This window comes from Callorhinchus milii, unplaced genomic scaffold (genome assembly GCF_018977255.1).
Source record: "Callorhinchus milii isolate IMCB2004 unplaced genomic scaffold, IMCB_Cmil_1.0 Scaffold3, whole genome shotgun sequence".
In the NCBI taxonomy this organism is placed as follows: Eukaryota; Metazoa; Chordata; class Chondrichthyes; order Chimaeriformes; family Callorhinchidae; genus Callorhinchus; species Callorhinchus milii.
The window spans coordinates 14,276,940-14,349,028 of NW_024704744.1; the positions used below are offsets into that span (position 1 = coordinate 14,276,940).

Here is a 72,089-nt window from a genome sequence, read left to right on the forward strand (position 1 = left end):
TGTCTGTGAAAAGAGCTATCCATTTCAGGTAATGCATTCCAGATCCGAACAACTCACTGTGTAAAACAAATTCTCCTCACCTCCCCTTTGTTTCTTTTAACAACTATTTTAAATCGGTGTCCTCGGGTTACCGACCCACCCGCCCGTGAATTGGTAACCCGAGGACACCGATTTAAAATAATTGTTAAAAGAAACAAGAGGGGAGGTGAGGAGAATTCTTTCTCCCCCCCAACCCGCTGTTCCACCATCGGTAGCCGTTCTTTCAGCCAGCATGCTCCAACCCTCTGGAACGTTCTGCCTCAAACCCTCTGCCTTGCCCGTCTTCAAAGCATATCTGACGACTGCAGAGTCACCTCACCCTTCTCCCTGGCTCTTCATCAAAATGCACCATTATTAAGCTCCCCAAGATTACCCTCATGAAGGGCGCTAAATAAATGCAAGTTGTTGTTCTATCCTTTTTAAGCATTCCAAATATTTGATCAAAATCTGGCTGTTGTTGACACTACTTGCTTTGCAATCATACAAGAACTTGAGGCAACACAAACTTCCATCTATATAGTATCTTTCACATAGGATAACATCTTGAAGTGTATTGTGGAGAAAATATAAATTACTGAGCGAGTGAGAAGAGTGGGTTCATGATGACCAAAACCACAGTCAAAATATGTTTTCCTTAGAGTGCAGGGAAAGATGTTCAAGGTTAAGGGGTTTTTGGAGTGTTGAGTATACACAGGTTCAGAGCTCAACTAGTTCAGTGCAGGAACAAATCTTTAACAATGATCTCCTCTTGTTAGTAAATCTGTGGAAATAAACTTTACAATTTCAATTAATGAGTGTAAAATAATTTTTTTTAGCCTACCCCATAATTTTTTAACCTACCCCATAAAGTTATTCTTCAAACGTTTCTTACTCGAGGTATAAATTGGGTGGACATCAGAATTTATCCTATGTGAAAGTGCACTCTACATGCTGTGGCCAACAAAGAAATATAACTGAACAAGGCATAATTGATGAACTTCATTCAGTGAGTTTTAAAAATGTGAACAATTTCCAATTTTTAATTTCCCTTCTTACTGTGTTTCAGATGCGTTTCCTGGACTGCACCAAAGGCAGAAAAGATCCATCTAAATCCATCCTGGACGTCGGTGTTGAAAATGCTATTACATTCAGTGGATTTGATGAAAAAATGTTCTTTAAACGAGGGGGAAAATACTTGTGGAGCAAAGCTGATATGCGCTTGGAATGGTGATCAGTTGTTGCATATAGAACTTGTATATTGGCCAATAGTATTCATCCTTTCTGTAAGTGCTGTACGACTGATTAAGATTAGTGCCTCTTAGTTTTGTACAAAGCAAATTAGTCCATACGTTTAATATTTTAAGCATTCGTTTTTTAAAATTTTCTAAGGCAATGCATTTACCTTTTCTAGTACATTAAAATTATAAGCTAATTACTGACCAGATTGAAATTGTATTTCTTCTCCTAACACAAAATTGCAATGAAATTTAGACCTTATATTATAGCACCAAAGCAAGTATAAGTTTTTTGTTTTGAACCGTCTTCTAATTGTTTCAGAATACCGTTGAATTTAAAGAAGGAATTGAATATCTAGACTCAATACCTGGGCTATATTTCTTTCACTCCAGCTAAGAAATGGACTTCAGGGTTAAATTTTTGTAATGTGATGTATTTTCTAGTGCACATTATATGGTGTGGAAACACCACTAAATTAGCCACAGGATTTTTCATAACATTTCTGGGGTCACGCTGCCCTTTATTACTGTGTGTTAAGAGAAATTGATTTATTTGTTATTCCCACTTCCTGATTTGAATGGTCACTTCTGTATATCAACCAAGTCCAGCTATATTATTTCAGACATTCTTTGGCTGTAAAATCAGTTTAAAAACTGTGCTTCCTTTCACTTCCAAAAAACGATGGTTCAGAGAGACAGAAAATATATTTTGTACTTAGAAGTTAGAAATGAAAAAAGTGAAAGGTGGTAGCAAAATAAGTAAAAAGAAGAGTAAGTTTAAATAGAAAGATAACAGTGACATAACAAGCATAGAGTTTTTATTAAATGCATATTTTAATATATTTTTTATATGTTTTATGTATTTTAGTCATTTTTAAAAGTCACACGATCAAATTGATTTGTATTTCAAACTTTAATATGAATTTAAACATTTTTTAAACCATAAATGAATAGTTCTGTGAATATTTTATATTTGTTTATTTAAATGCTATGGGCCTATTTACCAAAGTTAAGACTCATACAGTATAAAACAAACTATGATATAAAATCCGATCAAATACAAAAACTGCAACTAAATGAGATGAATGTTACTAGATTTGTCCTTTTCTTCCCCGGTTTACTTCGTGAATTTTTCAAATATGCAATTAATTGGTGTGTCATTGTTACAACTTTTTAAAAATCTGTCAGACATTAATTTGTTTGGGTCTTCTCAGCATTATGTGAAACATTTATGCATTTACATGTTGGTAAATAAAATTTGGTTTTAACAGGTGAAAATACCTTTTCTTCCCCTATTCGTGTTTCCCATTTCTTTTCTTAACAATTGTATACAATATAAATAATCTTTCCATTTGATAGAGTACCTTTCATATCAGGAGGATGTCTCAAACCACTTCACAGGATTTACTCTAAAATACAGAGTCTGTATATTTTGTAGGTGTATACAGCAGCCAATTTGCACATAGTAAAGACTCACAAACAGCCATAAAGTGAATGTTTCAAGTTTATCTGGGGAATCGTTGACCAGGAATCCAAGAGAAACTCCCTTCTCTTTGTGAATAGTGCTCTGGGATCTTTAAATATCCACCAGCAGCCAGGACCTTGGTTTTATGTTCTCATCCATATCTGTACCCTTAATGTCACTCTGACAATGCAATACACCCCAGCACTACATTGGAGTGTCAGCCTGAGTTTAAAATCCTGATGAGGAACTTGAGCCCACAATCTTCTGACCTAGAGACGAGAGTCCTGCTAACTATCTTACTAACTGTCCTTTCTCCCCCACATCCGCACTATGTCTACCACCACCTCCGCAACATTGCCAGATTCCGCCACTGCCTCACCCCTCAGGCTGCCGAAACCCTCACCCATGCATTCTTCACCTCAAGGCTTGATTATGGGAACTCCCTCCTCATCAGCCTTCACAACTCTTCCCTTCACAAGCTGCAGATCATCCAAAACTCTGCAGCTTTGTGTACTCTCACTCACCAGGCTCCGTGACTCCATCACTCCCACCCTCGCCCGACTCAACTGGCTCCCCATCTCCCAGAGGATCGAGTTCAAGATCCTCGTCCTCACCTTTAAGGCCAGCCTACCTCCTAACTCTCTGACCTGCTGACTCCCTACCAACCTGCCCGCTTCCTCCATTCATCAGGCTCCGGTCTGTTCCATGTCTCCCGCCCGACCCACCCTACCATCGGTGGCCAGGCTTTCAGCCTCTCTGCCCCCACACTCTGGAACTCCATCCCACGTTCCCTTCGCCTCGCTTCCTCCCTCGCCTCCTTCAAGGCTGATCTCAAGACCCTTCTCTTTGACCGTGTCTTTGGTCTCCCTACCACCTCTCTGCCTTCCCTCCCCTCTACAACACCCCTCCCCCATGCTCGGGCCCCAACACCTGACTGTTCAGCGCTTTGAGACGTCCTCCCGACATGAAAGGCGCTCTATAAATGTAATTTTGTTGTTGCTGTTGTTATTGTTGGTGTTGTAACTATCCCAAGCTGACACCTGAAGAAACATAGGGATAACATTTTTTTTTATATCAGACCCAGTGTTAATTAACTCAGTATTAATTATTGCTGCAATTACTAATGTTTTGTGTGAACTAACATTCCAAGCTTCATATTAAACCTGCTGTAATAATGAATACCCACATGGTGGCAGTATCTTACCACTTGCCCCCTCATGGGCCCCAATACCTATTGTTAAATAACATTTTAAGGACCAGGAAGAACACTAATTTAACTACTCATAAATATGTAGACCAGAAGGACTTATATACAACAACAACGACAACAACAAGATTCCATTTATTGAGCGCCTTTCACGTCTGGAGGACGTCCCAAGGCACTGGACAGTTGGGACAGAACCCGAGCAGGGGGGAAATGGTCAGCGTGAGGGGAGGGAAGGGAGGGAGCGAGGAGGGGGTAGAGAGTCAAGAGGGGAGCTGAAGGCACGGTCAAAGAGAATATAAAGAACTTACCTCATTCTTTAAGGGCAAAAAAGGTCTAACACGGCAGATCAGTTTCAAAATCGTAGTTGGCATTCAGTGATTTACAGTAGGTGTTGTGAATTATAATAATAATCCTTACATTTGATACAGCTCCTTTCACATAACAACAACAACAAGATTCCATTTATAGAGCGCCTTTCACGTCGGGAGGACGTCCCAAGGCGCTGTACAGTTGGGTCAGGACCCGAGCAGGGGGAAATGGTCAGGGTGAGGGGAGGGAAGGGAGGGAGCGAGGAGGGGGTAGAGAGCCGATAAAGAGAATATCTTCGTGGGGCTTTACTATAAAAAGCAGTGACAGTGTATTTTGTAGGTGCCTTGGAACCAATGGTGGAGGGGCTCTGGGACCATTGGCAGAGGGTCTCTGGAACCATGGGCAAGGGGTGCTCAGAACCATTGGCAGAGGGGGCTCTGGAACTATTGGCAGAGGGGCTCTGGAACCACTGGCCGGGAGGGCTCTGGAACCATTGACAGAGGGGGCTCTGGAACTATTGGCAGTGGGAACTCTGGAAGCATTGAAGGGAATGCTTGGGAGCCATCCGATTGGAGGCACTTGGGAACCATCCCACAGGGGGGTGGGAGGCACTGGTCCCATCCACGCAACAGTCAGTCTCCCTCGATCTGCCGCTGTCTAGTGACTCTCAGGACACGCATGAGAGTCGGGGCATCACATGACCAGCTAACGGCTTTACCCCCACGAGCTCCAACACAGACTCCCTCACCCCCCAACAACCCCCACTCTCGCCCATCCACCCTCCCAACTAGCCCTCTCTACCTCACTCCCCCCACAACCACCCCCTCTCTCACCCCCAACCATCTCCTCTCTCCTCAGGAGCCCCGACATTGACAATCCCTCTAACCCACGTCCCCTAATCTGTGCTCTACCCTCATATTTATAACCCACTGTCTCCCTCCTCCTAAACTACACCCCTCCCACCCCATTCCCTCCGAGACCTACCGCTGCTATTGTTTCCTCTTCCAATGGCTTCTTAATGTCCTCCCCCACTCCCGCTCTACCGCGGGAATGCCGGTCCTGAGCTGGGCTCCCTGCACATCCCTTTACCCAGGTTATTGATTACTATAAATCCATAGCCCAAGGTCAAACTAATCACTAGCCCAAATGTAGCCCAATATTATGCGTTGTTTCCCAGGGTCGGAGAGTGGATGATTTAGGTTTGTTCAAAGGAGAAACAAAACAAGAGCTCATTGTTTGGGTTATACACCCCATAAAGCTCAGAGTATTTGTTGCGCACTACCACAACAACAACTTGCATTTATATTGTGACCTTCGATCAGGGCAGGGTCTCAGAGCTCTTAACAGTGGGGGAAAGGAGGATGTGACCGTAAGCACAGTCGAAGAAGAAGGACTTCAGTCGTGATCTAAAAGATCTAAAAGGAGGGGCAAGGCAGTCGGTTTGAGGGAGAGAGTTCCAAAGCTTCGGGTCGTAGTGGCTGAAAGTGCGGCAACCGATGGTGGAGTGGAGGGGATGGGGGACAAGCAGGAGGCCAAATCCAACAAGGTGAAGGCAGTGTGTAGTGGAGTAATAAAAAAAAACTGATCCTTGCATTTGATATAGCACTTTTCACATCTTCGAGACGTCTCAAATCACTTCACAGAATATACTCTAGTGAATTGATCATATATTTGTGAGCGAAACACGGCAGACAATTGCGCACAGCAGTATGCCACAAACAGTCATGGATTGAAGTGATCAATTTATTATTGTTTTTTTTCTTGAGGGATTATTATCAGGCGTGTGGAATAAGAAAACTTGCCCAAGGTTTTGCTCTGCTAGGAATTGAACCCAGGTCTCTCACTTGTGAGGCGAGTGCTCTACAACAACAACATCAAAATTCCATTTATAGAGTGCCTTTCACGTCAGGAGGACGTCCCAAGGCGCTGTACAGTTGGGTCAGGACCCGAGCAGGGGGAAATGGCCAGGGTGAGGGGAGGGAAGGGATGGAGCGAGGAGGGGGTAGAGAGTCGAGAGGGGAGCTGAAGGCACGGTCAAAGAGAAAGGTCTTGAGACCGGCCTTGAAGGAGGAAAGGGAGGAGGCGGCGAAGGCACTGGGGGATAGAGTTCCAAAGCCTAGGGGCTGAGAGGCTGAAGGCCTGGCCACCGATGGTAGGGCGGTTGGGGCACACTGAGCTACAGGGCTCGCTGTACAGGACTACAGGAATGGGGAGAAAGCAGGTCAGAGAGGTAGGGAGGTGCCAGGGTGTGAAGGGATTCATAGAAGAGTGTGAGGATCTTGAAGTCGATCCGTTCTGCGATGGGGGCCAGTGGAGCCTGGCAAGGACTGGTGTGATGGGGTACGAAGTTTAGTGTGGGTGAGAATACAGGCATTGGAGTTCTGAATCAGTTGTAGTTTGTGGATAGTGGAGCTGAGAGACAGGTAAGGAGGGCATTAGAATAGTCGAGGAAGGAGGTGAAGAAGGCATGGACAAGGGTTTTGGCTGTGTTTGGTGTGAGGTATGGTCAGAGGCGGGCAATGAGAGGGAGGTGGAGGAAAGAAGTGGAGGAAACAACAGAGAGCTCAGTGTGTGTGTTACACACTATAATAACATAACAATCCTTGTATTTGACATAGCGCCTTACTACGTCATTATCTTAAAGTGCTTCACAGAATACACTGTGAAGTGTAGTGACTGTGTATTTTGTTTGGCGAAACACAAATAAACAGCAAAATTTTACTTGTCACCATCAGAGCATAATACGGAAATGGACCCATCTCTCTGTGATGGCATCTAGAGTGGGTATTACAGAGACCATGGAGATCTTAGTGTTTGTGTGTGTTACGCACTAGCGACCTCAGTCTGGGAGTTATAAAGATTATAATCCTTGCATTTGATATAACGCCTTATCATGTCTTCCAGACGCCTCAAGGTGCTTCACAGAATATACTGTAAAGTGAATTCACTGTATATTTTGTGGGCGAAAGGAAGCAGCCAATTGGGCACAGCAGTGTCCCACAAACAGTTGTGGATTGAGTGACCAAAAATTTAACTAATTTGAGTTAAATTTGACCCCAAAATTGACCTTCAAAATCTTTTTGAAGGTTGTTGCAGACTAGAGAGAGAGCTCAATGTGGGTGTTACAGACCATTAGGAACCAAGAAAAAAATTAGGATCTCGCTGTGTGTCTTGCAAGGCATTGGGAGCTCTCTGTGTGTGTTGCAAGGCATTGAGAGCTCCGTGTGTGTGCGTTTGTGTGTTACAAGGCATTGGGAGTCCTGTGTGTGTGTCGCAAGGCATTGGGAGCTCTGTGTGTGTGTGTGTTGCGAGGCATTGGGAATCCTATGTGTGTGTGTGTGTGCGTGTTGCGAGGCATTGGGAGCCCTGCATGTGTTGCAAGGCATTGGGAGTCCTGTGTGTGTGTTGCAAGGCATTAGGAGTCCCGTGTGTGTGTGTTGCAAGGCATTGGGAGCCCTGTGTGTGTGTATGTGTTACAAGGCATTGGGAGTCCTGTGTGTGTGTTGCAAGGCATTGGGAGCCCTGTGTGTGTGTGTGTTGCAAGGCATTGGGAGTCGTATGTTGTTAGGCATTGGGAGCTGTGTGTGTGTGTTGCAAGGCATTGGGAGCTCTGTGTGTGTGTGTGTTGCAAGGCATTGGGAGCTCTTGACCTCTTCTCTTCTCAAACCAGTACTATTTGCCTTCGTTCCTCCTGGACTGGCCTCCTCCTCATTCCCCGAGTCCTCCGCTCCACCCTCGGCGGCCGTGCCTTCAGCCACTATGCCCCGAGGCTCTGGAATTCCCTTCCTCACTCCCTTCGTCTCGCTCTCTCCCTTCCCATTTTCAGGTCTCTGCTGAAGACCTTTCTTTTCCACCGCGCCTTTGGTCACCTTCCCCCCCTCCGCCTGGCTTGGTCCTGGGATCCGTTACTGTAAAGTGCTCTGAGACACCGTCTGGCGTGGAGGGCGCTATATAAATCCAAGTTGTTGTTGTTGTTTGTTGCAAGGCATTAGGAGCCCCGTGTGTGTTGCGAGGCATTGGGATCTGTGTGTGTGTGTTGCGAGGCATTGGGAGCCCTGTGTGTGTGTTGCAAGGCATTGGGAGCTCTGTGTGTGTGTGCGTTGCAAGGCATTGGGAGTCCTGTGTGTGTGTGTGTGTTGAGAGGCATTGGGAGCTCTGTGTGTGGGGGTGTGAGGGAGAGGGGGTGTTGCAAGGCATTGGGAGCCCTGTGTGTAGAGGGGCATTGGGAGCTGTGTGTGTGTGTTACACGGCATTGGGAGCTCTGTGTGTGTGTGTGTGTGTGTTACACGGCATTGGGAGCTCTGTGTGTGTGTGTGTGTGTGTTACACGGCATTGGGAGCTGTGTGTGTGTGTGTGTGTGTTACACGGCATTGGGAGCTGTGTGTGTGTGTGTGTGTGTGTGTTACACGGCATTGGGAGCTCTGTGTGTGTGTGTGTGTGTGTTACACGGCGTTGGGAGCTCTGTGTGTGTGTGTGTGTGTGTTACACGGCATTGGGAGCTCTGTGTGTGTGTGTGTGTTACACGGCGTTGGGAGCTCTGTGTGTGTGTGTGTGTGTTACACGGCGTTGGGAGCTCTGTGTGTGTGTGTGTGTGTGTTACACGGCGTTGGGAGCTCTGTGTGTGTGTGTGTGTTACACGGCATTGGGAGCTCTGTGTGTGTGTGTCTGTGTGTGTGTTACACGGCATTGGGAGCTCTGTGTGTGTGTGTGTGTGTGTGTGTGTTACACGGCATTGGGAGCTCTGTGTGTGTGTGTGTGTGTTACACGGCGTTGGGAGCTCCTGTGCTGCGAGTCCTGGGGAGAGGAGAGGAGAGGAGACGGCGGCAGCAGAGAGGGAGCGCGGAGGCCGAGGTGAGTGTAAAGATGGAGCTCTGCTTCTCCCTCCGTCCCTCTGTGTGTGTGTGTGTGTGTGTGTGTGTGTCGGTCTCTCCCCGTTCTCTCAGCCCAGTCCCGGGTCCCGGTTCCCCGCTCCCGACTGACCCAATGCCCTCACCGCGCCACACACTGCTGTGCTGTGCTGCTGTGCTGTGCTGCTGCTGTGCTGTGTGTAACTGGTACCATCAGACGACGGTGTAGCTGTGTCTGGATCGCAGGGGCTGCAAAGGAGATGGAGGAGACTCAATGTTAGTGCCAGTGAGTGAGCTGTGAGCTGTCTCCAGCACTCACGGGGGACACAGGAATTCATTTGTTCGAGATAAGAAAAAAAAACAAAGCAAATTTTGGTCCACATTTTGCCTGATGACACCCCCCCCCCATCCCCCAGCAGCACAATTCAGTGTTGCAATGTCCCTGCAACCAGACACTTAGCACATCCACTACATGCAAAGGCGACTTCTAAACCCTGGGACAAGACTGAGGGATAATCTGATGCTCTGTGCCTCACATATTTACCACATCACTACATTTCTCTTTACGCAGGACAAGGTATGTGCCTTGGACAGAGGTCACATTTAGTTGTGCCTTATGAGCAATTAGTATTTATGATTGATTTTAACATGCACTGTCGTTTTTTTTTCTTGGGACAACAGCTATTTTCAAAGGTACGGCGACAAGCCGTATGTTGTGCGTTGGGGTTGTCTCTGCCACCCTATTGTAAGTCAGTGTTGAACAAGATGATTTTATGTCAGCTCTGGTTTTGGTTTCAGTAATGCATATTTGTTTTTTTCGTTTTTACAGTTAATTTAATGTCTCGTGAGTACAGGTACATGATACCGGCAAACGACAGTGAAGCTTTTTACACAATACAGGCTTACAATACAGTACCAAATTATATATATATATATATATATAGCGCCTTTCGCGTCAGGAAGATGTCCCAAGGCACTTAACAATAATGGTGTTAATGGCGGCAATAATGGGGGAGGGGAACGATGATCACAAGCGCGGTCAAAAAGGTAGGTATCGAGACAGACATTGAAGTGTGTTTGCATTTAAAAATACTGTACCGTTACAATAATGTCAATTATATACAGGCGAGGATAACATTAGTTAAATGGAAATGCTAGAATTGTGAAACCTGTTTTCCATGGAAGATTAATCTAAAGTGTAAGGAAACTGTTAGCTAATCACAGACGTAATGAGTGCTATTCATACCCACAAAAGTATTTAACGGGGGGTTAGAGTGCACTGATTGCATAATACAGATATTTCAGAAAGGTATACAAGTTAAATCTCAGGTTGAATCATAGTATCAGTATTTATAATAATAACCTTTACATGTTATACTAGCTGTACCCGTTGCAGCTATGCTTGCAACCAGTTTCGTCTGGCATTTTAATTTGTCCTTGAAAGGCTTGATCTTTGCTTCTTAGGTATCTTTATCCCTTAAGATTTAAGAAAATGTGCTATTGAACTCATTAGCATCCATGTTCGCATATCTGCACACATATCCTTTTGGGTGGACTCCTGTGGGAGGATTCCTGTTGGGAGCATTCCTTGTTGGAGTCCATCCATGTGTGATAGCATGTTTAGGTCACTATAGGAGATCCCCGAAAAAAAAAATATGCCTATGACACAAGACCTTTCCAATGAGGTTTAAATCATATCTCTACGTCAATCGGTTAGACAGACACACAGACAGACATTTTGTTTTTATTATTATAGATGTATCTCTCTAGAAGGGTGTCTGTTGTTACTTTGTTGCAGAATACCATGCATACCTTTTTTGCCTCTTAATTAAATCATTTTTTAATATATTTTTTAATATAGATCATCTACCCAGGTCTCTCGTGTCACAAGCAAGAGACCTGGGTTCAGTACCCGGCAGGGTGAAATATTGGGCCAGTTCCCCACATGCCTCTGTTTACCTAGCAATAAGTAAGAACACGGTTGTTAGTCAATTGGCGGATCGCTTTTCCGGGGGTAATAATTCCCTCCAAAAAAAAACTGGTCATTTCAGTCCACGAGTGTTTGTGGGACACCGCTGTTTCCAATTGGCTGCCGTGTTTCGCCCACAAAATATATATATATATTCACTTTATAGTATTCTCTGTGAAGGCTTTGAGACGTCTCATCGATGTGATCAAGGGCTATATCAAATGCAAGGACTATTATTATGATTAATTCACGTAGATTTTTCTATGTAATAAGAGTAGTTGGCCTTTTTTTTCAAATTCCTACTTGAAATACCTCGTAACAATAATACTTGTATTTGGTATAGCGCCTCAACACAGTGTACTGTTGCAATGAGATGGATGAGCAATTTTGAGGTGAATTTGGAGGAGGGAGGAATTTGGCTGAGAGAGGCTGGACTCCTGCAGACGGGACTTGAAGGATGAGGTGGAGGGATTGCAGGATAGAGTTCCAGTGTGTGGGGGCAGAGATGCTGAATGCCCAACCACCAATGGTGGGGCGGGAAGTGCGGGGGACCTGAAGCAGGCCGGTGTCTGCTGAGAGGAGGGTGCGGACAGGTTGATATGGGGTTATGAGGTCGGAAAGATAGGGCGAAGCAAGACCGTGGAGGGCCTTGAAGGTAAGAACAAGGGTTTTGTACTCAATTCTGTGATGAATGAGGAGCTAGTGAAGCCAGGCAAGAACGGGGCTGATAGGTTCCCGGAGCCTGGTGCAGGAGAGGACACGAGCTGCAGAGCTCTGAATAATCTGCATCTTGAGGGAAGCGTTGGGAAGTCCAGTGAGCAGGCAGTTGCCGTAGTCAGACTGGGATATAATGAAAGTGTGGATCTGGGTCTCGGGGGCCAGTGGTGACAGTCAGTGGCAGAGTCAGGCAATGTTGCGGTGGTGTGGAAAGGCGGAATGGATCACGGCACGAATGTGGGGTTTGAAGAATAGCTGAGGGTCGAAAAGGACACTGAGGTTTCGGATTGGCTCAGTGAGGTGAAGAGTGCAGCCGTGAGTGGTGATAATGTCAGCGGCTGAGGTGAGGAGGCGCTGCCGGGGCCTCTGTCTTGCCAACATTGAGCTGGAGGAAGTTGGCTCTCGTCCAGGACTTGATGTCAGATAGACAATTAGGCAGGACATAAATGGTCCTGGAGTCTAGAGTGGAGGCGGAGAGATAGAGTTGAGTGTAATCCGTATAACATGTAGTAATTGACCCATGCCTGTGGATGATATCGCTGAGCTGGAGCATGTATAGATAGAGGAGGGGACCGAAGACAGAGCCCTGAGGGACAACATATGTGCGGGGGCTAGAGGAGAAGCCATTAGTGGCCACAACGTGCAGACAGTGGGAAAGGTAGGATTGGGACCAGGCAAGAACAGAACTAGAGTGTCGATGTAGAATGTCTGTGGTTCTACAATAATATGGATATTTATCTGTAATGTTTATGTATCTCCGAGTAATAGTTTGGAACAACTTTGCTGAATTGCTTGTCCAATTGACAAAACAGTTGAAAAAGTCGCGACAATAGATTGTTTCAAAGACCGATATGTTACCACCTGAAATTCTGATATTCTTAATTGTTACTGTGAAGTCTTAAGAGTGAAATTAAAAGTCACACTTTGCAGGCTTTTATAAATTTTTGTCTGTTCTGAGGGAATTTTTGTTGTTTCATAAATGGTATGAATAGAACGTAGGCAGCATTTTGCTTCCTGTGAATTACGTTTGGGACCAATCTTTGTATTATCTTTTAACATATTTCTGTTTCTCTTCAGTGTAATATGTTTTGCAAAACTATCACTCGTATCTGGACCTATTCGAAAAAATGAATTGCTTTGCAATAACAATAAAGTGCAATGTTAAGGAAAATGGTATTCATAATATGTGGCATTAAGATGTTAATAGATTTGTTCAATGTTGGACTCCATGGTTACTGAGCTCCTGGAATTGTGGAATGTGACCAATCAACAATGAATAATGTAGGTTTAAATATTTGAGAGAAAAAGCAGTTTTCCTGATTAGCTTTGGGAGGTGGTGAGAAAGATTGCACAATGTTCCCTCAAGATATTTCAAAATTGAGCTATATGACAAATTATTTGAAATCTATGATAGTGAACATGGACTATGATAATGGAAATTGAATGTGATCTTGGAAGGAATGGGTTTTGTGAGAAAAGTAACTTTTTCATCCAGGTTTTTTGATGTTATTGATTTTATGGAAGCTGACAACATCAATATTTCTTTAAACAAAATCCAAAAGTTGTTTTTTTCGCTGTGCCAACGCTTGTTCCATTGTATCATAGCTGTTTGTGGGACAATGCTGTGTGCAATTGGAGTGCTGGCTTCACCCACAATTATACAGTCACTCTACTTCACAGTAAATCCTGGTTTGGGATTTCCTCCTGACGTGAAAGACACTATGCCAAAATGCAAGTACATTATTATATTATTATATTATTAACATTTTGACAATTTTGATTGGCCTATTGTTGCACTGCACTCATGATTAGCACTATCCCGCAGCTTCTTGTCTAATTCAGGACACTTTTGGGATGACACTGAGCTTTATCTGCGAAAGATACCTGTGAAATGAATGGCATTGCTGATTTGAAAATTGGCTTCCTTTGGTGATTATTAGCAGCACTCTTATGAGGGTAGAATTCAAAATTCCTTTTGCTTTCGTGCCAAAATGCTTGCAAATAATTTGTAAAATGCATAACAATATCTGCCCTAGTATGTATTAGGAAAGTAGAAGAGAAAAAACAATATTTTGATCAAGGCTGTGGGATAAATTGTTTTCTAACACTGAACTGGTACCTGCTATCCACCTAGTGAGGGCTCAAACCTGCTCTTGTAAGATGTTAAATAACAAACCAGTGATTATCCTTCTTGAGTGACAGGTAAACAGGGCCTCATTGGAGCTGAACTGCTCCAAAGTGAACCATTGCAACAGAAATTCAGAATCAAATTAACCCTCTGTTGATGTGGGTGATAAACTAGCCAGCCTGGCTAGGTCTTGGGGGGTAAACTGCTCACTGGAGGCAGGGATTCTTCCCACTTCTGTCAATCTTGCGAGACAAAGGCTTAACAGCTAGGGTGGTCAAGCAATGGAAAATTTGTAGACAGTGCTTCCAATGGCGAGCTATGTGTTTTTTATTGGTTAACCTCTAGCTGCAGCCCATCGCACAACTTGGGGTCACCAAGCTTCGGCTCTTGCCTGAACTCTCCTTACCCAGAATTGGGTAAGGAGGATGCATCCCTCTGGGGAGAGAGTGTGCATTCCATTCCAAATATGGGAATTTCCACAAGTAGATGACATGCATTGGAACTCTGGTTTGGGTACTTAGTTTGGCACGGTGATGGGTTTCTGCATGTGTCAGACACCCGACTGACAAGAAAACTCAGTAAAGAATAATCTGAAAAATAATCTCTTTTTTTTAAAACTGGTGGCTGTAGTGTGTGGGTTTTCATAAAAATACTGTAGCTCTTACAATACTGGAAATGTAAGTTGATTGCAAACCCCTTTTCAAAAAACACTGAAGCATTGGATGAGCTCTGAACTCCTTCAGCTAAACATGAACAGCATGAACAAAACTGATGACATCTTCTTTGGTTCTTATAAACTCCTCTTGCTCTGACTCCATCAATTCTTGTCTATTTTGATAGCAATCTAAAGCAGTCCATGTTCCTAATTATTGTTACATGATCAAAGCTTCTGTTCACATTTAAGTGTGAAGTGTAAAAAAATTAGTATTAAGAGCAAGAAAGATCCAATACTGTATCACCGAGTTAACCATTTGGTGGCATTTTTCTCTTGTGAATGAGGCACAAATTTCACCTATATACCTAAAATATGCTACTTGTTTTTTGAACGATACCTAACTAGGAATCACAGATTTGATGGCAAGGGTATAGAGGGTGGGGAGTGACTGGGTCAGTGATTATTTCGAGTGAAGTTCACAGTTGAGTACTAAAATTTATACTTATATTACCACAATATAAATGCGTCTTTCTTTTAATTATTGTCATTAGGTACACGGTTTGAAACTTTTACTTTGTCATCAATGTCATCATGGTTTGAAACTTATACTTTGCCATCAATGTTAAATGATACAGAATACCACCTCCACATGAGAGCAACTCAGCTGAGCTTTAAAATAGAAACCATAGGAATTAAGAGCAGTATAAAATTACAACACAAAGGACTTTGAAGGAGAGGAGTGATTCTATTTGTATTCTGCTTTCAGCATTCTGCTGTTTTGTTTAGCCTCCTCGGATGAATCGTTTGATCTTGTTTCTCCAGTTTTTCATACTTGCTGTGTTTCTGTCCCACAGCCTCTCCCTATATTTCTACAAAATATCCTCCTCTCCAAAAAAGAAAACAATGGTGAGTGGGACATCAGAGTTTCAAACTCTTATGTAATTGGATAATGCAGTAATGTCCAATGCTTTCCCTCAGATGCTGCAATCATTCATTTTTGGTAGAACATATTCATGCATACCACCTGTAGTAAAACTACTAGTTACAATAAAGTGAGCATTATGTGTTCAGGAATGCTCCGCATCAATAGTAGATCAATTCATACAGTGAGTTTTTACAATTCATATAATTTGTAATGAAGCAACTCGGCATAACAACTTAACAAGGGATTTTCATGTCTTGAATATTTTGATAGTTTTTGAGCATTAATTACAAGATTCTTGTTTCAAATAATTCTGAATTATATCACGAGTATGTTTAAGCCACAAGGTTTCTTGGACAATGCTAAGACTTTAAACCTGTTGAAGTAGCTTTTGGTGACTCAAACCAGCTTCTTACAAATCTTTATCCCTACTTGGTGGTGCCTTTTACACAGCTACTCAATAGTACTGTTTAAACCTAGATCACCACAGAGTTTAAACTAATAGCATTCTCTTAAGTATGGTCCTGTGGCAAAATTCACAAGTTGTCATTCCCTTGAACAATGGAGTTTCCTTTAGCTTTGCAAATATCACTGGAAATCAACTTACAAGAAAGAGACAGAGACAGAAACATCCGTAAGGAGCATTGGGAAAGTGAATTTGTTTTTAGTTATGACAGCTTAATTTTTTTAAGTTTTAATAATCCTTACATTTGATATAGCATCTATAGTATCAAAATACCTAGAGTTGTAAAGAGTAGTGACTGTACTTATAAGAAACATAGTAGCCAATATGCACACAACCATGTTCTACAAATATCCATAAGATGAATAACTAATTTAGCTACAGGGCTGTTGGATTGGGCACTGGGAGAAACATCCTTCTTTCTTCAAATAACACCATGAAACTCTTGATGTCTATCTCAAGAGACAAACTGAAATTAAGTTTGTCTCATCCGGAAGATATGACCTCTGATAAATGTAGCCCTCTCCCCACCACCTCCCGCCCCAGGCTTATCGAGTTTTGATATGAGACGAGTGTTTACTCTTTTGAAAAATACATGATTTTTATAACGTAGCTGAACAAATTGGCTGCATGCTTAATACATATTTAAATACTGCAATATATTATAGTCAACACACTGAACTTGGTCCAACCTTCTTATTTAATATATATTTACCAAAGATGTAGTATTTACAGAACATTTACAGATTTGCAAAAGTTAAATTTGCATTGTCTCTTGGGCTTACTCCCATATACTGTGAGTGTACATGAAGGGTTGTTCGCACCATCAATTATGTGCATAAATTCTTGATCTATGCTCATCTATCCAGGGAGGTATCCAAATCGCTAGAACCTTATCACAGTAACATTTGGGAAATTATTCACTACAGGTAAATATATTGTTTGTATTACAAAACCAATTCAATAAGAAGTTATTTTGAAATATTTGTGGGTGAAATGCAGCAGCGAATTGCACACAGCAGTGTCCCACAAACAGTCGTGGATTGAAGTGACCAATTTATTATTGGGTTTTTTTTCTTGAGGGATTATTATCAGGCATGTGGAGTAAGGAAACTTGCCCAAGGTTTCGCCCTGCCGGGAATCAAACCCAGGTCACTCGCTTGCGAGGTAAGTGCTCCAACCGTTGAGCTACAGGACTCCACAATTAAAGAAATAAGGTTGAGCAAAGTTTGTACAGACAATCAACAATAAAACTTGGCAAGGAGGAAGAAGCTGAAGCTAAAATCTATTGCTGGAATTCTTGGAAATCTATAAATCTGAGTCTTAGGCATAAAATGAGCCATAGTTAGAGCATTCATTAAATAAGTTGAAGAATGTTAACTACCAGAAGGTAGTGCCCCACATCCCAGGTAAATGGACTGTTCCTCTCCAGGTCCTAGTATCATAGAAATGTACAATACAGAAGTAAGCCATTCAGCCCATTGAGTCTGCACTGGCTAAGAGCAAGTTGTTCATTCAGTTCCACTCATCCCTGCATATCATTCTTGTAAAGATAATCTTAACATCTTTCCTGAAATGAGGTGCTCAAAACTGAATGCAGTATATCCCAGTTACAGCTTAACCAACAACTTGTAAAAATGTAGCATTATTACTTTGCTTTTGTGCTCTATGACCTGTGTAAAACTAGCTTTTTTCACAGACTTTTCCACGTGTGCTGCTCTTTCAGGGACTTATGTAAGTGCGCTCCCATGACTTTGCTCTCTGCTCTTTGTGGGATATTACTTGTGAGAAGTCTTGAAGATGTGAAAGGGCGCTGTATCAAATGCAAGGATTATTTTTATTCAATATGTACTCTTCCTCATTTTTCCTACCTAAATGAATCGCCTCACATTTTATTTTATTAAATTTAATGGACCAACTGATCTGCCCATTGTGCTGATCTATTTAAGACCTCCTGCTATCAGGATTCACTATACCTTCCATCTTGATATTATCCACAAATTTTGATACTGCATCCCCTTTAATAATAGTAATCCTCCCATTTGATAGGGTTTGATTATTGTGTCATTGAGACACCTCAATGTGCTTCACAGGATATACTGTAAACTGGTGTGAATGTATGTATTTTCGGGGCGAATGGGCAGCCAATTTGAGCACAGTAATGTCCCACCAAAAAATATGAAGTGAATTAACAATTTTAGTTGGGTTTTTTTCCCGGGGACACCGGGAGAAAATCGCTTCTCATTTTGAGGTACTATAGGATCTTTAACGGCTTACCTGTCCATCTGGACAGGCAGACGGGACCTCGGATTAACATGACCTCTGAAGAACAACGTCTCCGACAATGCAGCGCATCCCCAGAACTGCATAGGAGTATCAGCATAGACTACATGTGTTCCAAGCCTTGACATAGAGATTGAAACCACAACCTTCAGACTCAGAAGCAAGAGTGCAACCAACTGAGCCAAGCTGACATTATGTCATTATCTAAGTCAAAGTCCTTAATATATATGGAAAAACATACTGCTCCTTAATTTGAGACAAGGGCCTTTAATTTGTAAAAATTTAGCCATGCAAGTCTAAATAATATACAGTTACATTCGCAATCTCCTGGGCCGCTCCAAAGAACTGTGAATGCACATAGATTATTGTTGTATCATTAATTCTTCACGCATGTTTGTGAGCTCAGTTAATCTGGAAGGGAAGATCTATAGAAGCCAAAGACTATTTTTAAAACTTTTCATTACAAAACTATAAGTTGATTAAAATCACCAATTGTCAAACAGTAAATTTTAGACCCTACAGGTCTGAAATTTATTTGGTTGGTGGTTTCCCCACTTTATTTGCCAAGATGGACAGAAATAAATTGTGGATGCCTTGGCCAAAAAAAAAATTTTTTAGCAATTGGTATGGAGTATGGTATAGATCTAAATTGCAAGAAAAAAAAGAATGCAAGGGTTTTGTTGCCGTGTTCAAAGTTGATGATTTTAAACAACTTGCAGGTTTGTAAACCAAGATTCCAAAAATAGTTTCTGACCAGGAAGATGAAATGTCTTTATTTGCATTTGTATCTATAGTTCATGGGAGTTTTGCACTTAAGTAATCCTACAACTTGATCAAGATTTTTATTTCTTCACTTAGAAAAAAAGAGACAACCTAAAAATGAGATAACAACTGTTGTAAATCAGCAAATCTTTAAATATTTTATAGGAAATTCACCAGTTCAATCTGTTAAACAGGCACTTTAGAGCTGTCAGATAGAAGCAAAATGATCTGACTTCATAATTGATTGACTTCAAAACTTGTCATTTGTAGCATTTCTCTTTGAGTGATTGATGGTTACTCCTTCTCCCTGTACATCTCAACTTCAGTTAAGATTACAATAGAAAATCTAGTCCTTTGGGGGAGTAATTCAAGAAATAATACTTATGAAGTACTGCTGACAGAGTTTGCAAAAACTGTTTGTGAAACCGGAAAATAAAATCCAACATTTAAATAGAATCCATTTGTCTACCTGCGCCTCTGCCTGTGCCTCTACCAACTTCTTTGTCAGCACATATTGGATGGATGAATTTCAAGTGTCGCTGGACCTTGGATGGTCATATGGTTGATCTCAGTGAGACATTAAATGCATTTTGGGTTCCAGAACTAATTAAATAATATTTCAGATAATCGTCAGAATACTACAACTGTTAGCGTTTGAGTGAATTGACAGTTTCTTCCTAAGAAGCTGTACAATCTTACCGGTGTATTCTGCTGAGATTGGTTATGCATTGCCAATTCATTTTCAAACTATATATTCCAACAATCGTCTTGCTGCTGTACTCTAAAATGATGCATAATAATGTGCCAGTACTTAGCGCTACTTCCGGTACTCTAAAGCTTGGGCAATAAGCCAAGCTTTGACTGGAAATTGAATGCCTTTATTTGTCATGATTTAGCTGTCTAAGTACTTGCCAATGGGAGGGCAGTTGCTTTAACTTTATTTTATTACAAATCAATGTTGACTGCCAAGTTCAGTAATTCTTGTGCCATCATTAACAGAGCTTTGGTAATGAGTGGGTGGATAGCTAAAGCCTTCCTTTGCATGAGATGTCATTACAAACTTTAATAAACTTTTTTTCATTTTAGACTCCAATCTGTTCAATATCACAAATATACATTTTGTAATTACAAAATGTAATTACATTTTGATTTCAAGATCCTCATCCTCACCTACAAGGCCATTCACGGCCTTGCTCCCTCCTACCTCTCCAACCTACTATCCCCCTACCTACCTGCCCGTACTTTCCGTTGCTCTGGCTCAGGTCTGCTCCACGTCCCCCGCCCCAACCGCCCTACCATCGGTGGTCGGGCCTTCAGCCTCTCAGCCCCCAGGCTCTGGAACTCTATCCCCCAGTGCCTTCGCCTTGCTTCCTCCCTCTCCTCCTTCAAGGCCGGTCTCAAAACCTTTCTCTTTGACCGAGCCTTCAGCTCCCCTCTCGACTCTCTTCCCCCTCCTCGCTCCCTCCCTTCCCTCCCCTCACCCTGACCATTTCCCCCCTCCTCGCTCCCTCCCTTCCCTCCCCTCACCCTGACCATTCCCCCCTGCTCGGGTCATGACCCAACTGTGCAGCGCCTTGGGACGTCCTCCTGACGTGAAAGGCGCTTTATAAATGGAATCTTGTTGTTGTTGAATCTTGTTGTTGTAATTGTCCTTGGAGTATTTTTATATTGGAAAACATGCAGCTGATAAAATCCACGAAAAACTTATGGTCTGTAAACTGTCCTTTATTAATGTGTCTGTTATTTATTTTAAATCTTTCCACATATTCAGGTTTCTGAAATATTTTGATTATATTTGTTTTATCATTGTCTTTGGTTTTAAGATGCACTTACAAAACACTATGTGAATGCAGATTGTGATTTTGAACACAATCTGAATTGAGAAACCCATTTTTGAAAGGTGAAATATCTTCTGTTAGTTTCTGGAAAGTAGCAACGCAGAAGTCATGAGACTACTGATTACACAGCAGCCTTTGTGTAAAGTTATATCTTGGAGCACTTCACAGGGATGAGTTGGACGCTGAGCAAGGGGGAGGTTGATGGTGGTGGCCATAGGTGTGATCAAAGAGGTAGGATTTGAGGTCGGTCTTAAAAACAGAAAGGGGAGGGGGCAAGATTGTGTGGCAGACGGAAGGAATTCCACAGGTTAATGACGTAGGAACAAAAAGTGGCAGAAGGAATTTAATAATAATGATAATCCTTGCATTTAACACAACGCCTTATCGCATCTTCGGGATATCTCAAAGCGCTTCACAGAATATACTGTAAAGTGAATTGACTGTGTATTTTGTGGGTGAAACGCGGCAGCCAATTGCACACAGCAGTGTCCCACAAACAGTCTTGGATTGAGTAACTTTTTTTTGAAGGAATTATTACCCTGGGAAGAGCAATCCGCCAATCGACTGACAGCTGGTTTCCTACTTACAGCTCGGTAAACAGAAAGGACACTTGTAAAGAAGGAAACTTGCCCAATGTTTCGCCCTGCCGGGAATCAAATCCAGGTCTCTCGCTTGCGAGGCATGCACTCCAACCGCTGAGCTACATGACTCCATGTTGCATGCACGAGCTTTCTTAATGATCCATGAAAAGCAGACGCAGTAATAATATAAATAATAATAATCCTTACGTTTGGTATAGCACCTTTCACATCAGGAGGACAACCCAAAGCGATTCACAGGTTACATTGTAAGCGGAGTGACTGTTTTGTAGGCAAACATAGCTGACCACTTGCGTGCCACAGTGTCCCACAAACAACGTGAAGTGAATGACCAATTTTATTTGGGGGATTGTTAGCCAGGATACCGGGAAAAACTGCCTTTTCGAATAGTGCCATTGGATCTTTAACGACCACCTGTAAAGTCAGATTAGACCTTAGTTTAATGTTTCATCCAAAGGATGGCACCTTCAGCAATGCAGCACAACCCAAGCACTGCACTGGAATGCCAGCATTGGACTATTTGAGTTCCCAGCCTTGGCGTGGGGGTTGAACCCACAATCTCAGGGCAAGAGTGCTACCAACTGAGCCAGCCCGACACCAAAAATAATGGTGGTGATTACACTTGCACTATCCTTGTCTACAAATATAACGATTACAAATTACAACTTTGTGCTGCCACATTTCAAGCCACACTGCTCCAAGTGCTCGCTGCTATATTATTTTTAACCCCCGCTCCCAAATTAAAACTAAATAGAAGAATTTACTAAAATTATGCCTGATCTTATATTTTAAGACACAATGGTCTTACAGTCTAAGACTAGATTTTGGTGTCCCTGATGGTGGGCTGGGGGTGGGAATGGAGAACTGGATACATATATGTGTGATAGTTGGACTATATCTGATTTACTCACATTTGTACAGTGTAACAAAGAAAATGAAATGTAAACAGTTTATTTAGCCAGTTATTTCTAATCAGAACCCAGCAGAACTATCTCAAATCTAATTTTTGAAATACATTTTTTGGAAGTTGATTTTCATAATGTTTTATTATGAATTGTCAAATTGTATGGTACAATAAATTTTTGTTTTAACCATTCGGGGCATCATTCCCTTTCGTGTTTTAAAACTAGTTATGATACACTCTACATTAAGTTCATCTATAAATACAGATACTTCACAGTGAAATCTCTAAGATGTTATGACAGTATGACATGGCTCTCTTTCAAATGAAGTATTGTTATTATAAGTTACGAACTGGCTGTAAATTAAGTAACTGCCATATTGATTTTAACCGGTAACGTAGGCGGATTATTTGAAGAAGCAGTAAGCAAGTAATTTAGCAACAGCTGATTTTTCTTTCAGCGGCATGTAAAGCAATAAAGCATTTGTCACAAAAATTAGAACATTACTGTTGGAAATGGTATCACACTATAAGCTTTGCCAAGATTAAATCAGAATAATTCGCCCTGGAACAGAAAATGTGAAATATTGTGATGGTAGATGGTTGTCTATGGGCAAAGGAGGAAACAAAATTGTTTGAATTTGATAAAATTGAATCAATCACAGAAATAATAGTAATGGCCCTTATTGTCCTCACACATACATGGTAGTGCCTCATGCACGGTTATAGTTACACAAACACCTTTGGCTGTTGTCCTTCCAAGTAAATATTCAGGTGTGACCTTGCATAATACCACTGTTGGGTTATTCTACCAAGGGAGGCAATTACGTATAGGGATCTCACCCTAGTCTGATCTTTAAAAATGTAGATCTTTATAGCTAAATCTTTATAATGCAAAATCATATTATAAAAAATCCAAAATGGATCAGAAGGATTGAACCTCCATTAGATATCAGCTGAATGAAACCATAGACAAAGCAGTACAACCTTGAAATTTGATATTGGTCCTTTTTACAATCGTATGCTTGTCAATTTCAGGTCAGTTTCATGATCCCTTCAAACACAGCCATCAATGACCTCTTTGTTCTCAGACTTGTTTGGAACCCAGCCCATCAGTAAGTAGATTAATACAGTTATATATTTAAAGTACTGGTAAAGCTATTCATTTAAATCAAATAATTACATTTTGTTTATTTCAGAAAGGCTCAGGAAAGGAATCATGTAACTTTTGAGAAAACAAATTCAGAGAATTGCAGAAAATTCACCTTTAAAAGTATTTGTAGAATTTCATAGTAATGCAACAACAGCAATTTTATATCTATATAGCACCTTTCATGTCAGGGGGGCTTCTTAAAGTGTTTCACAGAATTGGATGGATTTGGCAATGCAAAATCGGCCCATTTGATATCATCTTATGTGGAATCCTGTAGTGTATTAGTTAGATCACTCGCCTCACAAACGAGAAGACCTGAGTCCAAAACCCGAGCAGGGCGAAGAGTAGGCAAGCTTCCTCACTCCACACACCACTGTTTACCTAGCAATAAGTAAGAACCCAGTTGTTAGCCGATTGTGGGCATAATAATCCCTTCAAAAATAAATAAAAAATGATAAATAATAATTTAGTCACTCAATGCAGATTGTTTGTGGGACACTGCTGTGCACAATTGACTGTGTGATTCTCCTCCCCCCCCACCACAAACTATATAGTTAATTCACTTTACAGTGTATTCTGTGAAGCACTTTATTATCTTCCCACAATACCCACCCTATCGTCCTCACATCATGGCATCGAGCTTTCTTAAAAGTGAGTCTTGTGTCGTGGCTTGAACCACTCGTCCTTGTAGCTAGGCTCTGCAAGCCTATCACCCTATCCTCGCTTGGCTCCATTGGCTCCCTATCCCCAGCAAGCAAGTTCAAGATCCTCATTCTCATCTTTAAAGCCCTCCATGGCTCGCCTCAACCTACTTTTCTGACCTCCTTCAACCCAGTTGCTCCCATCGCTAAGTGAGTACTGACCTGCGCCATTTGCCCCCACCGTCGGGCAAACCTTCAGCCATTCTGCCTCCGCTCTCTGGAATTCTATTCTGGAGTCCTTCTGACTCGCTCATTCCCTCCTCTTCTTCAAGACTCATTTGAAGGCACAATATGCATTACAATTCCATTTGTATAGCAACTTTCACATTGGGAGGATGTCTTAAAGTACTTGACAGAGCATATATGTTGATACGGTCAGCAAATAAGTTAACTAACCTTGGCAAATTGTATCTGTATAATTCTTATCTTTCTAGATTCAACCTACAATGACAATGGCAACGTATAGGCCTACTTGGGACCTAGCACTCGATCCCCTAATATCTTGTAAACTATGTCTTGGGGAATATCCTTTAGAGCAAATGACAACACTATCGCAATGCCAATGCATATTCTGTACACTGGTTAGTATGATTTTTTTTTACGTGTAACTCATTTTGTACAATCTGCATTTCTTGCTGTCTGTTTTAAACATGAAAATGTAAAAAAAACATATTTGTTCCAGCTATTATTTTCTATTCTTGCAACCAACCATAGTAGTTTTACTTTTTGCAGTTTAAAATAAGTTGAATTGCTGTCGTTAAATGTAAATACAATTGCTTCCTATCTCCGTCTATCTTGTGATTGTAGGGAATTGGTTTTCATGTAATTTGAGAATAACACTGTCCCTTTCAAACCAAGCAAATTTGAGCGAACAGGTGACGTGCAAGGCTATCTACTTTATTTTCGGTGGTTAGAATAATTTTCTGCACATTAATTTTCTGCACGTCTCTCTTGGATGCATCATACTGTCTGCCCTCCAGTACTTCATCCACGCAACGTCCCGGACAATGAGTGTCACAAGTTATTCAACATTGAGAAGAATATTCCAATGTAATCTCTCCATCCACACATATGCGCTTTAAACTGGGCAGTGATCAGGACTAAGTGAAAAGCTAGCTCAGAACAAAACTGGAATCAACCAGAGATAATAATCCTTGCATTTGATATAGTGCCTTATCACATTGTTGAGGCATCTCAAAGCGCTTCACAGCATATACTGTAAGGTGAATTGACTGTATTTTGTATGAGAAACGCCCAGTTATATCATACCCTTCACCTGGGGTACAGTCTCGGAGTGCTCTACTGATCAGGCTGTTCAACCGTTCCAGGCAGCTCCATCAATGCCTTCTGCATTGAACACAATGCCTCTTTATAGACATTGCAACAATCCCCTAAGGGCCTGTGACCCAGAGCTGCCACACTGAACTATTCCAGTGGAGCTGCTTTACTGGACAGATGCCCAATCTATTCTTTACAGTGGTTGTTTTTTTCATTGGGCTACTCAACTCCAGCCCAATCATGATGTGGAGGCTTGGAACAGTCTGTCATACAATCTGATATATTTTTAAAAAATACCTGAATGGTCTTTAATGTTAACTACTGCAATGCAGGCACTCAGTGCATTTACCCACTAAACAATCTAGGGGAGTGGGTTAATTTACATTCAGTATTTTTCAAATATCTTAATTTTGCATGGTGAGCCTCCACCTGGAGTTGGCATATGGAAAAATCAATCTCCCTTTTGTTTGAATCCTATTGATGGTCACTTCATTGGCTGGTCTAGCCTCTTATTGGGGTAAGGTTCCACTTACGGTGGTTTCCCTCTGTCCTCATGGACATTGTTGATGTGTGAGTGTTAGCAGCCCACTTGACTAGAGGGTATCACAGCTGCACCATCCTCATTCCACATGGCTACCTTGTGTGCACACAACCAATAGAGATGGCTCAAGAGAGATCAAGAGCCAGAATCATGTGATTTGCACCACCCTAACCCTGGGAAGTCTCCCCTGCATTTAGCCTCCCCCTGCAAGTCTATATTGCTACATAATATTGTGGCCAGTGAAATTAGCCAGACAACTAGGTTGTCTGTTGTTTAAAAGCATTCATAATTCACAGGCTAGAATTTCTTAATGTTTTGTCTGGTTTGCTAACAGTGTCTGAAGCAATATGTGGAACTGTTAATTAAAGAGGGCCTGGAAACTGCGGTAAGCTGCCCTGATGCTGCTTGTCCAAAGCTAGGACATCTGCAAGAAAATGAGGTATGGGCGATATGGTACACAGTATGTTATCTGCACTAATTTGGGACTGAGCCCATTGTGGTTATGAATAATTGATTTTGCAAAATACAAATTGTCTACAGTATTGACTAAAATCTTCTATCAGCAGTTATACTGTCAGTATGGTACCACACTCTTTCACTCAATACACCTTTACTCTCGAGTCTTTTTGAGAATATCAAAGTGACTAATATGTCGCTAGCTGTCCTGAAAAGGTCCTCCCAGGACACTGAAGGCAGATGTCTGCCAGATAGCTGATGAGGAAACTCTGAGGTTTGGGGCGACAGCTGCTGGAAGGCATTACCTAGACTCTGAGTTTGTGAATGTATTTATACATCCAGCACCTGGAATCCACCTTGATTGGCTTGCAGAGAGGTAAGCAGCCGCTGCTTAAGCTCTGCATCTCCAACCGGTAGAACCATCGCTCAATGGGAAGGGCCATGCGTTTGAGCTGTGGGCAGGAAGATGAGGCAAGACTCGCATGCATTTCAGCCTGAGTTTCATTGCCCAGTATGAGGCTCACCGGGAGTTCCTGGTCCTGCCATCCACCTAGTGAGGGCTCAAACCCGTGCTTGGCGGATGTCAAATGACCAACTAGTGACTATCCCCTGGGTGAGGGGGGAGATAAGCCAGGTCTCCTTGGAGCTGCACTGGCTTCAGGGTGACATATTTGGCAACAGAATGTCATAATCAAGACAGTCCTCTGTGGCAGTCTTGGTTGTCCAGTTCCTGAGCCAGGCGGGTCCGCAGAACTCCACGGCACTGCTGATGACAGCACATTGGCAGGACTTGGAAGGGCAGACCAATTACTGGGGCAGGGATGCTTCCATTAACCCTGCAAGCCAAAGACCTAATAAGGTGGTCCTAGCTGGACAAGTAGCAGGAAAGTTTGTCAGACAGCAATGTCAATGGCAATCTATGCAGTTTTAGCTGGTTGGGCTCCAAGCCTTAGCTCTTGCCAACCTTTCTGGATCATTATTGTTCGTGAAGTTTATGATTATAATCCCTTTAGTTTCTAGATGTAAGTTATATTGACCTATGTAAATATTTTTAATGACATGAGTTACTTCGAATGATGAATATTATATTCAATGATAACATAGGGCAAGTCATCAGTTTAATATTTGCTTTGCTTAATGCCATTTTACTGCTTGTCTTCCAATAGATTGAATGTGTAGTTGCAGTGGAACTTATGCAGAAATATAAAAGATTGCAATTTGAAAGAGGCAAGTAACTGCTGATATGAATAATTATTTAAACTTTTGAAAAATATATTGTGCAATGTGCTTTTAATTGTATTTTGTAATTCCTTGGTTAAACAAACAAAGTGTTTCATTTAAAATTAAGCTTGATTCATTTAAAATATAGTTTGATGCTATGATGGGAAGATAATTTGAAGGATAAGATCAAATGTGCCAAAGTGCCTACTTCATCCGAACCAATCTTGTGATTGTTCCCTTTTCATGCAAAATCCTATACGGTGTTGTACTTGTAATTAATCCAATTCTTGGTTCTGCACTTCTCATTTCATGTTGCATGTTCTTAATAGATGCCACCAATAACACTGCATTATTTCACTATGAGGAAAATAACTTTTCTTACAGATGTTCTGACTATATGGTTTCTTGCTTCCAGGCTATTTGGTTCTGCTCTACTTTCTTGACCAGTTTTTGCATTTGCTCTCTCTCACTATATATATACACACATATTTATAATAGGTGGATGGATGGATGGATGGATCATCAACAACAACAAGATTTCATTTATAGAGCGCCTTTCACGTCGGGAGGACGTCCCAAGGCGCTGGACAGTTGGGTCAGAACCCGAGCAGGAGGGAAATGGTCAGGGTGAGGGAAGGGAAGGAGCGAGGAGGGGGCAGAGAGTCGAGAGGGGAGCTGAAAAGGCACGGTCAAAGAGAAAGGTCTTGAGACCGGCCTTGAAGGAGGAAAGGGAGGAAGCAAGGCGAAGGCACTGGGGGATCGATGATAAAAATTGGTTATTGCATAAGGGAATCCTTTTCATTGGTTCTTAATGGCATAATTCTTTCTGTGGACGTGCATTTATACCTGATGGATAATAAACTCCAATGAATTATCTTGGATTTTGTTTTAACTGGAACTTTAACTGGGAACTTAGAAATGTATTGAATTTTTCAAAGAAGAAGTGGGCAAATCTTTGATTCAACAAAAAGTGAGAGCCTGCATAGCCTTTAAGTTTAAATCTAAACAATGAGTTTGTTGAACAACCTTTTCTCTTTGATTCTGATCTAATGTACTGATCCAATTGAAATGCAAGTAATAGAGGAAGAAGAAGTGCCATCTTCCTTATGAACATGATCAGCATTTGAAACTGATGTTCTTCAGCATTGCAGAATTTGCCAATGAGAGCCAGACCAGCTGATTTTGATGGTGTCTGACCTATTTAAGATTACGTTTCTGTACATCAGCAGCTTTACCTTTAAATGTTGCAGTGAAAGTAGAGGGTTGTCAATGTTGAATAAATGTCTGGCAGAATTTAAATTATTATAGGTGATGGAATTTTTAAAAATTCACATACCTGTAGAGACCCCTCATTCTTTATAATAATAATAATAATCCTTGCATTTGGTATATCGCTTTTCACGTCGGGAGGACGTCCCAAAGTGCTTCACAGAACACACTGTAAAGTGAATTGACTGTATATTTGTGGGCGAACGCGGCAGCCAATTGCGCACAGCAATGTCCCACAAACAGTCGTAGATTGAAAATGACCAATTTATTATTGTTTGTGGTTTGTAGGGATTATTATTAGGCGTGTGGAGTAAGGAAACTTGCCCAAGGTTTTGCCCTGCCTGGAATTGAACTCAGGTCTCTCGCTTGCAAAGCGAGTGCTCTAACCACTGAGCTACAGGACTCCACAATTATCAATAAGTGATGAGTTGTTGTGCAGAGAATGATTCATCAATTAACTTAACTTGTGTTACATGCATAGTAGATCTGGAACTCCATCCCACAGTCCCTTTGCCTCGCTTCCTCCCTTGCCTCCTTCAAGGCCGGTCTCAAGACCCTCCTCTTCGATCGTGCCTTTGGTTGCCTTCCCACCTCTCTGCCTTCCCTCACCCCTACCCCCATGCTCGGGACCTGACCCCTGACTGTCCAGCGCCTTGGGACGTCCGCCCGACGTGAAGGATGCTCTATAAATGTAGTTTTGCTGTTGTTGTAGATAGGTGAATTGTACCCAGTTACAATGTAAAATAGTTTGCTTAAAGTAATAATCTCCATGATCGTGACTTGTAAGAATATGACTTTTTTTAAAATTACTTGTGTGGTTAGATGAGATGTTTGTATTAATGTTGAATGCATTAAGTGGTGGAGGACCCATTTCTATTCACTGAGGGAACATAGCTGTAAATTGTTTCAGAACTGTCAATGGATGAGAAATGTAATCATTTTATTTTGGAAATATTCCAGAAATGTCTACAAATATTCACTTAATGACAATTACCTGTGAAACTCATTTAGATTTTTTTCAACATTGATATGTTCTGGATCAATAGCAAGGATTATTTAGGATTATTAATGAGTGAATAGTTTGGCGAGGATCACTCGGAAATGTCAATTGGATGTGGCAGCGAAATTCTTTCCAGTTATTCTTCTCACAATAGGATTAGGGGTACAAATAATTTATGTTGGAGATACTCCTTTAGTCCCCCATATTATTATTGACATTTTAAGAAGATCAAGTATTCTTTTTCGCTCCATCATCTTCTTGCCTTTGCCATTCTTAGTTATTCAAGATCTCTGCCAATTCTACTATTGAACAGGTCACTAGTCAAAAAAATGTTCAAGAATGGCATAGGTTGACCCACCTTCCATTTTTGCTTTGTTTTTCACAGGAGGGAGATGAAAGTGGTCTGAATGAGTCTTCCTCGTGAACCCATACAACAGGGCAAGGTAGAGGGACTAAATGACCTTTTCCCATTCCGATTTTTATGTTGTAATGTATTCAACCCTTCAGCAAAAGTATCTTAATCTCCAATTGACAGTCCCCTAGTTATCCTGACTCTGATCGTGAATTTATCGCGAGGACCAGTGTCCTACCACTATGTTTGGGCATGTTCTTGCACCATCTAATAGTCTAGATCTGAAATTCGGTGAAATGGCCCCTGAAGTTTGTTACCAATATTATCGGAGGAAGGGTTGAATTGTCAGTTGGGGGAGGTGTGGCATTGTCAGAAGTTTGGATGAGATGTTAAACTGAGATCCTGTCTCCTTGTCCAGATGCACGTTAAAGCCTTGAAAAGAGAAGGGAGGTTTCTCCCAGTATTTTGGCCAACAATTCCCCAGATAAAATGGGTCATTCACTATATGGCTGTTTGTGGGACAATGCCATGCGCAAATTGGCTGATGTATTCAGCTACAAAATACATAGTTACTACACTTTACATAAATCCCATCTAGTGCTTTGAGACATTCTTCTGAGGTAAAAATTGCTTTACCAAATGCAACAATTATTTATTTATAAAATTTATTATAGTTTGCTTTGAAATAAAACAGCAGTAGTTGACTTTTCAGTTAACCATTCACGTGCTTTTATATAGCAGTACATTATATTGAAACAGTCAGGTCCAATTATACAGTCACCATTCTAGCAAACAATTGGGAGGAATAATTCCAGCTGAAGCTCCTGCTAGCCGGGGAAGCCACTCAGCTAGCTTGAGTTCACAGTGGATCCTCCTGAAATATACTTTTGGTCAACTGTGTCTGACCTGTAGACCCACCTGACACAGGAACTGGATTACAAGAATGCCACAGAGATTGACTTGATTCTAACATTCTGTTATCCAATACACCAGTGGTAGTTGAATCAGATAGTATAGATGCATTCAAGAGGAATGACCTTCACACGAGAGAGAGGGGAGTAGAAAGTATGGTAGGGAGTAAGGAATGGGTGAAGACTTGTGTAGAGTATGAATACTGACACATTTGGGCCGAGTTGCCTGTTTCCGTGCTGTACATTCTTTATAAGATCAACTGTAAGGAGGCTGGCTTACCTCCTTCCCAAGGAGGACTTTGTGTTTTCTGAAAGACATAAAAAGGTTTATGCTGAGTCTAAGGAGGGATGACTGGTTAACTTCAATAAATGATTATTGGTAAAACACCCTGATTATCGTTGCATTTGAACGTTGACAAACAGTAAGATATGCAATTGTCCTGCCTTAGCTATTCAGAAAGTGGTAGGTTTGTCACATGATCGAAGTAGCTACTGATCTAAATTGTTGGCTGGAGTTCAAGTTGACGTGGTCCATTTTACACGTCAAATCTATTTTTATGGTAGTTCAAAGGGTGAATCGTTGTGCATTGAATCATACTAACCATGTGAGCAAGGACAATGGCATTAATGTTTGGGAAAAATCTGAAATAATTACAAAACAACTTTTAAATGAATATAATTCAGCTCAATTTACACCTGTCAGGTTTTGTTCTTCAATATTAGGTTATCTTAACCTAAATTCTGCTCTTACCATCCTCACATTGATTGGTTTATGATGTCTATTAAATATTTATCTCCCAGCAATTGGAAAAAACACAAGGTTAAACTTTAATCACTAAAACTCATTGCATCTTTGCATGTGAATTGGAACATTTTAAAGTTTGACTTTTTCTGGTTCTCTCATTACTGTTCTTTGATCTGACGTTTAATATACTTATAGGCTTTGACATACCACTCAATTTCCACTGAAAATAGTTGAAAGTTTAGAAAAAAAAGAGGAAATGTTAAATGAGGAGTTCACAACAGAGTATTTTTGATAGCTAGAGTTTACCATTATTTTAGTGATGCAGGTTCACTGCAATTCCTGAGACCCTCACAAAGGTCCTCAGATCCTCCAATATCCTATCCCTCTGGCCTCCAACCCACAGAGATCCTGAAGCAGCCGTCCATGATCGCCTCTCCTCCATCTTCAACTCTCTCGTCCCCCTGAAATCCAGGACCATCTCCAAACCCATCCGATCCCCCTGGTATAACAATCACCTCCGCTCCCTAAAATCCCAAACCTGGCTGCTCGAGTGCTGATGGCAGAAAACTGGCCTGACAATTCACCACCAACTGTGGCTCGAGCATCTCTACAGCTACAGCCATTCTTTGACACGTGCAAAAACGGCCTTCAACTCCATCTTGGAGGCAAAAAGCAATCCCAGAGTCCTTTTTTCCACCACCCACTACCTCCTCCGTGCCCCGCCTCAGGCCTCCTCAATCTTCACATCTAATGCCAAGTGCGAGGAGGTCATGGACTTCTTTTCAACCAAAATATATCATATCCGCCAGGCAGCCTCATCCTTTTGCCTCTTGTCACCCACCACCACCCCCTCTCCGTCCCACTCACATTCCCCATCATCAGCTCGTACCCGACCCCACTAAAACTCTCCGAACCCGTACACAACCTAGGCGTCAGGTTCAACCCCCAGTTATCCTTCCTCCCCCACATCCGGTCCCTCACCAGCACCGCTTTCTGCCACCTCCGACACATCGCCCGTCTCCGCCAATATCTCGCACCAAAAGGCGCCGAAACCTGGTCCGTACCTTTGTCACCTCTCGGCTGGACTATTCAAATGCCCTCCTCGCTGGTCTCCCCTCCACTACCATTCATACAATCCAGGTCATCCAGAAGTCAGCCACCCGCATTCTTACCCGCACCACACTCCGCTCCCCGATTACCCCAGTCCTTGCACTGGCTCTGCCTGTCCCAGAGAGGATCGACTTCAAGATCCTCACTCTTGTCTTCAAATCCCTCCACTCCTCTGCACCCTCCTACCTCTCTGACCTCTCTCCTTACAACAGTGCCCGTTGCCTTCGCTCCACCGGGTCTGGCCTCCTCCTTGTCCCCCGAATCCTCCACTCCACCATCGGCGGCTGTGCCTTCAGCCACCAAGCCCCGAGGCTCTGGAACTCCCTTCCTCACTCCCTTCACCTCACCCCCTCTCTTCCTATTTTCAGGTCTCGGTTGAAGACCATTCTTTTCGACCGCGCCTTTCGTCACCTTCTTTCCCCTCCTCCTGGATCCGTTACTGTGAAGCGCTCTGAGACGCCATGTGGCGTTGTTGTTGTTGCATGTTTCTTCATGGAAAGAACTGAGTCTAGCATGAAGAATGATTCTCTATCAAGCAATAATTCACTTAAACCCAAGTGAAATCAATCTTGAAAATAATCACTTAATTTATCTCATCAGAATTGGTACTATTGCCCTTGCAATGAGAGTAAATACAGTGGGATACTGGTTAACCACATGCTAGCCTTTCCATAATAAAAAAAACAGAAGTCGCTGGGAACACTGAGCAGGTGAGGCACCATGTATGGCGAGAGGGAAGTGAGTTAACCTAAAACGATAACTCGCTTTCCTCTCTCCATAAATGCTACCTGACCTGCTGAGTGTTTCCAGCGACTTCCATTTTTATTTCAGATTTCCAGCATCTGCAGTATTTTGCCTTTTGCGAACCTTTCCATGTCTGCTTATCTACATTGAGCTCCAATGTGAAAATGCAACTGAGAAAATGGTCAAAATATACAGTTATGCATGTATGTAAAATGTAGATAACATTGCTAAGGACATTATTTAGTTTCTCAATGACAGTAAATTGCAGATTAATAATCTCACTTGTACACACAGTTGGATTTTTTTCACCAGTCACACAGTTATGTTTTTATACTTGCTTTTCTACACAGAAAGAGAAAGAGATTGAAAGTGAGAACATAAGAACCTAAGAGTTAGGAGTAGGAGTAGACCATTCAGCCCCTCTAGCCTGCCCCGCCATTCAATAATAATAATAATCCTTGCATTTGATATAGCGCTTTTCACTTTCGGAGGACGTCCCAAAGCGCTTCACAGAACACACTGTAAAGTGAATTGACTGTATATTTGTGGGCGAACACGGCAGCCAATTGTGCACAGCAATGTCCCACAAATAGTCGTAGATTGAAAAAGACCAATTTATTATTGTTTGTGGTTTGGAGGGATTATTATTAGATGTGTGGAGTAAGGAAACTTGCCCAAGGTTTCGCCCTGTCTGGAATTGAACTCAGGTCACTCGCTTGCAAGGCGAGTGCTCTAACCACTGAGCTACAGGACTCCACAGAGTAAGATCATGGCTGATCTATTCTAACTCCACCTACCCGCCTTATCCCCATATCCTTTAATCCCTTTACCCACAAGAAATCTATCAATCTCAGTCTTGAATATGTTCAAGGACTGAGCATCTACAGCCCTTTGGGTATAGAATTCCATAAGTTCACTACCCTCTGAGTGAAGAAGTTTTTCCTCAACTCAGTGCGAAAGGACTTACCCCTAATTTTAAGACTGTGACCCCTGGTTATAGTTTTTCCAACCAGGGGAAAAAGTCTCCCATTATCTATTCTGTTGTGCCCATTAATAATCTTATAGGTTTCTATAAGATCACCTCTCATTCTTCTATATTCTAGCGAACATAGGCATAAATTGCTCAATCTATCCTCATAACTCATTCCTCTCCATCCATGGTACCAACCCCGTGAATTTACGTTGTACCCCCTCCAAGGCGAGTACATCCTTTCTTAAATAAGGAGACCAAAACTGCACACGATACTCTAGGTGCAGTCTCACCAGGGCCCTATACAGATGCAGCAAGACTTCCCTACTCTTATATTCTAACCCTTTTGTAACAAATGCCAACATACCGTTAGCCTTCCTAATTGCTTGCTATATCTGCAAACTTTTTGTGACTGGTGTACAAGGACATCCAAGTCCCTCTAAACGCTAACACTATCTAGTCTCTCCCCCTTCTAAAAAATAATCTGCTCTACTGTTTTTGCCACCTAGGTGGATGACTTCACACTTCCCTACATTATACTTCATTTGCCACCTATTTGCCCACTCACCTTGTCTATCTATATCTCGTTGCATTTTTTTAATGTCATCCTCAGTGTTTATTCTCCCTCCTAGTTTAGTGTCATCTGCGAATTTGTATATATTAAGTCTGATGTCCTCATCTAGATCATTGATGTAGATTGTAAATAGTTGAGGCCTAAGCACTGATCCTTGTGGCACTTCACTAGTCACATCCCGCCAATCTGAGAAGGACCCGTTTATCCCTACTCTTTGTTTTCTTCCCGTTAGCCATTCTTCAATCCATGCTAATATATTCCCCTTAATTCCATGGGCCCTAATCTTGTGGATCAACCTTTTATGCGGCACCTTATTGAATGCCTTTTGGAAATCTAAATACACTACATCCACTGATTCCCCCCTATCTAATCTACTTGATATGTCCTCAAAAAAATCGAAAAGATTTGTTAAGCATGACTTCCCTTTTGTAAAGCCATGTTGACTCTGTCTTAATTAAGGATTGTAGAATTTTCCCTACCACAGATGTCAGAATAACTGGTCTATAGTTCCCCATCTTTTCTCTCCCTCCCTTCTTAAATAGTGGTGTGACGTTTGCGATCTTCCAATCAAGGAAGGAAACAAAGAGAATGAAATTTGTAGGGAGAGGGAGAAGGGCTGGCACATTATGGTGCTATAGTGACAGTATAACTCCTGATGGAACAGGTTTCTTAACATTACAGCCAATACACTAAAACCACAGCTAGCTGGAGTAATGGGGGCAGGGGAAAGAGAGATCTAGACCTGCTAGCCGGAAATTCTGGCTAAGTGTATTTACAATGTTGCAACCAGCATTTGCAGGCTTTTTTCAGTGCCCAAAAATGCGGATAAATGCTAATATTGTAATTTTTTGAATCCCATGAACAGAAAATAGTGAATAAGCTATCTTCTAATCACAGGATTGAAACTGAATCAATATTGATATCCTTGGACCACTGAGGACAGTGAGGAGGGGGTATGCGCTAGGGAAGGTGGGCTGACGGGAGTCTGCACACAGTCTGTGGACATTTTTAAAAAAAAATCTGTTTTGGGCCTGTTCCATCTATGATTCAAATTCCGGAACCTGGAGTCTGTCCAGAATTAGGCCAGTCTCAATTAGTGCAGATGATCTGCTCTCTACTATACACGTCTGGGCAAGGATTTAAATTGATTTGAATGCACAAAGCAATAGAAATAAAATAGGGGAACTAGAAACACTACAGTATATAGAAAATTGCTGGATAATGAAACATGACTGGGAACTAAATATTCCTAGGTTTAAGCTTTTGGAAGGATTGCATTTCCCCCTTCCTGGCCTGGGTGTCCTGCCAGCTGTATGAAGCGTTTTAAAATGTCCTCTCAAATTGAAAGGCACTATATCAATGTAAATTGGATTGGATTCTATATTGCAACTTGCTTCACAGAATGATTTTCAGTGATGCTTCATTGCTTCCTTGCAACTTTTTTTTCCTTTGAAATTGTATTTGCTTCTTATATTGGCTGTTATATATTACTAAAGGTTTATGAAACATTCTTTTTTATTCAGCCTCCATGATGCTCTAATTTAGCTACTGGAGAGTGAGATCACCAAGGACTGTCCAAGAGCTTTGTGTTGTGTTGTGCTCGTACATTTAATTAGGTGACCCTTTCATGATCTGCAATGTATTAAGCCTTATTTTGGGTCGTACTCTGTTCTATTCTTTAGTTATTAGCACCAGTTTTCTCACAAATCTTAAAATTATTTTTTCAAAGTTATTTATTTGTTTTGGTTCATTCAGTCCAGAATATGAAGCATGAAACAGAAAAGGTCATTTGGCCCATTAAGCCAGGGCATTCCTATTCCATAAATCTCATGCATTTTCTACTCTTTCTCCCCCTCGTTGTCAGTATTTTCACTGTGAAGGTTTATATAAGGAGAGTACAATTGCCCCGCAATAAACTCCACCAACCTATTTAAGCTGCTGAAGGAAAGTAGTGCATCATTTATCTCCAATTAAACAAAACTTATTCATTCATCCTCCTAATTCCACCCTGCATCCTTCCATGGACAATTGTTCCCTGCCTCTCTTCCATTCCAAACCCCCATACAATACAAAATTACACTTGTATAGGGCTTTTCACATCAGGAGGACATCTCAAGACGCTGAACAGTCAGAGATTTAAACCTGAGCTGGGAGTCAGGATCGGGTAGGAGGGAGGGCAGGGATGGTAGGGGTAGGAGGATGACCGATGGCACAGTTGAAGAGGAGGGTCTTGAAGGAGGCAAGGGAGGGGACGAGGTGGAGGGACTGTAGGATGGAGTGGGTGCAGAGGGGTGGGCATGGTGGGGGACGTGAAGCAGGCCGGAGCCCGCTCAGCGGAGAAAGCGGACAGGTTGGTAGGGGGTTAGGAGGTCACAAAGGTAGAGAGGAGTGAGGCCGTGGAGGGCTTTTAAGGTGAGCACCAGGATCTTGAATGGTATCCTCTGAGTGATGGGAAACCAGTGGAGTCGGGCGAGGATGGGGGTGATAGCAACAATCATGCTTCTTAAGAGTATAAATATTGCTTCTTTTCATGAGAGTTGGATAGTCCGAGACTTAGAATAACAACAACTTGCATTTATATAAATAGGTCTAAATAGTTCTATATAAATCACTCCATTTTGGTGACTGCTAGTGTACCTCTGCAAGATGAAGGGGTTGACCTATGAGGATAGGTTGACTAAACTAGGCCTATATTCTCCAGAATATAGAAGAATTAGAGCTGATCTTATAGAAACCTATAAGATTCTTAAAGGTCTCGACAGGATAGATATTGTGAGACTGTTTCCCCTGGTTGGAGAATCTAAAACTAGGGGTCATAGTCTCAGGATTAAAGGTCAGCCTTTTAGAACTGAGTTGAGAAAACATTTCTTCACTCAGAGGGTAGTGAGTTTGTGGAATTCTCTACCCCAGAAGGCTGTGGATGCTCAGTCTTTGAACATATTCAAGACTGAGGTTGATAGATTTCTAAAGGATAGAGTGATTAAGGGATATGGGGATAGGGCGGGTAAATGGAATTAGGTTAGAAGATCAGCTTTTAAATTATGTAGCAAGATGCAATAAATAGAAGTTTAATGCTCGACTGGGTTTCCTTTTTAGTAATTGGCTTACATCTTCACAATAATGATGTCTTAATGGTGCTATACCTGCATTGTTTTCAGTAAAACATTGTCATTTGATCAATGCAAAACCTATTCAAAGCTACAAATGTGTAATACTCAATTGCAAGGCACTGTTTACGGGCAATAACAAATAAATATTGCTGTACAAAGCTCATTTGTTTGGAAAATATTTTTTAAACAAGGTTGCACAATTCATAATTGTACCATTTTTGTGCGCTCAGTGTATGACATTTTTTTGGATTAGAAGATTATATGTTGTCAATCATAAGAATTTATGTCCTACTTTGAAGAGTTGAGTTCTCAGTAATATAATTTGTTTTTCAGAAGTGCTTTTGGATCCATGCCGAACTTGGTGCCCATCCTCAGCTTGCCAAGCAGTCTGCCAAGTGGAGGAGGTGGACTTGCAGCAACCCCAACTTGTACAGTGTGCTGTTTGTAACTTGGAGTTTTGCTCTTTCTGCAAAGATGTTTGGCACCCAGGCCAGGCTTGCCAAGAAAACCTGCCAATTACCTCGGTACTTCCTGGAGAAACAAGGTACTCTTTTGCTTAATACCTTTGAGGGTAGTGTTGTGAAAGGCAAATTCAGGACAAATACAAGGAAATATTTCTTTACATGTAGAATAATTAACGACTGGACTGAGTTATCACCATGGACTATTGTGGTCAGATGTTGGACTTATTTAAGAAATGGTTGTTATTTTGTAATGGGATGCTGGTATTCTGGAAGGATGGCCCAAAGGCCTTCTTTATTTATTTGAACCTCTAACCATCTTGTGAACCTGGGGTTTAGAATCATGATTATAAGACAATTCAGCCTTCTTAACTAATGTTTTGTTGAATATTTTCTGCTTGTAGTTCATTTTTTGAAAATGATGACGATGATGATGTACCAATCAAACGCTGTCCAAAGTGTAAAGTCTATATTGAAAGAGATGAAGGATGTGCACAAATGATGTGTAAAAACTGCAAACATGCTTTCTGCTGGTACTGCCTGGAGTCTCTTGATGTAAGTAAATCACTATTACATAAGGATAAGAGTGCTTATGAAATGACTAATACAGACTATGTTCTGTAAGACTTTTGATTGGAAAAAGATTTATTGTACATCTTGAGGATTGCACTACAACAAATTCATAATGCAATAATAAAGGGTTAAAATCATTCCGGTTAATTAAATATTGAACCTAAGGATTATGTTGCATAATTTTCATCATCTTGATAAATCCGCCCTGCTTACACTATTTCACTGACCAGGGGGGTTAGCTTCCAGCACCTCACTTGCTTGTTACCCTCTGGCTTCTAACCATCAATAGTGTTTTCATGGGACATGTCTGGCAAGTCTAGGAAGTAGCTTTGAAAAAAAATACATGCCCAGGGGTTTATTTTGATTGCTGTTGTAGTTATATTGTTGTGACACCTGCTTGACATCAGATGGCAAAGGTTGAGGAGAACAGGGTGGTAAGGAGAGCCCTGGTCAAAGATATTGTCATTGGTGAATTTAACCAATGCAGTTTTGGTTTGTGGAGGGCAGAAACTGGATTGAAGGGATTAAAATAGACTAATGAAGAGCTCAGGCTCTTCAGTCTTGAGAAAAGACGACTCAAAGGAGACCTCATAGAGGTGTATAACATTTTAAATGGGATTGAAAAAGTAAACACAAGAAGACATAGGTTTAGAGTTGTAAAGGGCAGTTTCAGGCAGATGCCAGCAAGATTTTCTTTACCCAGAGAGTAATTAACATCTGGAACAGGTTGCCAGTGAAGGTGGTGGAGGTCAGGAACCAAGGCTTGTTTAAGAAGCAGCTTAATGCTGTAATAGGGGGATGGTTGGGTGGATATTCTGGAGGGATGAGATGTGAAGGGCCGAAGAACCTTTTTCTTTCAGACCGATCTTGTGAATTACTGTAATGTACTTTGAGATTATTTAGCATTCTATATAAAATGCAAGAGTTATAATTTTAATATCCTAATTATAATGCGACAAAAGGGTGCCGTTTGTCGCAGTAAACTGAATTAGCAGTTTACATCTATATCATCCTGAACCAGACACTGTCACTCAACAGTAGTGCACATTCACAATAAAGTAGACTTAAGCCAACGTAAATAAGCAAAAAGGTCTTGATTCACAGACAGAAAAGTTGTGACTTAAATCCTGCCATGCCACAAAGCAATAATAATAATATTAATCTTTGCATTTGATATAGCACCTTGTGACGTCTTCGAGATGTCTCAAAGCGCTTCACAGAATATCCTGTAAGGTGAATTGACTATGTATTTTGTGGGCGAAACGCGGGAGCCAATTGCGCACAGCACATAAAAATACTGTACTCGTTACTTGTTACTTTTTCTCAAATAATTAGTTACTAAAAGGTTTGCATTGAGGACTTGGTCTACCAAAGGAGAATCATTTTAGCTAGTGACAATAATTTAAAAGAACTCTGTCTGTATCTAATGAATGGTAGACGTGGGGAATGGTGGGGAGGGTCAGGATGCCGTGCATTATATTAGCTTAGTTTTTGTTTTCGTGAGAAGAATTATATAGCTTTAGCCCAGAAGGGAAACGTTTATGTTACCATTTAAAATTCTAAATTTGTTTCAGTTGCATAGAGTTATCCACCAAAGAACAATCACTCATTTGTATCCGGTGTACAGTTATCTTAATGATTGTACAATATTAGGCCACTGATTTATTCCAGAAGCCACTTTCCTTGTCATCTGTAAAGTGTATTTTATAACATTAGTAATCTTAGATCAAAATCTCTTATTTAATTGTTACTATACTGACGTGTTTAGGTTTGTAGGTTAAGTAAATCTTGATACTGACTACCTGAAATCCTTCAAGTGCTACTTGACCTGCATTGTTCAATAATTTAGGACCTCAAGGATGTAGATTCTGATTATAAGCCTTCAAATAATATTGGAACGTTTGGTGAATTCTTTCTCCATGTGTTCTCCATATAAATTGCACTAGAAAACCAACCAGGATATGAGATCACTGGATCTGTTCTTTGAAAGGTTGAAAGGCCAAATTGATGATTATCAGTATTCTTTCAAACACTGGAAAATGATTCAATATAAGACCTTCATGAGACTGTATAGTACTTTTATTGCATTTCAGAGGATCAAGTCCTGGCAGTGACTGATGCCCAGCTTTGTTTATTCTAAGATCTGTCACGTGTTAAGGCAGACGACGAAGGAGCTTCTTTTAGACCGTACTATTTAATTTCTGTGGGACTTCTCTCCCTCCTCCTCCTCTTCCTCCTCTCCTCCAGACAGTTAAGAGATTGCAGTATTTTCCAAACTACAAGTACAGTTAACATGAATGTGTTCCACAGTCCGATTATCGGTTTAACATTTATTCTAGTGAGATTATATGCAGAACATTTTAGAAAATGCTCTTCCTTCCACAAAATACTCTTCTATAAAGGGCAAATGAAACAGTTGCTGCAAAGACTAATCCTGTGAGGAACTAAAAATAACAAACACGGTTGAAATGAGCAAATCACTAAACTGCCCCTCGCACAATACCACAGTTATACACAGTGTTTCCATTGTGCAGATTTAGACATTCATTCCAATTGCATTAGAAATAGATCCTATATAACTCAGGGCAGTTGTAACGCAAAAATGCATTGTGGTGTTAGGTGATATGTGTAACATTGCGGACCTTAGGGAATCTACCTCGTGTTGGTTTTAATGTTTTGCTGATGCACAATATTGGATTCCATTGAGAAGCTGGTTGTGTGCTCAGTGTCCTGGTCTCAATGACCCTGCCTGGTAACCAGGCCCTCTACTCTCACAAGTCCTATGCAATCTACCCTCCTAAATCCTCCCCGATCACCAAAGGTTATCATGCAAAACTCCAGTTTTTTTTTTTTGGTCAGCCAGATATGTGAAAGATCAGCAACCCATCACTAGGTTTAAGAGTATCCCAACCAGCCTAAGAGTTTGTGCAATTGCCCTATATCTGGAGAGGAATGCACACTCTCTCTCCCTGACAGGATGTACCCTGCTTACCTAATTCCAACTCCATTGGTTGCACGGTAGCAAGGCTTGGGGACTCTAGAATGTGCATCGGGGGTCCTGCTGGAGTTCACATAATAATAATAATAATAATAATCCTTGCATTTGATATAGCGCTTTTCACGTCGGGAGGACAGAACATACTGTAAAGTGAATTGACTGTATATTTGTGGGCAAACGCGGCAGCCAATTGCACACAGCAATGTCCCACAAACAGTCGTAGATTGAAAATGACCAATTTATTATTGTTTTTGGTTTTGGAGGGATTATTATTAGGCGTGTAGAGTAAGGAAACTTGCCCAAGGTTTCGCCCTTCCTGGAATTGAACTCAGGTCTCTCACTTGCAAAGCGAGTGCTCTAACCACTGAGTTACAGGACTCCACATAGCTTACCATTGAGAGCATGGTCTGGCAAACTTCCCCTGAGTTATAAGTTTGCACATGAAGAAAGAACATCTGAATGAGGTACCTGAGGGCAGCTGGTACCTCTGAGAGTGCACTCCATCAGGAGAACATACTTTCAGGAGAGGCTGGGGAAAAAAAACTACAAAACCACTAGTGTGTGGGCAAGCAAATGCTATTTATTATATTTACCTAGAATGAGTAATGTTTTTCTGTTCATTTTTACAAGGGTTAACAGTGATGAGAGACCATGATAAGCAAGTGCTTTTTCACGTTCCAAGTTTGGAATAAAACATTTTAAAGGATAGGTAAACAGTGCGCGTTAAACTCACCTACTTAGTGACCATTCTTCTAAAGTTTCTTCTAGAAACATTTAGGAGAATGTTAAATGGAGGTCACTGGTGTATTTGGTTTGGACAAAGGTAATTTTTTATTTTAATAATTCTTTTCTAAACAGGATGACTTTCTTTTAATACACTACGATAAAGGACCATGCAGAAACAAGCTGGGCCATACTCGTGCATCTGTTATCTGGCACAGAACACAAGTAAGTGAAAAGATCCTGTTTCCAGCATTGATACTTGCAAGCTGCTGGTGGAAAGTCTTATATTCTAATTTAATGTTATGAATGAGTGTCACTCCCAACTGAATTGGGAACCGCTCTAAACTATACGAAATAAATTCCAGTAACTGACCCTTTCATTACTCCTTGTGCTGGGCATTTTTCAACAAACGATGGTGTTGTTTAGCTTAGAACACAACAACAACTTGCACTCATATAGCGACCACCATGCAGGGTAGCGTCTCACTGCTTAACAGTGGCTGAGCCTGACTCCGAGCCGGGATTGGATTAGGGAGTGAGGAGTTTGGAGAGGTAGGGAAGTGCCAGGGATTGAAGGGATTTGAACACGAGTTCAAATCCCTTAAGTGTGGAGCCAGTGGAGCCTGACCAGAACTGGTGAGATGGGGTTACAGAGTTTGGTCCGAGTCAGTATGCAGCAGAGTTCTGGATTTTTGTGATTTTGATTTTAATGGAGCTGGGGAGACCGGGGAGGAATGTGTTTGAGCAATCCAGGCGGGAAGTGACCAACGCATGCACGAGGATTTGGCCGCATTTGGGAAAGGTACGAACAGAGGCGGGCAATGTGACGGAGGTGGAGGAAGCCGGTCCTGGTCAGGGACTGGATGTGGGGGAGAAAGGACAGCTGGGGGTTGAACCGGATGCCAAAATTGCCCACTGGTTTGGTAAGTCTAATGGAGAGCCCAGGGAGGTTGAGGAATTAAGATGCACAGGAGTGGAGACGTTGATGGGAGCCAAAGAGTATGGCTTACGTTTTGTCCATATTCAGCTGCAAAAAGTCATCGGACCTGGAGTTGGCACTGGAGGAAACAAAGTAGACTTGTGTGTCATCCGCATACATGTGAAAGTTTACCCCATGTCTGCGGATGATATTGCCCAGAGGGAGCATATAGATAAGGAAAAGAAGAGGGCCAAGGAAGGTGACTGGGTGGGGGCAGGAGGAGAAACAATTTGCTGAGATGAAGTGCAGGCGGTTGGTTACGTAGGACTCGAACCATGCGAGTGCTGTCCCACTAAGGTCGATGAGGGAGAGGCGGTGGGGGAGGATGGCATGGTCGACAGTGTTGAATGCGTCAGAGAGATTTCGGAGGATGAGGAGGCAGAGGAAGCCCTGGTCATAGATAGAGAAGATGTCGTTTGTGACTTTGAAAAGCACTGTCTTTGTGCTGCGAGCAAAACCCAGACTGCAGGGGCTCAACAATCACAAATATGTCCAAAGTGGAAGCCAATGCTGAGCCAGGAATTAATTGGGGAAACTTTATCATCGCTGCTTGCTTGTTCAGTCCATTCATCGAATCTGCTTCAGGCTTTTGCTTTTCACTGGTTGTATCTAATTTGTCTAATTGTAAAATAGGCACATGTTCTAAAATTGCTTATGAGTAGCTAGATTTCCATAAATATTTTTGAATAGGATTGATTACTTGACAAGAACTGTTTACCAAATGCACATGCAGTTTATTATGCCACTACATTAGCTGGTCAGCAATGCCTCTGTAATAGTTCATTTTGTAAATGTACAGGTTGCTATGTTATGAAGGATACATGTTGGGAAGGGCTTAAATTCAGTCACTGTTCTTTGAAGAGTTAGTTAATTTCAAATGGGTGGTGATTACAAACTCTTATGATTCATCTCGCTCTCCCAAGATGAGAAGAAGATTATTGTTGAACTGGCAGCCAATGCTCTGTCTAGACGAAGGATTGTTGGTGAACTTTGGTGAATTACTGTAAGAGCTCTGGTGCTTATGGTACTTCTGTGACCCATATCATCCTGTCCACTCCCTCAGCTCAGCAGGCTCCGGCATGCCACCATCATCGGTCGATCCTTCAGCCTCTCTGCCCCAACCTTTGGAACTCCAACCCACAGTCCTTTCGCCTTGCGTCTCAAGACCCTCTTCTTCAACTGAGCCTTCGGCCACCCTCCTATCCTCCCTGCCCTGTACCCTCCCTGCTCCCAACCTCCCTGCTCGGTTCAAAATTCCTGACTGTCCAACACCTTGGGATGTCCCCCCGACGTGAAAGGCACTATACAAAAGTAATTTGGTATTGTAATTTGGTAATTGATCCATAGAAAAAAATATATAAATATCAATGTTGTATTCTATTTAATGGCATCTATTATTTACTTAATAGTATTATTTACTTATTAAAATTAATATTAGTGCAAAACCTCACCAAAATATTGTAATATGTATTGCTGATTCTTCAGTTCCTTCTTGGAAAACAGATTTTAAAGATAATAATGGACAAATTGAAAGTGATGTAGTTAATTGTAATGTGATTAAAAACTTTTATTCTTTGTTCTTTCCCCTTTAGGTAGTTGGAATATTTGCCGGCTTTGGCCTGCTGCTGTTGGTAGCTTCACCATTTCTGTTGCTTGCCACACCATTTGTTCTCTGCTGTAAGTGCAAATGTAACAAGGGAGATGATGATCCTTTACCTACATAAGTCTAATGCCCAGAGACAAAAAAAACAAGACGTCTACATTGTATGAACATTCTTTCCTATCTCCAATCATCTTAACTGCCTTATTTGACTATCATGCTTTACAGTGCCAAAATGTACTGCTTCGAATTACTCAACTGTTGCACACTCCAGAGTCTCTAAAGAATACAGTCAATAAAAAAGCTGAGAGGCAGAAATGGATGCCCAGCACACAGCTATTCATGTAATTGTCTCACTGGTCAGAAGCTCTGGATTTCATGTAGTAAGCTCGAAAATAATGTGCTTCAAAGACTCCAAAAGAGGCAATAGTTTTGACAGTGTGTGGGGCAGATGAGTTGCAGCTATACATTTAAATGCATAATAGGCACATTGAAACAGTTATGTAAATATGAATGTTGTATTATATGTTATACAATCTATTATTTATGTTTGAAAGTATGATTATTGTTTCAATGCAAAAACAAACTATCTCCAGAGGGTCCCAATGCATAAATATTTAATCCAAAAAGCTTTTGACGGGTTCTTTTAGTTGATTTGAATTTGACATTTAATGGTTTCATAATTACCAGAAGGTGTCGCCTTCGATCTGTGAGTATTCATACCAGTCCACAGTAATAATAACTTCTCTTTACATTTTATGTGCTGCTTGTAAAATTTGAATATACAGCCACCTCGTCCTTTTAATAACCTATTGTACTGCTGTTATCATTTTAACTGCAGAAGCCAAGGATAGTTGCTGCCTATGACAGGTTGTATGCTGTAGCAGTCCTTCATTACATGCCAGTAACAATCATTGTACGTATTGACAATTGGGTTCCAGTGGCCTTTTCTTCCAAGTTGTTATAGCTTTGGTTTTCATTGGAGTTTCATATGTAAATGTAGTCATGTCTAATTGAATTCCTTAAAAAAACACTGAATTGCAAAATGGGATTCTTTCTAGTAAATCGAAATACGTCATGTTGGCCTGCTGATCTGCAGAGTGTCTGTACTGTCTCGTGGCAAACTTATGGTTATCAGTCTCTATTTACGGCTTAGTTGTTGTTAAGGAATTGCATACAAATCACTGTCTTTTAGATCTAATCAGCAGAAGAGAAACAAATCAGTCAAGGCAGATCAAAAGAAATAGTTCAAATTGACCCCTGAAGTGAAAGGCACTATATCAAATGTCAATTATAATAATGCTATTGTTATAATTTTTCACACTTGGTTTGCACAATAACTGACGAGCAACACCTTATGACTATTCTTAAAACCTGAAAATAGATATTGCCCCACTGCTGTTGCCTGCTAAAAGCAATGTAAATTCTGATCTGCTCTTCATTGTTAGAGAAAATTGAGTTCCTTTAAAATCCTCTGCCATAGAGGATTGACTGATCTATAATAACAGAATAACAAAAGGCCTGTTTTTCAAAGGCGGGCTTGTCAGATTGAATTTAATTTGTTTGCAAACATCCTTTTCTATGGCTTCAGTTGCTTCTGCTGTTCATTTTCCCTAACTGTTTCATTTCCTAAATATCTATAGTTTCCTTCAACAAACTTGAACCTTCTGTGACCTTGCAGATTAGCAGATAATAGTAATAATAAAAAATAATAATTCTTGCATTTGATATAGCTCTTTTCACATATTTTAGACATCTGAAAGCGCTTCACAGAATATACTGTAAAGTGAATTGACTTTATATTTGTGGGCGAAATGAGGCAGACAATTGCGCACAGCAGTGTCCCACAAACAGTCGTGAATTGAGTGACCAAATTTTTAATTTTGTTTTCTTGATGATTATTATCAGGCGTGTGGAGTAAGGAAACTTGCCCAAGGTTTCACCCTGCCGGAAATTGAACTCAGGTCTCTCGCTTGGGAGGCGAGTGCTCTAACCACTGAGCTACAGGACACTACTGGTAATGGAGTTGAGACAAGAGACAGGACTTTTAACAATGAGCAGTGAATGTTATGTTGCAATAGTCATCTTATTTATCAAAATGAAAGAAAACACTTCTGACTTTCTGGAAGGCGTTTACCTTTTTTGACCCTTTGTGGTGAAGGGAAAAGGGTCAGAATATATGGATGTTATTAGAGGGAAAGGAATTTTAAGAAATATTAATTAAAATTTAAGCATTAAGGAGGGAAAGTAGGGCACGACTCCATGTTACTGCCATTTTGGATGTCTATATTGTTCTATCATGATTTTGTGCATGGTTGTTTGTGTGTTGCAGCAAATTAATATGGCTTTTATACTGTGCTTCCTACAGTATGGCCTTCTGTGCCAGAGTGAAAGAACTGACAGTCCAGCACCTTTTTTTTTCTTGTGCTTGGCCCTTTTTTTTATATTTGCTGACTTTGCCTCTAAATTGCCACATAGCCCAATGCTGTTCTGAACATTCCCAGAAGAGAATATGGTGTCAATATATAAATAGGGGCAACTTGCTGATCTGTTTTCAAAATGGTCTGAAATGATGTTGGTGCTACTATACATTATGGATTGCCTCCACATGCCTACCTGTCCCATTAAACCATTGTTAGAGGCTTGCTGGCATCTAGGTATATACCATCTAAGACACTGCTGTGCGCAATTGGCTGTTGCGTTTTGCCCACAAAATACAGTTAATCCACTTTACAATACATTCTGTAAAGCGCTTTGAGACATCTCAACGATGTGATAAGGCGTTACATCAAATGCAAGGAATATTATTATGATACTGTATTCATTAGATCTGCTACTGGGAAATGGTCACATCTGTTCTGTTTTATCCCCCTACAAGTGATTCCTCTTCTGGAGGTGTTTGACTCTTTCTTCCACATAGTTTGGATCCCATGGGTCATGGGTGCCTTCTGGTGGCATTATTTTCCTATGAGCCTTGATAATTAGTTGTAGTGAGCATTGGGCACTGGTAGTGATTACGAGCAAGCAAGAAGCTGAGTTGATTCCCCCCTCGCCCACACACACCTTACTGTCTCATGGGTGCTTTCACATGTTAAATGACTCTGTGCTGCCTGGCTGAAAATCAGTCCACTCAGCCACGAATTCAAATCTGCTACCTTCCCTGTCTGTCGTTACTGGCTAAACACACTGAGTCCATGGGAAGTGTCTGCAGAAAATGTTTATCACATAGTGCACCTTTTTTTAAATCCTTGTTCTGCCTAGATATTCTGTTTCCAGAATTGCCTTCTGTAAGAATTGTCAGAGTTAAGTGTTTTGAATGCATATAAGTGTGTAATTTCACACTTGCCCAGAATTCAATCATTTTTCAGTATTCCTTTGTGGGTTTGCACCACAGCATTGTGGAGGTCACTTCCTGCCACCAGCTGAACTGCGGATAGGTTATTGGTCCCCAAGAACACTGATCAGATCTTTACTCCTCTCTCTAGTTCTGGGTTCCTTTCAGTTAGTTCCTTTACTTAACTAAAATTGGCATTTTGTTCATTATACATTAATGCATCATTAATGTATTATTTATTAACTAATTGAGGTAAATGACACTTGTTACTGTGTCCATACTTTGAATTGATTGCCAAGCATTGTTATTTGGTATTTAAGATTATAATCCAATGTGACAGCATATTTTGTTCTTCTCAATAGTGCACACATAAGTGTAACCTTTTCCCCCAAATGTATTGTGTTTCAGGGAAAATATAGGACAGTGATGAATAACTTTCTGCCAGTTTTTAGACTAAAGGGACTGACTTAGCAAAATATTCTAGTGATTGCCATATGAGAGCCTCTGGCATGAATATATTTATTCTCTGAGGGAGTTGAAAAACCACAAATCTTTCACTGACTACCAAAGATACAAGATGTTGGGAAACACAACAGACTACATTATTCAGTCCAACTTTGATATTTTGATTGACCCAACATTACTGAAGCCAAGGTGCTTTACAATATATGGTTATTTATGTCAGTATGAATAACACTTTCAGTCAGTTCATTTCCATAACATAATAGTAATTTAGTTCCTATTTAAAACTGTTAATTAATGTAGCATTCACTGCTTTTCAAAAAAAATAAATCGTTGACTGCAAAGCTTCCTTCAACTTAGAGATAGCTACCCTGTAGAAAGAAATTCAAATTAAGGGTGATAAAAATACTTAAATCAGGCTATGAAGTGGCCTTACGTCTCAGGGAGAACTTCATGCTTTTTAAACTAATAATAATTTGGCCACACTGCTGTGCGCAATTGGCTGTCGTGGTTCGCTCACAAAATACACAGTCAATCCACATTACAGTATATTCCATGAAGCGCTTTGAAATGTCTCAATGACTTGATAAGGTGCTATATCAAATGCAAGGATTTTTCTTATTTTTATTGGGCTAAATAAGTGACAAAGTGTTTAAAAGCCATTTTATAAGATTTTTTTCCTGCACAAGGATCGGATACTAATTTTAGGCAGCTGCTACTGATCACTGAGAATTATTTCAGCAAATAAGGGAAAAAACTACACAGATTCTCCTAGCATTTTAATGTTAACAGTAGTTTCTGTTTATCTGTTTCCTCTCCAGTCCATGTGTTTCAGCCAAGACCATGTTTGTCTAATTCTCGACCACTATTTTGTGTGCGCAAATTTTTCTTGCAATGTTTTGTTTATTTTTGTATTTTAGTTTCTTCAATCGTCCATGTGTCTGTGATATGCATCCTTTCCAAGATCCTGTAATTATGGGAACTGAATTTTTTTCTGTTTTTTGTGCAACAAAGATGCATTTGCGTTTTAAATTCGAAAGTGATTCAAATCAAACCTGGACAAAGCTCCCAGCCGTACAAGTGTAATTTAAGTGTTCATACATTCCAGCTGCTCACATAAATGCTGTCTGTGTGATGTTCTTCATGTATGTGTGGAATAATATACAATATTTAGTAAAAAAATATACAATATTTAAAATCCTAATTCTACACCTACATAGTGTAGACCAATATCTATGTAATTATTATGTGACGAATATCTTGCCTTAATGAAGATATCCTTAATTTTGTGGTACCTCAGTCAATGGAAAGCTGCATTTTCAGCTCTAATATAACCAGGGAATTCCTCTGCCAATATCAGTTATAGGTACATCAAAGCACAATTCCTTAGAAAAGCCTGCAGATTGGCACTCACGTTAGTTGCAAATGCTGCCTAGGAGCATACATTGGATACAGTCCTGCATGCTGGCCCATGGGATTACCTGGAGAGCCAATAATTTGTCATCAGAGTAGCAATCTGGTATAAGGAGAGCACTGAAATAACTATGTCTTGGGCTGAGATTAAATAAAATATATAAATGCCTTCAATTCAGTAGGAGATCTTTTGGTTACTTTTTCTTATCATTGTTGAAGGTTCGCCATTCTTTGCTATTCTTTACCACAAGCACTTAGAAATGTTAATTTTCTTTAATTATTTATGACCTGTGCAAATGGATATATTACGCACTTGAGTCGCACTGGATTATTTAATATATCAGCATTTGAAATGATCATTTAAAATGTTCTAATAGTAAATCACCGTCTGATAGTGATTCATTTCCGTGCCATGACCCACTCTGCCTTCCCCCACCTCAGGAACTTGCCCAGCTTCTCCACTGCCTCTCCCCCGAGGCTGCCAAAACCCTTATCCACGCATTTATTACATCTAGGTTCGACTTCAGGATCCTCAGTCTTGTCTTTGTCAAACACTCGGCCCTGGGATTCGTTATTGTGAAGCGCTCTGAGATGTTGTCCGGCGTGGAGGGCACTATATAAATCCTAGTTGTTGTTGACTACGGCAACTCCCTGCTTGTCGGCCTTCTTAACTCTTCCCACCACAAGCTGCAGATCATACAGAACTCTGCAGTTCATGTCGTCTCCCGCACCAGGCTCCATGACCCTATCACCCCCACCCTCGCGCGGCTCCTAATGCCCCAGAGGATAGAATTCAAAATCCTCATCTACAAAGCTCTCCATGGCCTTGCTCAATGCTACCTCTGTGACCTGCTAATGTCATATCAACCTGCCCGTTCCCTCCGCTCAGGTGGGGGGAGCCGGCCTGCTCTACTTACCATGACCGGCCGGCTCCCCCCACCATCGGCGGTCGGGCCTTCAGCCTCTGCCCCTGCCCTTTGGAACTCCATCCCCAGTCCCTCACCTTGCTCCCTCCTTTGCCTCCTTCAAGGCATGTCTCAAGACCCTCCTCTTTGACTGTGCCTTCGGCCATTCATGATCCCAATCCCCTGCTCGGATCCAAATCCCTGACTGTGCAGCACGTTGGGACATCCTCCTGATGTGAAAGACGCTATACAAATGTAATTTGTTGTCGATAGTTTCAAACTTCACAGTCAGATTTTCAGCCTTTGGTATTTTTCCTGTCCCACTAAATGTGTCTGATGACGGCTGTTACAGATCAACGTAGCATCCGACTCTTTAGACACAAGAGTACAAGTTGAAGTGTAGAAGGCAGTAATAAAATGAAGGGAAGTAATAAAAAAATGCTGTCTTGCTAATAGTTAAATTCCAGTAGTTACTTCAAGGAAACGAGATGAAGCTTTACCAGAAAGCTGATATACAATGGTAGAAGCTGTTTTGGATTGTTAAACTATAGGAAAATATGCATTTGAGGACATAAGAAAGGAGAACCTAACAACTCTTAGTCCTCAGTCTTGTTCAGCTTAGGTTTTCAAATCAGAATGTCAACTTCATTGCTGAAAAGTTTTGTTTATCTGATGTATGAGTGGCACAAAATGCCTGTATTGTTATTACAGTTCACAAGTAAGGATATCATGCTGTATATTTGACTAGGCCATCAAAATATGTTGCACAATGCATAATTTTTTAAGAATTTAGAAATGTCTTGTCCATTGAAAGAATCAGTATGTTATCTCAAGAGCTTGTGTGCGTTTTCTCCTCCTGGCTATTAAAGACTTAAACTCTTGATGTCAGTTTAATTTCGGGTATTTTCTGAGCACTATTATTCAATACTAAACTTTGAGTTGCCCTGGAAAACTTATTTGTTTACTGTCTAATGTAAAATATTATTTCAAGGCAGATCATTTCAATCATTTTAAAAATAAGCGTAAAGAGTGTTCTAATTAAACAAAATCAACTATGATAGTTAATTTAGCCTTTTTTAAAAATCAAAATATATTGCATTCTACATTGGTGCAGCAGTTTTTATTTCTATTGAATTAATCATCCAGATCAGTACAATGGAATAACAATACTAATCTCAACAAGTTTAGTCATTTTGTAGTTTCAAAATGTGTTTTTAATAAATCAAGGTATAAAATAATGTTGCTTATTTTTCCATTTTGCTCCAATATGTTTATCTTCACATAATAAAACTCAATCTTTTTGTAAGGTATTGTACAAACCAACAGCAGTCCATTTTATGCCTTAAGATGTTTCTATAAGCCTTCCTGATATCAATGTAGGGTTTGTAGAGACCCTTTTGCTGGCGCCATGTAAATGCATCCTACACACCCTTATGGGAGAGACTCATTATTTCCATGTTATGTACCACTAAGCATGAGTATATCTTGTGTACAAGTAACTGAAGTATCCTACTGTGTAAAATGTAATCGTTATGTTTTTTTTAATAAAGCAATGTGTAAAATAGCACCGCAAAAACTCAACTCCTTTTTGAAAGGTTATGCGCAGAATACGAAATGTTGCAGCTTTCAAGGCAACACTCCCCTTGTTTTTAATAGAGCCTTCTTGTACCTAATTTAATTAGGTAATACCTTTTCTTAAAACTACATTCTTCTTGACTTCAATGCAGGAACCGTGGTAATGACGAGAGCTGTTAAAACTGTTTCATCCATGACTATTGTCTCCTTCCTAAAATTATGCTTATAAACCTTGTGGTTTTAACAAAAGTAACAACTTGCATTTATATAGCGCCCTCCACGCCAGGCAGCAACCCAGGGCGGTTAACAATGGTCAAGCCCAATGCCGAGCCAGCGGGAGGGGGAAGGTGACCATCGGTATGGTTGAAGAAGAAGGTCTTCAGGCGCAACCTGAAAATGGGGAAAGGGGCAAGGCGAAGGGATTGAGGGAGAGAGATTGTGGAGCGGAGGATTTGAGGGACGAGGAGGCTGGAGCCAGTAGAGGAAGCAGCGGGTACTGCTGTGAGGAGAAAAGAGCTTGGAGAGATAAGGGGGTGCCAAGGCATGAAGGGATTTAAACACTAGAGTGAGGATCTTGAAGTTGATCTGCTCTGTGACAGGGAGCCAATAGAGTTTGGGAAGCACTGGAGTAATCGGGGTGCGGAATTTAGTGCAGGTGAAAATGTGGGCGGCAGAGTTTTGGATGAGTTGAATTTTGTGAATAGTGGAGGAGGGGAGACCAGCAAGGAGGGCATTAGGATAGTCCAGTTGAGAGGTGACAAAAGCATGGACAAGGGTTTCGGCAGTTTGTGGAGTGAGGTATTGTTGGAGATGGACAATGTGGTGGAGGTGTAGGAAAGAGGTCCTGGTCGGGTACCGTATGTGGGGGAGGAAGGATAACTGGGGATCGAACCTGATGCCTAAGTTGCGCACGGGTTCAGAGAGTTTTAAGGACAGGTCGGGTAAGTTGAGGAGGTCTGAACTGCAGGACAGAATATGTGGACTGGAGCCAAAGAGTATGGCATCCATCTTGTTGGCACTTAATGTTGTTGATTCATCCAGGCCTTGGTGTCTGTCAGACAAACTGACAGAACATCAGAGGACTGGGGGGTCGCAGCTGGAGGAGGAGAAGTAGAGTTGAGTGCCATCCTCGTACATGTGGAACTTAACCCCGTGTCTGTGGATGTCATCACTGAGTGGGAGCATATAGATGAGAAAGAGAAGGCGGCCAAGGATGGGAGCCTTGGGGTACCCAGCAGGTGACTGGGCGAGGGCAAGAACTTGTTTTAACAATTAGTTTCACATTTTACAAAAAAAACAAAGTACAGTGGGAACAGTATCCAGTGTGACGGCAAGTATTATTGAATAGATTGGCTTTAACAAGCCTAAATCCCCAGTTTCAGAATCCTGAAAGTTCAGCCACGGAGTGTTCTGGGTGTAGCTGGGAGGGGGTCAATTTGCGATTGACAGTGAACTCCAGCCACTGTACTTGGACCTTGAGTGGCTGAAAGTTTAATCTTTTGGAAAATTGAAAAAGGCAGATGGATACACAGTGGAAGCCGGTTAGCCAGGAAAATATCGGGGACGGCCATTTTGTCCGTCTTAAGAGGGGTCTGAGGTTAGCCGAAATACTATTCCTGTCCAGCAGAGGAGCACCACCAAAGCCATATAATAATATGTAATAATGTTGTTTCACTGGAAGCAATATTAACTAACTAGTTAAAGTTAAAATACTCGCACAGAATTCAATAAAATATATTCACCTTTGTTTGGCGGCAAATTACAGTCCAGTACGTTCCCGCCTAGAGGAGCGGCTGCGATTCTTCCCGCCCATTGCCGTTCCCATTGGATGGGAATAGGACCAAGTAGTGTTGGCGTTGAGGTGATTGACAGCCTGAAGCCGCTTGTGATATGCTGGACTCCACTGTCAATCAATCATGATTTATGTGTGCAAATTGCCTGCTACAACAACAACAACAAGATTGCTAGGTTGGATAACAAATACACAGTCACTACACTTTACAGTAAAATCCTGTGAAGCACTTTGAGACATCTTGGTAACATAAGGTGCTGTAACAAATTTAATTTGTATTGTATCATACACAAGGATTATTACAAAAAGAATTTCTTGCTGAGTTCAGTTTCTACTTTATTTTGCTCCTTTTCACAGTCAAGCGCAAATATGTATGAATCCTGAAAGTAGTTAATTGCTGTGTTATTGTCCCGGAGCCATTTCATAGGATCATAGAATCGTACAGCACAAAAAGAGGCCATTCGGCCCATCGAGTCTGTGCCGGCTCTTTGAATAGAGCAATTAACGTCAATCCCACTCCCCAGCCCTTTCCCCATAACCCTGCAAACCCATTCTCCTCAAATACGTGTCCACCGTGTTTTTAACAGTAGTTATCGAATCGGCCTCGACAACCCTTTCAGGCAATGCGTTCCAGATTCGAACAACTCGCTGCGTGAAAAATATTCTTCTCACCTCCCCTCTGCTTCTATTAGAGACTATTTTGAATCTGTGACCTTGAGTCACCGATACACCCACCAGTGGAAACAGTTTTTCCCTTTCTAACCTATCAAATCCCCTCGTGATTTTGAAGACCTCTATTAGGTCTCCTCGTAACCTTCTCTGCTCCAATGAGAATAATCCCGACCTCTCTCGCCTTTCCTCATAATCAAGGTCCCTCATTCCTGGTACCATCCTCGTAAATCTCCTCTGCACCCTTTCCAATGCCTTAACATCCTTCCTATAGTGTGTGCCCAGAACTGGGCGCAGTATTCTAACTGAGGCCTAAGAAGTGTTTTATATAGGTTAATCATAACCTCCTGATTCTTGTACTCTATGCCCCTATTTATAAAGCCTAGTATCCCATGTGCCCTTTTTACAGCTTTATCTACCTGTCCTGCCACCTTCAAGGATTCATTTACCTGCACCCCCAGGTCTCTCTGTTCTTTTACCCCTCTGTTCTTTTAAGATTGTATTACCAGCCTATATTGCCTCCCCTCATTCTTTCTACCAAAATGCATTATCTCGCATTTCTCCACATTGAAATTCATCTGCCATGTCTCTGCCCATTTTACCATTCTGTCTATGTCTTCCTGCAGTTGGCTACTATCCTTCTCACTGTTTACCACCCTATCTAACTTTGTGTCATCTGCAAACTTGGAAATGGTGCTTGCTATACCGAAGTCCAGATCACTTATGTATATTAAGAAGAGCAGTGGTCCTAATACCGATCCCTGGGGACACCACTGTACACTTCGCTCCAGTCAGAAAAGCAGCCGTTCACCACAACTCTCTGCTTTCTGTCTCCCAGACAGTTCTGGATCTATGCTGCCACTGTCCCTTTTATTCCATGGGCTTCTATCTTTCTTACATGTCTTTCATGTGGCACTTTGTCAAATGCCTTTTGAAAGTCCAAAAATTCCTTATAAACTACATCAACTGCACTACCTTTATCCACCCTCTCCATTACCTCATCGAAAAATTCTATTAGATTTGTTAGACAAGATTTGCCTTTAACAAATCCATGTTGGCTGTCCCTAATTAACTCATATTCTTCTAAGTGAAGATTTATTCTGTCCCGGATTATAGTCTCCAGGAGTTTCCCCACTACTGATATTAGACTGACTGGCCTGTAGTTCCCAGGTTTATCCTTCTGTCCCTTTTTGTACAGGGGAGTCACATTGGCCACAGTCCAGTCCTTCGGCACCACTCCTGTGTCCAACGAAGATTGAAAAATTGTAGCCAAAGCCTCCGCTATTTGTACCCGTGCCTCCCATAGTAATCTTGGTTGCATCCCATCCAGACCGGGTGACTTATCCACCTTCGTGGAGTCCTGTAGCTCAGTGGTTAGAGCACTCGCTTTGCAAGCGAGAGACCTGAGTTCAATTCCAGGCAGGGCGAAACCTTGGGCAAGTTTCCTTACTCCACACGCCTAATAATAATCCCTCTAAAAAAACAAAACAATAATAAATTGGTCATTTTCAACCTACGACTGTTTGTGGGACATTGCTGTGCGCAATTGGCTGCCGCGTTCGCCCACAAATATACAGTCAATTCACTTTACAGTGTGTTCTGTGAAGCGCTTTGGATGTCCTCCCAACGTGAAAAGCGCTATATCAAATGCAAGGATTATTATTATTATTCAGCGCAGTCAACCTTTTTAGCACTTCCTCTCCGTTTATACTTATCTTATCCATTTCCTCTACCCTCTCCTCCGATACTGCGGCATTTGGTGCATCCACTTCTTTTGTGAAGACAGATGCAAAGTACTCATTCAGCACATCAGCCACGCCCTCAGCCTCCAGAATAAGATTCCCCCCTTGGTCCTTAATTGGCCCCACCCTACCTTTGACTAGCCTTTTTTTCTTGATATGCTTGTAAAACCCTTTAATGTTACCTGCTAACCTTTTTTCGTATAATCTCTTTGCCCCTCTTATTTGCCTTTTCAAACCTCTTCTGGACTTCCTATATTCTATTTGGAACTTACTATTGTTCTATTCTATTTACAACTTACTATTGCTATTATAGTGACTGCTTACAAATGATTAAAATAACCATCTTTTCCAAGTGCTCCATCTAGTGGATGAGTTAATTCCAAACATGTACCTTTTTAGCAAACCACACAGATTATGCTACCAGGATTGTAGCTCTGATTCAAAAGTGGCAGTGAAACTGATTTAACTTGTGTTCATGACTAATTATGCCTTTTGGCATGCTTTCTCGACAAGCCATGTGCCCAGAAATAAACAGGATGGCAGCCTATATGGTTTATAACAACATTGTGAATATGTATCTTTATATTCCTGGTTTTGTACCTTTATTGGTAAAATCATGAGGTTTATAAGCATAGTGGCATGAGGGAGACAATAGCCATGACTGTTGGGGACTTGATTCTTCTCCAATACCACAGTTTCTACTTTGAACAACAACAACTTGCATTTATATAGTGCCCTTCAAGCAGGGAAGCATCTTGGAGTGCTTAACAATGGCGGATGTAGGCACGGCCAAAGAGGCAGGTCTTCAGACGTGATCTGAAAATGGGGAAGGAGGAGGCAAGGTGGAGGGATTGAGGGAGCGAGTTCCTGAGTTTCGGGGTGTAGTGGCTGAAAGCAGGGCTACCGATGGTGTAGCGGAGGGCGCAAGCGAAAACCAGGACCCAGAGCCAGTCAAGCCGAGGTAGTGGAGTAGCGGAGTGCAGAGTAAGCAGGTTGGAGACGTAGGGAGGAGTCAGGGCATGAAAGAAATTTGTAGACAAGTGTGAAGTCGATCCATTCTATGATAGGGGGAGCCTGGTAAGGACTCGTGTGATGGAGGTACAGAGTTTAGTGTGGCTGAGTATACGGCAGCAGAGTTTTTAATTAATTGAGTTTTGTGGACAGTGAAGATCGGGAGACTGGCAAAGTGAATTGGGAGGTGATGAAAGCATGGATGAGGGTTTCAGCTGCATTGATTGTAAGGTACAGTCAGAAGTGGGCAATGTGACAGAAGTGGAGGAAAGCAGTCCTGGTCAGGGATCGGTTGTAGGTAGGAAGGGCAGCTGGGGAATGAACCAGATGCCTAGGTGACACACAGGTTCAGTAAGTCTCAGAGATAGGCTGGGGAAGTTGAGGAGGTCAGAGCCACAGAAGAGAAGATGTTGATGGGAGCCAAGGAGCATGGCTTGCATCTTGTCAACATTCAACTACAGGAACATTCAACTTTCATCGAGGCCTTGATAGTCGACAAGCAAGCTGACAGAATATCAGCGGACCTGGAGTTGCAGCTGGATGAGGAGAAGTGCATTTTGATGTCATCTACATACATGTGGGAGTTGATCCCGTGTCTGCAGATGACATCGTCGAGAGGGAGCATGTAAATAAGGAAAAGAAAGGGGCCAGGGATGGAGCTGCAGGTGACCGGGCAGGCGTGGGAGGAATAAATGTTAGTGGAGATGAAGTGACTGCAGTTGACTAAGTAGGACTTGAAGCAGGACAGTGTGATCCCACACTAAGGTGGATGAGGGAGAAGAGGGAGTGGAGGCGGATGGAATGATTGACCATGTTGAATGCAGCAAAGTGGAATGGGGGGACACTAGGGAGGAAGAGGAGGCAGCCAGGCAGACGTTATCCAACTTTAAGACGAATAAGCCAGGATCTCTTCACACTTGGCATAAGATAGGAGGATTGAGGATGCTTGAGGGGGCGTTTGAAGGAGGTGATAAGGGGTGGAGAATAACACGTTGGGGGGTTTGTGGCCTCCAGAATAGCCTGGGAATAGAAAGCAGTTATGGCCTGTGTGAGGGAGCGGCAGTAGTTACAAAGATGCTCAAACTACATTGGGAGGCATCCGGGTTTGGGATCTGAAGGAGCAGAGGTGGCAGTTATACCAGGGTGAGCGGGTGGGTTTGGAGACAGTCATTGATTTCAGGAGGACAAAGGAATTGAAAGTTGCGGAGAGATAATCGTTTAGCAACTTGATAGTTGCATCAGGATCACTGCAGCTGGAAGGCCAGAGGGAGAGAAGGTTTAAGGATGAGAGGGCGTTTGTGAAGGATCTTGGGGTGGAGAGGGTAGGAGAGGGGGTAATGGTCACCTGATCAACTAATGAAGGCCTAGTACTCTAAGAAATTACATGATTTTACTATAGATTTGATCAGGGCAATCTTTCATGCAGTTTTCTCATGACAAATGGACATGCACCATTGCTTGATAAGTTATCCAGTCCTCAATGTTGGCAGCTCAATCATTTTTCAATTCAAAATCACAAGAGAGGTTCGGATGAAGAAAGTCCTTCAGCTTTCTGATCTTATCCTTCCAGAATACCCACACCTCCATCCATCTTCCCATCACAACATCAAGCTGCTCTTAAAATAAGTCCGGCATCCTGTCCTCAATCACCCTTTCTAGTTAATGTGTTCCTCCAAGTGTTTAAAAACTTTCCCTCCCTGTCTTTCATTTTGTATTTTATTCTATTACTTCTGGTTTGTTATTTGAATTTTTGCATTGCTTCTCGCTTCATTTTGTTAGTTTTGCTTCACACTCAATATCACAATTTTCAGATTCGGATTCCAGAAATAACCCCGCCCCCAAAAATAATAATAATAATTTGGTCACTCAATCCACAACAGAGAATGGTTTCATAATCATGGAGCTAGTTGAACAGATGTTGCACACAGGCAAATTGAAGACTGAGTCCTGCTTTTCATTAAGTTAGGTGTCTGAAAATGTGTGGGTCTCCAGAGTTACTCTGAGGCAGAACGTTGGATGCTACAAAGTGAAAAATACTTGAATAAATCTATTTCTTATGTGTCAAATGCACAGATCATGACACATTTTCTTTTCAAAAAGCTCCATGGATTGACTGGAAAAAATTATTTCCGGTATTTCCGCTGTTAGATTTATCCTCAATTTGATATTTTTCAGCCGCTGACATAATTGTTGGCCATCACCAAAAAACATCTTGTATCATTAAACTGCGGCAAGATTAGCTTTACAGAAGGCATTTGACAGGGTTTCCACATGCAAGAATTTAAAGGGTTAAAGCTGATGGAATTGAGGAGATATTCAGCTCACTGGACTGAAAGCTGGCATTGCAATAGAAGGAAGAGGATAGTAAATTAAAAAACAAATCTCCATCTGGGTCAATGGTTAGCTGAGTTTCACAGGGTCTGTTCTATTGCCTGCAGTTGACCATTCATAAGCAACAGAGGATGGTAACACACTATTATGCAACAAAGCAATGTAGCCACTTGGCAAGTATAAGAAATGTTGATAGCATTCAAAGACATATGGACCAAGCATATGGAGGCTGAGACAGGGGATTTTCATGTGAATAATTGTAAGGTAATGCATATTGGAACAGTGCTCTGCCACTGTCAAGCAGTCTGGGACGCTACCCTGCATGAGAGGCACTATATAAGTGTAAATTGTTGTTTTTGGAACAGATAAGTCATGAAGGTGATGGAACAGAAAAAGTTGTAATTATTGACCATTTACTGAAAATGGAATATATTGGCAACATGGTTATCCATCTGTTGGCAACAAGGCTGCCTCTTCACAGCATTTGATTGAAAGTCAAATCAAGTTATCCCACCTTATTCAACTTAAAATAGCTCGATCCAAGTATTTGAATTATTTGAAAAATAAATCAGGTTAAAAAGTTGAATAAGTTTCCCTTTTTAACTCTGTACTTTTTTCCTTAACTTCAATGCTTTATATTGCTCTTTGTTTTATCCCAATTTTTCAATTCAATGCCCTAAGCTTTATTTTCCTTCTCAGTACTCAATCTCTCTTTAGTTTCTTTCCTGAATTTACTTCTTCTTTTCAACCACAGTTTGCTTCTCTCTTAATTCTGTGCTGTAAATCTCTATGGTTCTACCAAACTGTCTGCTCTCTCCGCTTTGCGGTTACTGACCTGATTCATGAATTATTATTATTATTATCATCATAATGTTTTCTTATAAACTGATCAACTCCTTCATAATTGTTTTATTGCAATAGGGGTTATAAGTCATTGTTCAATACAGCTAGTGAATAGCACATTGTAACCCCCATATGTAGACATCTCAGGCTTTTCTTATTTATGATAACATATGTTGTTTTCACATGGCCCGTGTTCTGATGAAAGATCACATTTCAGTGTTTATTGGAGAGTTTTGTAATTCATTGATTTACTTAGCGCAAATTCAGGAAGCTTGGGTCGGGAACCTATGCATTAATGTGACCTTGGGCTAGTATTTATGTGAAGGGACTGAACAGAACAGTGCAGACCCATGATTGAGAAATACACAATGATATCCCAGATGTGAGCCGGACACATTTTCCTCAGGGCAACAGTCAGCAAAGCATTGCTCTAGGCTGCACAATACAGGCAGTCAGTAGTTATAAGCGGGGTCAGCTCAGAAGAAGCTCGAGATGTGCTAAGCTGTCACAAATCGATCACATGCTGGGATCAGCTCATATGCCAGCTGGTCAGGAACTGTGTGAAATATGTTGGGTGAAATGATCATTACTTCCAGGTGGTATAACATCTGCGAGTTACTGCAAGGCAAAAAATGTGTTTTTTAAAGATATCTCAGTTATATAGCTACTCAATTTCTTCCATGCTGTTTCTCTTTCTGTTGCACAGTTTTCTTTAAATTATTCTTCCATTAACCACCTCCTTCTATGTTATATTTGTCTTTTATCCTTCCCTCTCTTTGTCACCCGGTCTTTCTCTTCATGGTTGTTTGTGGGATGTTGCTGTGTGCAAATTGACTTCTGCATTCTCCTATAAATAGACAATCACTTCATTTTACAGTAAATTCTGTGAAGCGCTTGGAGACATTTCAACCACATTAATAAATCGCTTTTGTCAGATGCAAGGATTACTAATTATTATTCATTTCAATGCACTCATTTCTCTGTTTAGTCTTTTTTGGAACATTTTTTTCTGCCAAACTGAGAACAAATAATGTAGTATTTAATATAAACAGGTACAAAATATTATGGAAACGTTGAGTGAAACGTGTGAGGCGTGCTATACTTACCAGGGAGTAGCTGTCCATTATTGAGTCTTAAAAACTCAGAACTATTTTGAGATTCTTGCGTCAGCAAGGCTTACAAGGGTTTGCAACTGTAACCAACCTGCATTTGTCATTGAACCATTTATGCCTCATTATACCTTTGCCAAGTTAGAACCAGCACCATCCAATGATTCGAAACAAATAAGAAACACTGTTGAACATTTAAGCAAACAGCAATTGAACAGCAGTTGAGACTCTGGACCCTGATCAGTAACTATGCCTTAGTACCAAGCAAATGATTAAAAGGAGAAAGTGGATCTGGATCCATGGTTAGAGAAAAAGAATATAAAAGCATGGAGGCACTGTTAAGAATTTACAGGACACTAGTGAGACCACGCTCAGAGTACAGTATGTGATTTGGGGTTCATCATTACACAAAAGATACAATACCAGTAACAACAACAGTATACACAACTCGCACTTATAATATATAATAATAATATAATCCTTGCATTTGATAAAGCACCTTATCACGTCTTCTAGACATCTCAAAGCGCTTCACAGAATATCCGGTAAAGTGACTTGACTGTATATTTTGTGGGCGAAACCCTGCAAACAATTATGCACCACAGTGTCTCAAAACAGTCGTGGATTGAAGTGACCAATTTATTATTATAATTTTTTTGAAGGAATTATTACCCCTGGAAGAACGATCCACCAATCGACTAATAACTGAGTTCCTACTTACTGCTAGGTAAACAGAGGCATGTGGAGTAGGAAACTTGCTCTTACTCTTTCTGACATAAAAGGTGCTCCGTCAAATGTAAGGATTATTATTATTTTATCCCCTAACACAACGTGCTGAAGCCTCGCACTTGCCACTGTCTGTGCTGGGCTGTGGTCTTTAGTGATGTTTAGGTGGGTCTCGTCATTCGTATTTGACAATTGCAAGGTTACACAGCAGCAAAAATTGTGAGCATTTATGCCTTAAGGCAATTCCCAGAGTAATGAGGTACCTGAATCTTTAATCCAATGATTTCACCTTAGATTTACATGGCAAGGGTCCCAATGCTGGCTGAGGGCCGGCTGTAAATGTCAGGAGCTATACGTTTAGTTGGTAACCACGGCTTCTACGAAAGCCAGACCTGCATTGCAGCCTGTCTGCAATGAAAAAAATGTAAAATGAAACAAGTCAGCATGCGACCAGTGATCAGAATCTGTGGGATGAGGTAAAACGGCATGAAATCATTAACAACAAACTCCGGGATGAGAGAAGACAGTGTGCGAGAGGTAGTCAGATGTCAGGGGAACAACAACTGGTTACATGGAGCTGCTCAGACAGTAGGAGATGAAAAGCTGATTTGCCAGAAGCCATTGTGGGACGAGTAGTGAAAAGTGATGGAATATCAGGAATCAGTGTGTAGCCATTAGTCACAAACAGCATGATGAGAAGAAGCTGAGTAACAGTGGTAGTAAAAGTGGGAGAATTGCTATTGATCCAATTATGAGACCACACAATAAGAAAAACTCCATATAAATCATAGAGAGAAAAATACAATTTGAATGATATAAGATGTGGATCGGGCCATATATCGTAGAGAGAAACAATTGGGGTTCCAGGGACTTCAACAGTCTCATTCATTCATTCAGGAAAAATTGTGCCACTTAGAAAGAGGTGGTGGATATTAATACACTTTAGAACAGTGTTCAACTGAACAATGAATGATTATATCTTTTTTTCTCTCCCAAAGTAATTTTTTCGATGGTGATCCATCACATTCATGAGATTTTAATGTGCTAAACGTTAAATTTAAGACAGATTTTATTCATCTGACACATCTGTTTTATCACTTGGAGATCTGTTTAATGTCTGTGAGAGCGGCGATATTAAACTAGAGGAATTTCGCCCTCCCACACCCTGCTGCCCATCACTCATAACCAAAGGAAGTCAGATCAAAACACTTGAACTTTGCACTACATTCTGCAGTGGGTGTTGTTAAAATCATCTCAGGCTGTATCATTTTATCATGTTAAGCACTCGTTACTGATTCCCATGATGGGTTGCTGTTGGGTGATGTGATGTGCTATGTGTCTGTTATTTTCTCAAATAGTGATTCCAGGTGAAAGTATTCCCAGCTACGATAAAAATACTATAACCTGTGCAATTGTCATAAAGGCTCAAACATTTTTTATACTGCAGTGGCTGCCTGTCCCAGAGAGGATCGACTTCAAGATCCTCACCCTTGTATTCAAATCCCTCCACTCCTCTGCACCCCCTACCTCTCTGACCTCCTCTCTCCTCACAACAGTGCCCGTTGCCTTCGCTCCACCGGGTCTGGCCTCCTCCTCATCCCCCGAGTCCTCCGCTCCACCCTCAGCAGCCTTGTCTTCAGCCACTATGCCCCGAGGCTCTGGAACTGCCTTCCTCACTCCCTTCTCCTCGTTCCTTCCCTTCCTATTTTCAGGTCTCTGCTGAAGACCTTTCTTTTCGACCTCGCCTTTGGTCACCTTCTTCCCCCTCCCCCTGGCTCGGCCCCGGGATCTATTACTGTAAAGTGCTCTGAGATACCGTCTGGCGTGGAGGGTGCTATATAAATCCAAGTTGTTATTGTTGTTGTTGCAGCATTTGTCTACAAGAACACAGTCGCCCCTCTTTACAATAAATATTCAAAATGTCCTCCCGATCTGAATGCACTGTATCAAATGTAACGATTATTATTCATGCAAAACTTCAAAGAAGCTAAATTTGTTTTAAGCAATGTTGAGTGTGAGTTTAAATATTATAAACCTTAAATATTCATATGTATATAGGAAAAAAAGTGATTCCAAACCTGTTGAAATCCATGAAAATTACAGCACAGGAGGCCATTTGGTCCATCATGCCTGCGCTGTCTCTCTGAAAGAGTCCCATTCTCCTGCCTTTTCCCCATACATTTCTCATCATCCTATGTCCTAACCACTATCCACATACGTCTATCACCTCCACATGGACATTTTTCTGTGTCTGGAATGTAATGTGCATTCCGTCCATGGAAGGAGATTCCAGAGAATATTAGAAGCCAAGGCTTGGGGACCTCAGAATGTGTCTTGTGGTACTGGAATTTAACCAGCCGAAACTACATAGCTACATTGAGAGGGATTCCAGCCGGCGTGAAGGATGATAATATAAATGCAAATTGTTGTTGTTGTTGTAAACACAGGCCCAAAGTGAAAGCACTGGCAGGTCGGGTGGTCCTAGTTAGACGGATAGAAGCTGGCCAGACAGTGCTCTCAACAACAGCAACTATCGCCTTAATAAGGAGCTAAAATAACTCCTTATAACTCCTTGCCACGTTATCAAGGTGTCTCAAAGCCCTGCATAGGATATACTGCAAAGTGCTGTAACTGTGTGTTTTGTGGACAAATTTAACCAAAATTTGTGTCATTCCTTAACTTGATTAATATTGATGTTAATAACAACTGGTGTGAATTATCACCACAGCTAATAGTGTTTAATGTGATCGTAACAATTTCGTCCCAGAGGCGGATGGCTTCTATTTTATCCATATTGAGTTAGAGGAAATTTTGGCTCATCCAGGCCTGAATGTCTGACAGGTAACTGAACAGAATATCTGGAATCAAGAGCAGAAGTAGAGAAGTTGAATTGAGTGTCATTCCACATAAAGGTGAAAGTTAACCCTGTGCTGGCAGATGACTCCACCATGAAGGAAGGTGCAGAGGAGGATAAGGAGACCGAGAATGGAGCCATGAAGTATTCTGCAAATGACCATGTGAGAGGAGAAACCTTTTGAGGAGATAAAGTAGAGGCGATGGGACAGGTAACATTGCAACCAGGAGATTGCAGTCCCACAGAGGTGGATGAGAGGGGAAGCCCAGGAAATAAATATTAAAACAAAAACTATACTTATCTAACTCTCTAAGGATATAGAATTCTCAAACTCTGGCCTCTTACTTCATAATTTAAAATGTTCAAGACGGTAGAGGATCAGTTTGAAAATTTGAGATGGATATTCAGAATGAGCTTGGATCACTTAGCTAAGCTCACACTCAACAATGCTAACTCCGTGATTAATTAAGTTGAGGAACTCATTAAGGAATAATGCAAATTTTAGTCTAGTATTTGGCAAATTTCAGGAAATAGAAAGAAATTGATACATCAGCAGAAAAATAAATAAAATAAAGATCTTTAGGGCATACAACCTTCAGTGGAATTTACTTAGATCCTGATCAAATATCTGTTCCCTCAACTTAACATGAGTGTTCTCCTTATTCCTCATGTTGTAGTATAGGGAACAGATATTTAGCGGAACAAACTGTGGATCTTACATTATTAATGTTTCTCTAAGTGTTAAAAGCATGAGAGATATATAGTGTTAACAAGACATAGAATTACACGTGGATGAAACATACTTGAAATTCTTAACAGCCTAAAACACAGGATATGATGGATTTACCATTAAATGCATAAAAAAATGATCAGTTACACTTAATGCAGCTGCAGCCCAGCTGTCTTGCTCCATTCTGCTTAAAACATGATTAACTCTATAGCTGCTGAACATGAGCAAACCCCAAAATAAGGTATCCTTAAATCCAGATCCTTTGATTGGCGCATCATCAACAATAATGTGGAATCCTGTAGTTTAGTGGCTAGAGCAATCGCCTCGCAAGCAAGAGGACCTGGATTTGTCTCTCAGGCAGGGTGAAACCTTAGTCAAGTTTCCTTTTTCCATACACTTCTATCTACCTATAGGTAAGTAGGAACCTAGTTGTGAGTTGATTGGTGGATCACTTCCAGGGGAATAAGCCCTCCAAAAAAAATAACAATACAGTAATTTGGTCACTCAATCCACAACTGTTTGTGGGATACTGCCTCTGCGTTTCACCCACAAACTCTATAGTCAATTTACTTTACAGTATATTCTATATGCTGCTACAGTATTTCTTTGAGAGAAGTGCTTTGAAATGTCTCAATGGCATGATAAGCCGCTATATCAAATATCAAAGGATTATTATTATTATTAATAAAAACAAGTTGTATGATATAGTCCCTTCAAGCAGGCTAGCTATTTGGAGCGTTTGACCAATTGGAAGCAAAGGAGAAGGTGGGAGTGACCACAGGTGTGGTCAAAGAGGTAGATTTAAGATGGTATTTAAAGGTAGATAAAAAGGGGGAGCGGCTGAGGGATTGAGGCAGGGAGTTCCAGAGGTTGGGGGGGGGGGGGGGGTGGAGTGTAGCAGCCCTTAACCCCTTGAGTTCCAGATTTGCTTTGTTACAAAAGCTGCATTTTTAAAATCCAAAGTTTGGATCGATCCAAATGCTCCAATGATAATCATTATCCTAGACAAACATTTCTACACTATTTTTCTTAATTTTCTGTTACTTCTATTTTATTTCCCTTGAGAATCTCAAGGCCTAGATGTGTGCCTGCTTGCCATACATATCCTTGTAATATTATTATTACTGATGATAATCCTTGCATCAAAACAGTGGTTTTGGTATTGTGAGTTTGTGGCAAGATCATAAGATCACAACATTGGTCTGGATAAAGGAAAGTCCTTTGACCCATCTGATCTCATCCCTTTAAGAGCACCTCTCCTATTGTCCCCTCATCACTGAATAAAGCTGCTTTTTAAATGAGTCCAGTATCCTGGCCTCTACTACCTTTCCTGGCCACCCGTTCCAGTTGTTGATTACCCTCTGAATAAAGAAAACCTTCCTGATATCTGTCCTGAAATTTCCATTTACAACTCTAAACCTATGTCCTCTTGTTCTACTATCTTGATGTATGTTTGCGTTTATATTTTCATTCTCATTTAAAGATGTATGAGGTTCCCTCTCAATTGTTTTCTCTCAAGACTGAAGAGCTTTAGCTTGTCTAATTCTGTCTCGAAGTACTTCACAGGATACACTGTAATGTGTAGTGACTGGGTATTTCATAGGCGAAATATGCAATATTTTCTCTCCTGCATCAAAAGCTTGTCCAGGAGTCTGTTTGAGTCAACTGTTATTGTATTCCCCGTAGTAGGCAGCATTTATCTCCCACAGACTGCTACAGTTTTTCTTTGAGAGAATGAATTATGCCTAACTTAGCTGTTTATATTTCATCTGAATCTTGCTAAGATTCTTTTGTTCTCTGTTTATCCAGTATAAGAAGCCGATAATGTCCTTATTATCATTGTGTTTGGCATTCTATAGGGAATTGTGCATGCCCTACCTTCAAAAGAACATTAAATAATAGAGTCTAAAGGACACTTAAGACATTTCTAAGACTTAAGTCTCTAAATTATGAAGAACTGTATACAAAGATCATAGAATTTAAATGATTCCATTTAAAAGTGGAAAATTGAGAAGTGACTTTATCCAGATCTTTAAAATACTGAAAGGCATAGATAATGTGGACATAGCATGTTGTTTAAACTTTGATCAAGTTGAAGGACACAAACACAACATTAACTGGCCTCAGGCAAGACTTTCGATTAAGAGAATCTTTGACCCAGCATTAGGTGTTCCTACACACAAGCAAAAGAATTTATAAATCATATAAAAGAACTATTCAAAATGTGCATTAATTAAGTCCCAGCAACTGATTACAGAGCTTGTCCTAACAGGAATGCTTTTTCCACTGATTATTTGGAAAGTGGATAATATTTTCAAGAATTTGAAAAGATAAGATAAAGTGTGCCTTATTCAAGATGTTCAACAGAATGCCATGAATACCACAGAATATAAGTATAGAAATTATGTGTGATTTTAGNAAAAAGGTGTTAGCCAAGTATAGGTCTGTGAATCAGATGGCAAGCCCAGAATCTGACTTCACACAAATTGATGTTAAGGCCAAAGTAAATTTGGAAAGGGGCAGTTTTTGATTATAATATAATAATAATCCTTGCATTTGATATAGCAACTTATCACGTCTTTGAGACATCTCAAAGCATGTCACAGAATATAATATAAATGCAGCAGCCAATTGCATACAGCAGTGTCCCACAAACAGTCGTGGATTGAGTGATCAATTTTTTTTAAGGAATTATTACCCTCAATTGACTTACAGTGACAGATATTGGGGGATCTATCATTAAGGTATTTATTTTATAACAATATAGGTTTATATTGTAGCATGTACAATGGATCCCATTGGCTTAAGTTTCAGAAACAAAAAGGATACCCAATATGAGTTATAAGCAGCTTGTGGTTTCTTGACAAGTTAAGATGTCAGCTCTTTCAGGAAATGGTAAATTCAGAGTAGCTCGTGGCCAGGCCATGATTTATATGTTTTTGCAGCTTGGTACTTACACATTCTTTAGCCAAAAACATGTAGCAACATTCGTATTACAGAGGAACAATAAATACATTATTAGTTGTGGGATTGCAATCCGATCGGAATTGAGTGAAATGAGAATCTTTCCTCGCCTCATAAGTGAGAGAACCTGGGTTCATTTCCCGGGCAGACCAAAACCTTAGGCAAGTTTTCTTACTCCACAAGCCTTTATTTACCTAGCAGTAAGTAGGAATCTGGTTGTTAGTCGATTGGCAGATCGCTTTCCAGGGGTAATAATCCCTTCCAAAAAAAAATAATAATTTGGTCACTCAAACCACGACAAGTGATAAAGCGCTATATCAAATGCAAGGAGTTATTTATTATTATTATAGTTTTGTAAATCTTAAACATATTATCAACTGTCAGCACAACACAACAAATACATACAGGAACTATTCTGTAGATCTGAAAATAACAGTGAAAGTGCCAATGCCTAGACGTAACATCAATATCCCTTTTATGAATGGAATGATCAAAATATCGGCCCGCAAATGTTTTATACCTTCAACAGAGACAACAGGCAGCTTTTATTGAAGGAAAACTGTGATCACGGCAGTTGAATTAATTGTTATTTTAGGGTAGTATTTCACAACCGTAGTATAATTGAGAAAATAAGTCTGAATGAGCAATTACCAGTCAGGCCTTACACTGAGCAAGAATTCCAAATGGCAAATAAACTTATAATAATATTAATAATAATAATCCTTGCATTTGATATAGTGCTTTTCACATCTTCTATATGTCTCAAAGTGCTTCACAGAATATACTGTAGAATGAATTGACTGTATATTTGTGGGCGAAACGCGGCAGCTAATTGTGCACAACAGTGTCCCACAAACAGTCGTGGATTGAAAATGACCAATTTATTATTGTTTTGTTTTTTGGAGGGATTATTATCAGGGGTGTAGAATAAGGAAACTTGCCCAAGGTTTCGCCCTGCCTGGAATTGAACCCAGGTGTCTCGCTTGCAAGGCGAGTGCTCTTACCACTGAGCTACAGGACTCTCACTTCAGTGGGTATTGCGTGTTACTGAGCTGGAGACCAGGTAAGTTCCAGGCTTGAGTTAAGTCAGCTGATCCCAACCAGGATGTCAGTGTGTGTGTGTCTGTGGGGCGGGGGGGAGGGAGAAGTGTTACAATTGGCCTCAGTAACCTTAGGTGGAGGAAAATATGACTCTGCCTCCTTTCCTGATCAGGACCCTGTGATTTTTGTTGGATTTGGAGTGAGGACAGGATCAGTTTCCATCATTGTCTAACCCCACAGATAAAGAATGATAAACTGGGTAAAGTACAGAGAGCATTTAGCTCAGCAACAAGTGTCACCACCTTCAAGAGAGAAAAGACGAGAAAATGGAGAGGAAGGAAATGAAGGGTTAATTTATTAAAACTACAATGTTGAAATGTCACATAAAATTATGATTTTTTTGTGTGTTTTGCTATTTAAAATAGTGTCTTTGCATTTAGGCCAAGTCCTTTCCAATCAGCCAATTGTTTAGTTGCCATAAAGATTCAATTAATGAATGATCAAAGTGATGCCGAGTGTAAAATGATGGTGGGTCTGCTCCCATCGCGTCATGTATTATTAATAGACATGCTGCTCTATCAGCAGCGAGATCTTCACATCAACCATCCACCCAGCTGCTGATGACTCAGTGTCTCCAATGCCTAGTTTATATTATACGTTCCATGTCAATTCGGCAAAAATTCCTGCCCAATGGACATGAAAAGACACAGTGTAATTTAGATCTGAGTCCCGAAATTTCACAGGGACTCGTCTGCCGAGACCACTGTAAGCAAATTAAACCTTAATGAGCTCAAAGAAAAT

At 41.0% G+C, this 72,089-nt stretch overlaps 2 protein-coding genes across 2 annotated transcripts in view; both read left to right on the forward strand.

Annotated features, from left to right (window-relative positions):
* Positions 1-2,546, forward strand: part of rsad2 (radical S-adenosyl methionine domain containing 2) — an 11,092-nt gene extending 8,546 nt beyond the window's left edge. The window contains 1 exon segment of the mRNA NM_001292704.1: positions 1,085-2,546. Within this exon segment, the coding sequence (NP_001279633.1) occupies positions 1,085-1,249 (165 nt within the window). The 3' untranslated portion in view covers positions 1,250-2,546.
* Positions 2,547-8,962: 6,416 nt separating this feature from the next.
* Positions 8,963-46,796, forward strand: rnf144aa (ring finger protein 144aa). Its single transcript, XM_042333605.1, has 9 exons — positions 8,963-9,085; positions 23,357-23,433; positions 24,607-24,753; positions 26,326-26,430; positions 27,614-27,674; positions 38,787-38,997; positions 39,319-39,469; positions 43,344-43,433; positions 45,780-46,796. Exons 3-9 carry the CDS (start codon positions 24,619-24,621, stop codon positions 45,909-45,911), a joined length of 885 nt encoding a protein of 294 aa, XP_042189539.1. The 5' UTR covers positions 8,963-9,085; positions 23,357-23,433; positions 24,607-24,618; the 3' UTR covers positions 45,912-46,796.
* The last annotated feature ends 25,293 nt before the right edge of the window (positions 46,797-72,089 follow it).

Bases quoted from the DNA above. Each gene is read 5' to 3' on its own strand.
- rnf144aa (XM_042333605.1), top strand. From the start codon at position 24,619: ATGACAATGGCAACGTATAGGCCTACTTGGGACCTAGCACTCGATCCC. The intron at 24,754-26,325 runs GTTAGTATGATT...GTTTGCTAACAG, and splicing joins AATGCATATTCTGTACACTG to TGTCTGAAGCAATATGTGGA. The intron at 38,998-39,318 runs GTACTCTTTTGC...TTCTGCTTGTAG, and splicing joins GTACTTCCTGGAGAAACAAG to TTCATTTTTTGAAAATGATG.